The 72,089-nt window shown below is 41.0% G+C and overlaps 2 protein-coding genes across 3 annotated transcripts; one reads left to right on the top strand and one right to left on the bottom strand.

The window, feature by feature from the left end:
• The first annotated feature begins 48,794 nt into the window (after positions 1-48,794).
• Positions 48,795-57,357, top strand: C1H22orf15 (chromosome 1 C22orf15 homolog). Of its 2 annotated transcripts, XM_075215850.1 has the most exons (6): positions 48,795-48,930; positions 52,584-52,670; positions 53,494-53,616; positions 54,387-54,461; positions 55,868-56,034; positions 56,721-57,357. In XM_075215850.1, exons 1-5 carry the CDS (start codon positions 48,906-48,908, stop codon positions 56,011-56,013), a joined length of 456 nt encoding a protein of 151 aa, XP_075071951.1. In that variant the 5' UTR covers positions 48,795-48,905; the 3' UTR covers positions 56,014-56,034; positions 56,721-57,357. The 2 variants fall into 2 exon arrangements, with proteins under 2 accessions (XP_075071951.1, XP_075071959.1); XM_075215858.1 differs by lacking the exon at positions 56,721-57,357 and having other exon boundaries at positions 55,868-56,274.
• A 406-nt stretch (positions 57,358-57,763) lies between these two features.
• CHCHD10 (coiled-coil-helix-coiled-coil-helix domain containing 10) lies at positions 57,764-61,945 on the bottom strand. The gene is made up of 4 exons (XM_075215871.1): positions 61,800-61,945; positions 60,885-61,098; positions 58,891-59,050; positions 57,764-57,955 (listed from the first exon to the last, which is right to left on the bottom strand). The coding sequence occupies exons 1-4, from the start codon at positions 61,841-61,843 to the stop codon at positions 57,936-57,938; spliced, it is 438 nt and encodes a 145-aa protein (XP_075071972.1). The 5' UTR covers positions 61,844-61,945; the 3' UTR covers positions 57,764-57,935.
• Positions 61,946-72,089: the final 10,144 nt, after the last annotated feature.

Below are 72,089 nucleotides of genomic sequence, written 5' to 3'. Positions count from 1 at the left end.
AGGGTGGAGTTCCAGCGCGTCACAACCTCTTGTTTGAGGTGATGGCAGGGCAGGTTCAAGCTTTTTTGATGTGCCTCTAGTCTGCGGTAGGCACTGGCTGAATGCCGAAAGTGTCCAGCAATTTTGCGCGCCACCGCAAGCATCTCCTGCACACCCCTGTCACTCTTCAGGTAATGCTGCACCACCAAATTAATGGTGTGGGCAAAACATGGGACGTGCTGGAAATTGCCCATATTTAATGCCCGCACAATGTTACTGGCATTGTCTGACACCACAAATCCCCATGAGAGTCTAAGTGGGGTAAGCCACTGGGAGATAATTTCCCTCATTTTCTCTAATATGTTGGCAGCGTTGTGCCTCTTATTAAAGCCTGTAATGCACAATGTTGCCTGCCTTTGCATGAGCAGCCATTTTGTAGATGCTGCTACTGATGCAGCTGTTGCTGTTGCTGCGGAAGGGGATGCATCTACCCAGTGGGCTGTCACAGTCATATAGTCCTTCGTTTGCCCAGAACCACTTGTCCACATGTCCGTGGTTAAGTGGACAGTGGGTACAACCGCATTTTTAAGAGCACTGAGGACACTTGATCGTACTTCTCTGTACATTTTTGGTATCGCCTGCCTAGTGAAGTGGAATCTCGAGGGGATTTGGTACCGGGGACACAATACCTCCATCAACCCTCTAAATCCCACTCCACTGATGGCGGACACCGGGCGCACGTCTAACACCAACATTGCAGTTACAGCCGCAGTTATACGCTTTGCAATAGGGTGACTACTATCGTATTTGGTGGTCATGGCAAACGACTGTTGGACGGTCAATTGTTTGGTGAAAGACTTAGCGGTCTTACGACTTCCCCTCTGGGAAGATGACCGACTAACAGCAGCAACAGCAGCAGTGGCAGTAGTAGGCATACCGCTGCAGGATTCCTCGGATGAATCCCGTATTGAGGAGGACTCAGTCTGGCTGGTGACTTGGGCTGCAGGACTGAATCTGATGGAGATTGTGGAGGAAGTTGACGAGGAGGGTGTTGCTGGTGTGTATCCAACTGGACCACGGGATTTAGGTGTCCCTGTACCGATGAGGGTCCTAGCCCCAGTTCCTGAACTAACCACTGAACTATGAAGGTTATTCAGGTGACGTATAAGGGAGGATGTTCCTAGGTGGGCAAGATCCTTACCCCTGCTTATTTGAGCTTTACATAAGCTACATATGGCCATACATTGGTTGTCTGGATTTGGATAAAAATAACTCCAGACCGAAGAGGTGCATTTTTTGGTCTTCTGACCAGGCATGACGATGGGCTTTTTCATCCCATGGACATCAGCTGTTTCCCCCCCTGGTGCCTCATTTACAATAACCACATCACCATCCTCATCATCAAGTTCCTCCACAGCGCCAGCTACATCATCAATAGCCTCCTCCCGAGCCACCTCTTCCCGTACAGTGATGGGAAGGTCAGGCTTGACAACCACCAACACCCTTGGACTCGCCTTGGGGATTTGTGATAATTTCTCTTTAGAAGGCAGAGTTGTTTGCTGTTTTGTTGCTGACAGCATAACTCTCTTCAATTTTTTGTAGGGGGGGGGAGGAGGAGGAGGGCTAAGATCCGTGGGTGAAGCTGAACCACTAGTCATGAACACGGGCCAGGGCCTAAGCCGTTCCTTGCCACTCCGTGTCGTAAATGGCATATTGGCAACTTTACGTTTCTCCTCAGATGATTTTAAGTTTCTCTTTTTGCTACTTTTTCTTAACTTGGGCTTTTTGGATTTTACATGCCCGGTACTACGAGATTGGGCATCGGGCTTGGAAGACGACGTTGATGGCATTTCATCGTCTATGTCATGACTAGTGGCAGCAGCTTCAGCATTAGGAGGAAGTGGGTCTTGATCTTTCCCTACTTTATCCTCCAAATTTTTGTTCTCCATTATATGTAGCACAAGATACTGCAGAATGTGTGAACTTGGTAATATTGCAGTACCAATGGACTTATAATGCTGGATTGGTTTTGCAAAATTGGTTATAATTATTATATATTTTTTTTTTTTTTTAATTTTTAATTTTTTTTTACTTTTTTTTTATTTTTTACAAACTTGGGAATAATGGGAAATAACTATGCCCTTAGAAGCACAGAGCACAGGACACAGCACCACTGGACTGAACAGGACACGGCACAGGACCCAGCAGCACTACGGAACTCAGCAGGACAGAGCACAGGACACAGCACCACTGGACTGATACTGCAGAATGTGTAAACTTTGTAATATTGCAGTACCACTGGACTTTTACTGCTGAATGTGTGAACTTGGTAATATTGCAGTACCAATGGACTTATAATGCTGGATTGGTTTTGCAAATTTGGTTATAATTATTATATATTTTTTTTTTTTTTAATTTTTTATTTTTTTTTACTTTTTTTTTATTTTTTACAAACTTGGGAATAATGGGGAAATAACTATGCCCTTAGAAGCACAGAGCACAGGACACAGCACCACTGGACTGAACAGGACACGGCACAGGACCCAGCAGCACTACGGAACTCAGCAGGACAGAGCACAGGACACAGCACCACTGGACTGATACTGCAGAATGTGTAAACTTTGTAATATTGCAGTACCACTGGACTTTTACTGCTGAATGTGTGAACTTGGTAATATTGCAGTACCAATGGGCTTATACTGCAGGATTGGTTGTGAAAATTTTGTGGTAATTAAAAAATATTAAAGTAGTTTTTGGTATTTTATAAAAAAAACTTTTTTTTATTTTTTTAAACACAGGGGAATATTGGGGAAATAACTATGCCCTTAGAAGCACAGAGCACAGGACACAGCACCACTGGACTGAACAGGACACAGCACAGGACCCAGCAGCACCACTGACCTCAGAAGGACAGAGCACAGCACACAGCACCACTGGACTGATACTGCAGAACACAGCACAGCACAGCACAGCACAGCACTAAACAGCACTAAACAGCACAGCACTAAACAGCACAGCACAGCACAGCACAGCACTAAACAGCACAGCACAGCACTAAACAGCACAGAACTAAACAGCACAGAACTAAACAGCACAGAGGACCACCTAACACACCCTCCCTCTACCCTGATCAATGCCCGAGTGAAGATGGCGGCGACTAGCGGGGAATTTATAGGATCCGAGTATCGCGAGATCCGACAACGGGATTATGAGTCAGAGCCTCAGTTTCACTTTTGAATTTGGCGCCAATACCCGGATCTGTCTCGGATCCGACTCGGATCCGCAACGTTCGGGTGGGCTCGGATTTCAGAAATCCGAGCGCGCTCATCCCTAATAAATAGATGTGCAGGCAACCCCAGATATGATATTTGGGTATGTATCTTTTGCGGGTACTAGAGGGTTGGTTCAAGGATGAGCAATGATGATGATGATGATGACTAGCAGCAACACTATCTAGCTGCTTCTGATTGACATTACTTATTTGACATTTGGACTACTATAGCAAAAAGATTTCTATTTAATTATTAATGGGGTAAACAATAGATGTGGAGGTGTTTGTCGTTAATTACAATTTACATTAAAATTGCAACTTTCCCCTTTATTAATAACTATTATGACAATACTGTATCTTGAGTATATCACACTTCATTACATTATTTTATTGTATACGAATAGAGTAATGCATTTACTACTAACACTGTGAAGTATGCTATCACGAGGCGTAAGTGTATAGAGTTGTATGCTGGACATAGGGTTGCGACAAATACTACTGGACGCATCTTGAGATACAGCTGCCTCAACATATACATGTTAGTACTCTTCTTTTGTGTGCTTCTTTTCCTACTTACATTCGGTGCACAAATAGGACCTTCTATGTGTATAAAGTCCTGATTGTTATACTGCCAGTTATGATGCAATCCACAATGGTCTGCTCCTGTTATATTACACTTTTTTTTACAATTGGAGTAATGTTGGAAAATAATTTGGAAAAAACAGGGCAGATCATTGTGTACCTGGTGACCTGGGTCATTATTCATTATTCTGAAAGGTTGTGCTTGTTCATTTTGAACCAGTGTCAGTATTTGTGTCACTTCCTTATTCTCTGCTATCACTGTGTCACTGGCTTCCAGTCCATGTAGCACAGTAATAAGTAGCATCATCCTCTAGCTGCACCCCACTGATATCCAGATACCCTATATTACCGGAGGCTGATCCCACAAAACGGGGTGGAACCCCATCCCCTTTCCCCTTGTTGGATTCAGTGTAATAATAAAGTATGAATGTGGGTTTGTTGTTTATTTTTTGTTGTACAAACATCACCCTATTGGCACTGACAGTAAGTCCCCCTCCTAGGGTACAGGACATCCTGACATTTATTCCAGGAGATGCGGTTATCACTGAGGGTTCTTGTGTTACTGAATGCTGAGCCTGGGACCCTGCAAAAAAAGAAAACATAGTTAAGAGTTACAACATGCAAAGTCATTTGTTTGACGTTAAGCAGATATTCAGAAATACACAGAATGTTCTGCAATCTGTTTCACAAACATTTTCTTATTTGCATTGTTATTAAACATAACCCTCTGTTACCTGTTATTAATATGCTCAGGAGACAGAGACTCTGTAAACTGATCATGATGCACAGAATATAAGAGTCACACATCTAGATCTGTTCTGTCTGTTCACTGACTCCTGGCTGTAATATGTAGTGGTTTACTCCTCCCATTAAACAAAACAGCCTCACAGCCTTCATTTCAGGTTTAGATAAGAAATTTAAAGTGAACCAAATATCCCAATGTAAAGCCACAACAGAGTTTAACCCAGATCTGACTTCCCAGATGGATTTGGGGCCATGTTCCATAGCTTCAATTACAGGCAAAATAAAAGCTAGTGACAGACACATGAAGCAAGTATAACTTTAGCTCTGTGACTGGCATAACAATGCTAAGGAAGTGCTTCTTACAAAACTCCAGTCAATTGGGGTTTAATAGAAAAAACAACCTTTACTTCTGTGAACCCAATCACAGTGTTAAAGTAAGCTGTACTTGCTCTTTAAACTGCAGACTGTTGATGCTTCCCTTTCACTGCACTAACCCCACTCACATGCTAAGACTTAACATTGAAATAAAGACACTGACACCAGAAATTCATTGTCAATTAATAGTCACAGTTTATTAAAACAAGACGTGGAGGCGGAGAAGGCAAATTGCAACAATAATAGCTGTAACCAAACAGTGTATGGCCAACAGGCACTAACCACTGGTCCCAGGATATAATCCTTTATGATTGGCCGGTGCTAAACCTGGCGTCAGAGTGACTACACCCCTTCTGAACTCACAATGATGTGCCCACACAAAGCAGGTCAAGGGATCCCCCACACAAAAAGACCAAGAGGTCAATCAGCGGAGGTAACGTATGAATTAGCTGCTGACAGCAAATGCTTACCTGCCAATGCTGTAATCCTGTAACAGACCTACAACTCGCAACCAAGTGACCAAATTACCTCCCCCAACCTCCAGTAGGACTGCTCTAAGTAAATTCACAGACCCTCTCCTGTAAGGTGTACACCATCCACCCTATAGAAGTGCCTCTGCTCCATTGTAATCAAAGGGTGATTAATACACAAATCACTTAGTGCCCGGATCATGTGCCCTGTTGACCTGTTGACATTTTTAAGCAAACTCTCATTATGGGGGCTGGAATATGTCCCCTCCAGGAGAGCTGGGGTATCACATCTGACCAGCACAGAGTTTCCGCTGGACAGCGTGCTTTTATTGTCCTTAAAACTTCCCTAATGGAGATTTCCAAATCAAGGGACTGACCCTTACCCAAAATGACACCCCTTAAGTGAATGACAATGATGTCAGGGGAATCAACCTTTCTGTCTCTAAACTCAAAAAGGAATGAGGGATGACCACTTAAACCCGCTCCGACCAAACCATTTCACGAGCGGGGAGTGCATGTGGGAACCCATATGAAGGTAAAATCTCATAAAACCCCAGAGGCAGATAGCTAATCAGGCATTAATCCGAGGAGAAAGTAGGAAAAAAACTTTCTTGCCCTGGGTCACAGAAGGAGGGGGAGAGAGGGGGAGGGGTTTGGGTTGAGACCGGGAATGCACCCTCTATTTTCCTGGCTGTATGTAACAGTTTCCTGAAGGAATGAGTGCCGTAAAGAGCAGAGTCCAGACCCGCGTATTACAGGGAACGTTTAAATAAAGCAATGAATTGAAATGTAGTGAGGAAGGATCCACCATCATCATTATCATCATTTATTTATTTACATAGTATTTATTTATTTATATAGCATCACTAATTTTGCAGCGCTGTACAGAGAGCTCATTCACATCAGTACCTTCCGCAATAGAGCTTACAGTCTAAATTCCCTAAATATATACACAAACACAGACAAGACTAGGGTCAATTTTGATTGCAGCCAATTAACCTACTAGTATGTTTTTGGAATGTGGGAGGAAACCGGAGCGCACAGAGTAAATCCACGCATAGAAGAACACTATAACTTCACACCGGCATGGGATCAACTATAGATCCCGCTCCAGGGGTACAACCCCTGCAAATTGGCTACACAGAGTACTGTACATATACTGGAGTCCCTATGTGGAGGTAAGTTTATTCAACGACCTTTCCAAAATCGATCTGTCTTAGATTGAAGCAGTTGCTTCCAAGTTCCAGCTGCCCAGGGACTTAAATGCAGCAATGGAAGAGCACGCCTGGGCCAGGGCTGTAGCCGTCCCAGAGCAAAGGAGTTGGTGCTGCAGGGGGACGGATCAATATCCTCAAGCCATCAAGAATGCTGAACTAGCGCGTTCAATTAAAATTTGGTGAGAGGGGCCCAGCGCCATGACTAAACTGAGCTCCCCCCAAGGGGTCTAACCCCATAAAATTGAGTACAAAGCAACTCGGCAGATAGTCGAGGACCCTGTGCAAGCATGTCAATCCAATGACCTTTCACCATTGATCCATCATAGTTGGAGAACCCTGCAAGAAACATTAGAGCATTGGCCTAGGGAGCAACACTGCCCCCGCACAACATGCTTAAACTGACCCACCAACCGGCAAAGTACCAAAAATGGGGGTAAGGAAAACATAATGCCAAATAAACATGCCTCATAAGTATAGGACATCTACAGTGTGTGTCACCTGCGCCAACAGTTCCGTAGCCATTGGACTTCTATCGTCCTAAGTGCTTTAACACTGCCATGGAAGATAATTTTACAGCCGTAGCTGTAGCTGCCTCAAATTTAAATGAATGGCTGCCATGGTCCCCAGCTGAGCACCTTATTGTCCCATGAAAAATTGCTAGCAATGAATTTAATTCAAGGTAGAAATCAAGAGTCAGAAAGTATGTGACATCCCCTATGTACTAAAATGCTGCTCACCTATGGACATATGGTCAAGCCCATAGGTGAGTCGATGGAGACCCAACACCCGCAAGCGAAATGTCTGTCTGCAACTTCTGACCAAAGTAAGGCCACATCAGCTCTATTGATGTAACTCATAGGTGTAATCAACCTCCATAATTAACTCTACATATAATAAAAGAAGTCGTTGTTCAGTCAAAGCTTGCCTGAAAAAATTGCATTTTCTCAGTCAATGCTAATTTTGTGTACTGATCAGCTTTTCTAAACACTGCATTTTACACCATTCTATTCGATTTTGAGTCTCTCGTGATCTGTTTGGACCAGAATCAAATTAAAATCCCTGGAGAGCCTTATGCTAGATACTGGATTGAGATCTGTTTCTAGATAATTAGCTCTCCTGTAAACAAAGGGACAGAATTTGATATTGTACCAATTAAATAGGGATATATCTGTAATTAGTAGAATTAACAATAGCTATACCCAAGTGAATAATTACAGCCTGTTATGGCACTGCTTGGAAGTTCAAAATCTAGAAACAGCTACAGTGTGCAAGAGGCTACTCATCTCGGATTCAGGTATTAATCCCTTCAACATATAAAATCACAGGAAGAAGCATGTGGCAGACATTGTGTGTATATGTGTGTCACAATTCTGATATGAGGGGTACCTGCTAACGTTGGCGCAGCTCAAGTAGAAGGTACAGAGTCTAACGTGCCCCCTGGTCTTCTCCAGGAACCCCCACAAGGAGGTTTGGGTTTTGCAGCGGGAAACATACAGGTCGCGGCCCTTTACTGAGCCATATAGCGAGGTACAAGAGTGAGTAGTCAGCGTAGTTACACAGGGAGGAATCCAATAGCATGGTCAGACAAGCCAAACGGCTGGAGAAGAAGCCAAGGGCAGACATCTAAGACCCCAGTCAAATTGAGGGGAATGCATCTGAAGTCACGGCAAACCTAATATAAGTGGATTAATGATCTAGGGCAGCACCAGAAACTGGATTGTCTCTCTATATATAGCTCCTACCATCAGCCTAACAGGTGAAGTAATGTAGGTTATGGAACCATTGCTGATACGATTACTATCAACTGCCGTAAGAGAGAGAGGCCGAGGCAATGATTGCAGAAGAATACAAGTTGCTGTGTATTAGATCAAGTGACTGCGCAAGGGTAAGTACTGTGTGCCTATATAGGGAGAGAGTCCCCAGAGCACACATCCCTGGAGAGAAGGGAAAAATTGCTGCAAGTGGCAGCATGCATACACTATGGGATGTAGGAGCTGCATATGTGTTGGAGATGAGCTACACTATGATTCTGGCTGAACTGTGAGTAGCTGTGGAACTACTGTGACCAGGAGAACCTGGTATGTTCTGTGATAAAACTAGCAGTGTGGCTGCATATACAGAGGGGAGACGTCCCTAATCCCAGAGAGGAGGAGAACGCCATATCACTAAAGAACCCCAAGAGAGAGAGGGGAACATTTTGCATGGAAGAGACCCAGGAGTGAGGGTTACTGCATGAGACATGGTAGCTGAAGTGTCAGAGCTTCAGGGGATGAGAGTACACAGAGAGAAGTGGCAGAGTGTTATGATTCCTAGTGCATTCACGAAGAGCAACGGAGCAACGGAAGTATAAAGCAAAGTGTCTTTATTCAGGTAAATACATAAACAAGATAACTCATATCCATGGATAACAGGTTCCAAAAGAGACTGTAGTAAAATGGCAGGAACAGGTATTATAAGTTTACCCCAGTCCAGAAAGCACAAGGCTGTCCAGGGAAGCAGACAGAGTCCAGGGATCAAGCAGAGAGATCAAAGAAACAAAATCCAAATAGCCAGGCAGAGATCAAGGTCACATGCGAATAAGCGAGTTCCAGAAGTGGAGCCAAAGGTCAGGGCAATAGGCAAACGAGCAGCGTCCAGGAATCAAGCCGAGGGTCACAACAGAAGATCAAGCAATGGAGCAACCACAGGAACCAAGCAGCAGCAGCCAGGAACAAACAGATGAACTGCACAGAGCACAGCTTGAGGCAGGTATTTGAAGGAGTGCGACAGGTGCAGTTCTAATTAGGCATCAGACAAGGAGATTAACTCCTTCAGGCATGTTGCAGAGTTCAGGAGCAGAACAGCAGCATCTCTGGTGGATTATTGGTACTGCTGCCAGATACAAAACATAGGCAGTCATAACACAGAGCCCAAAGGAGAAATCATCCTTGCCGAGGAGGGGTGAGCAGCAGTTGATTTACACAATGTGTGTCAGAACTGCATTGAGAAGCTGCCTGCCTGTTAGCATCCATGTGAATGCCCCTGCAGAGAAGGGGTGAACTACAGTGAAGTATGGAGAACTGGAGTGTAAGAGACATGTGAATTATGTTATATAACATCTAGATAACATTAAGAACTGCGCTGAAGGAGTAAGGAGATATATTTGCAACCATATTCATATTGCTCATTAAGAACAGTGCTCGAGAGAGTAAGGAACTATATATATATATATATATATATATATATATATATATATATATATATAGAGCTTTATCCCCCTCAACGCGTTTCGTCAAACGACTTTATCAAGAGATATCACTTCAGAAGTGACGGAAGTGATGCTAGCGCCCGATATCGGAGGTGACGCTGGGTTCTTCCGTTTGGACGCCTAGTTACGGAGAATGTTTGTTGTGACCTAATTGGATTATACTAGTTATGTGGGACTATATAAACCAGACATCCTGACTGGATTAATATACTACATATCCCTGATCTCTTGATAAAGTCGTTTTTACGAAACGCGTTGAGGGGGATAAAGTTTTCCTGTGTTTCTTTCCTCTTGGACTACCATACTTACCCTGGCCAGGTGGATGTGTGGGATCCGTAGCTGTCATCCGGGAAACTCACAGATAAGCTTCACTATGTCTTTCATTATGTACGGGCATATTTTTAACTTTTGTTATTAAAACTTTTACTATGGAAATTACCTGTGGATGAGTTTATTATAGTCCCTATTCTCATAATATAACCTCAGCCTTATTCAGGCTTACTGCACCATAATAGTTCTCTTTCTGAACTTCCAGTTTATGCCAGAGGTTAAAAGGACATCATATGAGAGGACTCATATCATACAGACGTTTGGAAAATCATAACAGATAAGCTGTCTATTATCTTTGGTACGAGGCTATTGTATCTGCACTTTCACTTGGAGATTTGTTTGTCTCTCATATAATATACTATGTGTGGCGCTTCTATTCTTTTGTTTTCTAGAAATACCTGGGCACTTGCAAATAAGTGCTAAATAATAAGGAGCTGCCTGCTGCAAATTGTATGTTCAATTATATTCACACTTTTGGATGGTGTATACGCATTCTATATATTTGGCTTATATTTGTCAAAATCTCTGTGGTATTGTAGCTTTCTCACTAAGCGCCTTTTGCTTATTTCCTCTTGTTTATATATATATATATATATATATATATATATATATATATATATATATTGTAACAAAAGGAGGCATTTAGCTGGCAATATGCAGAGAAAGCAGGGAAGTAGAGTAAAACATTTGTGTAGTAATGCACCTAGATTGAATGTAAAGACCTATGTATGAAAAGCAATAGTTTAAATTTGGTTTAACTTACATGACTTGAAATCTTTCCTCTCAGCAAACAGACAGGGTATGTCTGTTTGAATTACAGAGCCAGTGATGGGCGTTTCCTTTTAAAGAGAAGGTGGGTGTGTCACCTGTCCATCAAGCTAAGGCTGGGGGAGGAGTATCAGGTATAAAAGCTTGTTTATATCATTTGTGCACTGAGACCAACGCTGGGTGAGCTGGCTGGTCCTGAGAGAGAGCTGGACTATGTATAGCTAGTGTTTAGGGTCTCCATGATTGCTGTGCAAGTATACGGTGTCAAAACATCTACCATCCTGACAATAAAGCACCATTAAAAGGAAGAAGTTGTTTGCGTGTGCTTCTGCAGTAGCAGGCTTTTGCCACAATATATATATATATATATATACACAGTGACAGGGGGTTACATAATGGCGTGCAGCATGGGGCTCAAGCACGACAGATGCAGCTGGTGCTTGCAGGACACAGGGCAGAGTGCAGTGTGCCCAGTTGGAGCAATACCCTTATGGCACCATGTCTGACTGTCTGAATCTTATACTAATCATAACTAACGACCGCTATCTGCGATCGCTTCTCCGATGATACTGGATTCCTACTGGTAAAATGTGGATTAATATAAGATCAATTACCATTTCTTAAGACCTGAACCATAAATACCTTTCAATGTAGGATTATCTTTGTGTAAATAATCTCTAATTTTTAATAAAAAAAAAATTCAGGCACCGCAATGATCTACTGAGTATTGGCGAACTTTCAAACTAGGGGACCTAGTTGCATTTCATCTCTTTCCGCCCCCCCTCCCTCCACATAATTCAAGCACTCAAGCACCTCAGAGATGTTTAGTGGGAAAGTGTACTAGTCTTACATTATTTTGTCCCTGAGGCACGTGAGAACACACCCAGCATTCAGTTTGGTTTAAGACTTTACCCACCAAAGAATGATAATTATGCTCATGGATATCTGCCCAAGTCCAAATTAATAATGGGCTGGCATCGCTGAATGCACCTCTCTTCAACTATCGGGTCACAGTACTTACAGACACAATATTCTTCAGACAATAGCCGCTCACATTGTCTCCGAGCTCCTAGATTAACAAAACTTTTCCTTACCCTGGAATTGATTAATGTATTAGGCTGGACTGATTTCATTAACAATTTCTCCCCCATCTCCACATCATCAGTATCACTACCTGAACCAATCTCCATCACCTGATCACAATTGTGCAAATAGAATGTACTGGAAAAAAAATAAGGATGAGAAAAACACTGGAATAAGAAAAACAGAAAAAATGCTGCTAACTCCGATCTTAGGTCTCCCAGAACATATTCACGAGTGTCAGCCTTGGCTATATTTTGAACCTTCTCTGGATTGTTTACTTCTCTGCAGTGGATGGAACAGATTCAAGTGTCTTTTTCTGCTACATTCCGAGATGTGGTGCTGGTCATCAACACTTGGAATGGGGCATCTCATCTGTCTCTTAAACAACTTGAGCATAGGAAATTACAGTTCATAGCATATTCTCCCAGTTCAGCATCATTACAGCTAGTGTATAGCATATCAGGAAACAGTATTTCAAACTTCCTTTATTGCTGTCTCATTATTTGCTTCTCTTTATAAGATTTTGAACAGTCTCATTACATTTTAACTCTTCTACCATCAAGTGAGGTTGCTTGTCAAAAAGTATCTGAAAAGGTGACAGGTTAAGAGGTGATCTAGGAGTGGTTCTGATGCTGGGGAGGACTAGTGGAAAAGTTTCCAGCCACTCCAATTTAGTTTCAACTATCAATCCACTCAATTTTTTCTTGAAAGTACCATTTACCCTCGCTGCTTTCCCACTGGCTTGTATCCTATAGAGAGTATGTAACATATTGGGCAGCACAGTGGCCTAGTGGTTAGCACTTCTGCCTCACAGCACTGGGGTCATGAGTTCGATTCCCGACCATTGCCTTATCTGTGTGGAGTTTGTATGTTCTCCCTGTGTTTGCGTGGGTTTCCTCCGGGTGCTCCGGTTTCCTCCCACACTCCAAAAACATACTGGTAGGTTAATTGGCTGCTATCAAAATTGACCCTAGTCTCTCCCCCTCAGTCTGTGTGTGTGAGTGTGTTTCTATATTAGGGAATTTAGACTGTAAGCTCCAATGGGGCAGGGACTGATGTGAATGAGTTCTCTGTACAGCGCTGCGGAATATAAATAAATGATGATGATGATGATACTATCAATGCCCATAAGTTTTACACATGATCTGAAAGATATCACCAGTAAATGACCCTTATCACTTTCTATAAATCTAGGGATACAATATCTGCATACAAGTTCCTGGGTATGAAACAGCAGTATTAGTGGCAGCTGGAAATGTCTCTACCCAGTTAGAAAATACATCAGTGCACACCAATACATACTTGAGATTCCTGTAATGTGGCAATTGATTGGAGTCGATTTGTATTACCTGGAAAAGACCATCTGTAGGAGGGATATGGGATGGCTCTGTTGGTATTACCTTTCCAACTTTTTTCCTCCAACAAGTAATACAGGACATTGCCTTCCTACTAGCTTGAGAAGAAAAGTCTGGTGCACACCAGTATGCTCTTACCAGTTTGCACATACCTTCTTTACCCAGATGAGTCAGACCTTCACCTTCCAGATCGCCCTTTCCTGTAGGGAACACAAATCCTGTATTTTAATTAATTTTTGTGTGTTTGTTGTTTCAAAGACAATCACTTTGTCAGTTTGTCATATTCACAGATAACCCTGCTGCCCACTTGGCAGCTCCATCCGCCCTGCTATTACCAAGTGATATGGGATCTTTTTTTTATATGTGTGGGTTTTACACTTAATGATGACTACTTTCTTTGTTACCTGTATTGCTGTCAGAAAGTCCTCTATGTGATGTGAGTGTATTACTGGTGTCGTGTTATTGCCATAAGAGTCCCTAGATCGCCCCAAAGTCACACATTATCCTAGAAACGTACTTAAAATCAGTGTATATATTAACTGATTTACCCTCTGCCAACTCACATGCTTTTCTCAATCTTACAAGTTCACCTACTTGGCTAACTGAGGTGGGCCAAGGGGTTCAGTTTCTATAGCACTTTAGTCATTTATAACAGTATATGTCCATCTGACTATACAAAATATAAAACATAACATTTTTATCTTTTATAAGGGGAGTATCACATATGTCAGGTCTTGCGTTAAAAAGTCTGATTCAAATATTCTATAAAGTCATGCGCATCTGTATACCTGCCAAATTCATCCTCAGCTAGAGTCTCCTCTGCTTCTACCCTTTGTGGATCTGAAGGCACATTTTTGTAAATCTTACTTAGGAGACATACCTAATTTAGACAGAACTTAGCAGGGCATTTACTGCATGGTATATAAACAGATGAATCATGTTTCTGCGACCAGACTCCTGCAGGAAAAAACAGCTGTTTCAGTAAGTATATAATTACAAATCTGCAGCTGCCTTTGCGGCTGTATAAATGTAGTGTATAACCTTAATTCTATTCTTTGTCAAATGTCTTAGTCCCTTAGGTGAGACAGTATCTCAAATATTCGATCTTGTCTGGCATGGCGGTACTCTATCCTTTTGCTACCTCATGTCCTGTTACTGAGAAATGAAGGAACAAGTATTTAGATTCAAAAAATGATGATATAAACAAATCTGAACACAGCAATACTACATTTTCTTACTGCACCCATTGTTTGGTTGGCAAGATTGAAAACAATCACACCAGGCATGTGCCAAGACACTGAGGCTGTCTATGAACTCTTTGGACAGTGTCTATGTATTTTGTACCTCTTTATAAGTAAAAAGAATGAGGTACAGACAGTCAGAAATGGTAAGGAAGGCAAAGAACAATAGTAAAGAGATGATTTGCAGAAAATGAGATTTGCATCAAGATGACAGCTGGATTGACTACTATGGGGAATTGGCTCACAACTATTTTATTAATTTCCCATAAATCTTAACTATTCTATGGCCCATTCCCCATTCATTTGAATCCTGACAGGTAGTTACATTACCCATCAAATCCAGTGTCCTCTCCATCTTCAGTACATAAGAAACCTGGTATCTCTGATAACAATATTTCTACAACCTGTGATGGACTTATGTCTATAACAGTGGAGTGCAAAATTAGCCCTTGTGAAGCATATTCTGTATCTTCCATGCATGTTTTTCTGGAATATCTAAAAACACCATCAGACACCATCAGAAGTACAGTCACACTCCATTTAAAATAATAGATCTCGGCCAGGTAAGTTACTATGAGCCATCGCAACTAGAAAAAGTAATATTTTGAATTACCCAATATTAACTTCTGCCAGTGCATTCAAGGGACAATTGTGCACTTCCCCTGTAACCCCCACAGCTAATATACACACATATATATATATATATATATATATATATATATATATATATATATATATATATGGTCGTCCATGTCTGAGGAAGAGAAAGAAAATTTAAATAAGATAAAACAATTTTTTTTTCTTCACGTTCACTAATAGTAATACATTTACAAGGCTCACTATTTTCCCTGACTGCACTGCCCTGACTGATTGTTATTATTTTGCCATTGTTTGTTCAGATCTAGGTTTAGCGTGCCATTGAATGGAATACTAATCACTCTTCAGTCTATTGATTTCTTAACCTGTCTCAATGGTTTCAGCCACTGCAACTGCTGGTTGGACCGTCCCCCCCCTTCTCTTGCTTATGTGGCAGTTCCTGTATATTAATTGCAGGGCTATGGCTGAAACAAAAGTGGGTTCATCATTTTCCTCTGATACCTTTTGATACCGTTCAAGATTAGCTGTAAGTTACATTTGTTATTTTTATTAATTTTGGTATCGGCTATACTTTCTTCCACAGTCCACCTATTGCGGCGAGGGTGCGCTGACGTTCGCTTCTCTTTGTTTTCCATCGCTACCTTCCGATGCACATGCTCTATCATGTTAAACCTTTTCCTTTTTGTTGCCACAGTTTAAAACAGCCAGTGTCTTTAGTTCTCAATATTAGTGATTACAACAAACAAATTTTATCTTTAACTGTATTCAATACCTCTGGATCAGAGCTAGCAACTTTAGAAAAAGGTTTCACCCCTTCATCAGGTACAGTCAAGTCCATAAATTTTGGGACATCAACACAATTCTCATTTTTTGGCTTCTATACACCACCACAATGGATTTGAAATGAAATTAACAAGATGTGCTTTAACTGCAGACTTTCAGCTTTAATTTGAGGGTATTTACATCCAGATCAGGTGAACGGTGTAGGAATTACAACGGTTTCTATAACTGTATCATCAGATATCATCAGATGCGGCCGCGTCAGCGCCCAGGCGGCCGCATCACATGACAGGCGATGCGGCCGCGTCATCAATGACACAGCCGCATCCCATGTCATGTGATGCGGCCGTATGTGTGCTCCCCGGGCTTCCCTCTCCCAGCCCACGCCTGTTGCGCACTGTGTACAGTAACAGTCATTCAAACCTGAAGTCTGTGGTCAAAGAAAGTGAGTTACTGGGCCAGTGCCTGTTTATATACAGTTTGGTTACAAAAAACAGTGATGATGTCACAATGTACACAAAGATATCTAAAAGAGTTCTTCACTGATTCAGGATTCAGGTTAGTCCAGTACAGTGCAGGTCATAGCTCAGTTCAAAGGATTCTTCCCCAAAGGTGGGGGCAACTCACTCGAACAGCTGCATATGTGTCTTGTGGTTTAAACTAACCCATTAATTTATGCTTGTACTTTTGAGAATTACTCTTATACTAATCATAACTAGCAACCGCTATGTGCGATCACTTCTCTGAAAATAACGGATTCTGCTGGTAAAATGTGGGTTAATATAAGACCAAACACCATACATTTCTTAGGACCTGAACCATAAATACCTTTTAATGTAGGATTATCTTTGTGTAAATAATTGCTAATTCTTAATAATAATAGAATGTGAGTTGGAACTTTATTAAATGTGAACGATTTATAAATGTAGTAGTGAGTGTAAGTGTATTTGCTCTGTTTGCCCGTGCGATTGCGTAATTAACCCAGGCATGACGTAGCGTACTAGTCACAATCGCATGTGACACTATTACAATCAATCCTTTATTTGTTTAGAATGACTGCATCCAATTATTCAACTTTGACAGTTGCAAAGCATAAAAGGATTCACAGAGACAGTACATAGTAGAGGGAAATGGGGGTGCGGGAGAGAATAAATCAGGCTTAAGGAGGGTAGTTGCAGAGAAGGAAGCAGTACCCTAATGCCAGCAACAAAGCCAGTCATTGCAGATTCACATCAGATATTAAAACACAGTTAAGAGAGCACTATTTTCAAAGACCTGTGATTGAGAACACTCCGAATAAACTGTTTTGTTTGTTGAGGACATAGTTATAGTGAGGACTGCTGAAATAAAAACGGTGCCTATTATTGGATACAAAACGACCCCTACTGGTCAAAACAGAGAATTACAAAAAGTATAATTCCTCATTTATTTCCTCTCCCTGTGCTTACCACAATAAATATTACGAGCTAGATTTACTAAAGGGCAGTATGATGAAATTTGCCCCCACTAGTTAATTAGAAATAATTTTTTCCCTTTAACCAAAAAATAATGATTGCCCTCATAATTTATAAGTCAATGATGCCTCCTCTTATGTTCTGAAAGGCAAGATAGCTCAAACAGCATGCTTAAGATTTAATATTTCAGGTCAATCAGAAACAGATATAAAAAACCTGTCTTTTTATGGTGGTTTGATGGTGCTTTTTACTAAACCGTGGGCTGTCTAACTGCCTTCAATCCGCCACACATCGCAAGGCATTTTACATCACAGCCTCAAACCACCCTCTAATAAATGTGGGAGTTTGGAGCACTAAGCCTCCGGAAATGTGTGGCAGTTTAAAACCGCCACCAAACGTGATTTTTAGCAAATTTACTCTTAGGTCTCCTTTACATCAGTGTCTGTGAACTGTATCTTGTTGTTATTATTATTATTATTGTAGATTTGTAAGGCGCCACAATGCTCTGCAGTGCTGTACAGTAGGGAAAACAGTCCATACATAAAACAGGGACATACAAAGTAGACAAAATAAATAGAGAGCTTACTTTCTAAGTGAATTCTGCCAGGCCAAATGTTTCAAGATTTTGATATGCATAATTTTAGGCATCATTCTGGTACATCATTTTACACTCAAATTATTAAATAAAGAATGACTATTATAGTAACTATTATCACATAATTATTATAATTCTTCCATTAGCCAATCACCGGCTTTTTCATTATCACAATGCAATTAAAATTTTGGTATCACCAATGTCTGGTGATTGTGGCATTCCCAATGTTTTTTAGAAACCAACCTTTTGCTCTCATTTTCAGGGAAGGTTGGAGGAAGAATGTTGTTGGCAGTAAAAATTATCATCTTTTATACACAGATATGTCACTTATGAGAGTGGGGCATAGTAACATTGCTTTTAATATTATTTGAAAATTATTGATTTTAGCCACAAGTATGCCACAGTCACATTTCTGCACTGCGCATGCGCACAAAAATTGCATACGTCCTTATGTAGTTTTTTTTTGTATATCATTGACTTGCATCTCCTTCCGACTAGATAGTGGAATGGGAAGTGTAGGCTGAGTAAGGGCCTGTTCACCTAACTACTACATACATAAATGTGGAGGCAACTCCAGATATGATTTTTGGGTTTGTATCTTTTGCGGGTACTGGAGGGCTGGTTCAAGGATGAGCAATGATGATGATGACTAGCAGCAACACTATCTAGCTGCTTCTGATTGACATTACTTATTTGACATGTCCATTTGGGATACTATAGCAAAGAAGATATCTATTTAATTATTAATGGGGTAAACAATAGATGTGGAGGTGTTTGGGTTTAATTTTATTTTATATTAAAATTGCAACTTTCACCTTTTTTAATAACTGTTATGACAATACTGTCTCTTGAGTATATGACATTTCATTACATTATTTTATTGTGCAGAAATAGAGTAATGAATTTATTACTAACACTGTGAAGTATGCTATCATGAGTTATAAGTGTAGACTTCTATGCCCGGACATACGACTGGGACAAATGCTACTGTTTAATAGCTGGACGTATCTCGAGATACAGCTACCTCAACATATACATGTTAGTACTCTTCTTTTGTGTGCTTCTCTTCCTACTTACATTCGGTGCACAAATGTATACATCTCTATAGTACCTTCTATGTGTATAAAGTCCTGATTGTTATACTGTCAGTTATGATGCAATCCACAATGGTCTGCTCATGTTATATTACACTTATTTACACTTATTTTACAATTGGAGTAATGTTGGAAAATCAGCTGGAAAAAAAACAGACAGATCATTGTGTGGAAATGGATGCAACACTCCCTGGGCGCATGGGACAGAGTGGACAGGGTAAAATGAGAAGTGCATAAAATACAGTTTTATTAAGTATAACAGTATAGATGGGTTGCAACCCTACCTAATACACTTGTATAAGAACCAATATACAATGGAAATGGCAATCAGGCACACATACAGTTAGAAATTGGCACAAATGGCAAGCAAGATATATTGCATATATACCACAGTTAGAATGAATCTCTGTTGGGGCTATAAAAGTCCACTATTGTTGTGAAGCAACGAGAACAAAGAGTCTATTCCTGTGGACATGTGGTGAATGGAAATTCTCCTTAGTGATGTGTCGGTTGACAAAAAAGTTCCAGTGGAGAAAGCCTTGGGCAGGCTGATGGTTGAGGACTTACCCTTGCATAGTCGGGCTGGTGATATCCTCCAGGGATCCTGCTTGGTACCGTTTGGGTCTGGTGCTGCGCCAGAAAAAAAACGTTTGCTTCTCCTGAAGCGGAGGTTCGAAGCGGGTGTGTAGTGCCACTTGGGGGGGAAAAGTGGCTGGTATTTGACAAGTTAAACCAACGCGTTTCGCACTGCGGCTTCTTCAGGGATTAAAGCTCATTGTGTACCTGGTGACCTGGGTCATTATTCATTATTCTGAAAGGTCGGGCTTGTTCATTGTGAACTGGTGTCAGTATTTGTGTCACTTCCTTATTCTCTGCTATCACTGTGTCACTGGCTTCCAGTCCATGTAGCACAGTAATAAGTAGCATCATCCTCTAGCTGCACCCCACTGATATCCAGATACCCTATTTTACCAGAGGCTGATCCCACAAAACGGGGTGGAACCCCGTCCCCTTTTCCCTTGCTGGATTCTGAGCTATAAGAAAGAATGAATGTGGGTTTATTGTTCATTTTCTGTTGTAGAAATACCACCCAATTGCTACTGACAGTAAGTCCCCCTCCTAGGGTACATAACATCCTGACATTTATTCCGGGAGATGCGGTTATCACTGAGGGTTCCTGTGTTACTGAATGCTGAGCTTGGGACCCTGCAGAATTGAAAACACAGTTAAGAGTTACATCATTTGTTTGAAGTTAAGCTGATTTTCTGAAATACACAGAATGTTCTGCAATCTGTTTCTCAAGCATTTTCTTATTTGCATTGTTATTAAACATAATCCTCTGTTACCTGTTATTAATATGCTCAGGAGACAGAGACTCTGTAAACTAATCATGATGCACAGAAAGTACGAGTCACACATCTAGATCTGTTCTGTCTGTTCACTGACACCTGGCTGTAATATATAGTGGTTTACTCCTCCCATTAAACAAAACAGCCTCACAGCCTTCATTTCAGATTTACAGTGATCCAAATATACTAATATAAACCTTCAAACCCTGCCTTCTCAGATATTTTGTGGCCATGGTCCATAATTTCAGTTAGTGATATAAAAATATTAATATCTTGGAGCGCATTGTGTGACTAGCTTCACAATGCTAAGGAAGTACTTCCTGCTGAATTCCAGTCAAATGAGTTTAATAAAAAATACAACTTTTACTTCTGTAAAACCAACCACAGTGTTGAGGTAAGCTGTACTTGGTCCTTAGTGCGTCAATCTGTCTGTGCAGAGACACAGCAGTGGGTCAAGGGAACTGGGAGCACATAAGGCTGTACAGTGACACATGAAGCTGATGTACACAAGAATATGGTAAAATACATAATTCTATATTAGGACAGATGAGACTATATAATGACATATCAGGGTATATGGTGGCATATGAAGCTATCTGCTACAATATGAGGCTGTATAATGGTATGAGCTATTTGGAGGTATATCCTGCTACATATTGATATTATGAGCACAGCATTATGAAGATATGTAGTTGGACGTTCTACATGGATATGGCGTTGGACATGGGGAAGTTCTAAACTGTATGTGTGTGACATTGGGCTGTTTATGATGGATAGTTTTGGGTGAAATGTAAGGTCCCTAAACGGAGATGTGCCTCACAGGGCGACTAACTCCTAATACCTCCGAATTTACCACGATCCGCGTGGATGACTGGATCCTACCTCGGTCCCTGATTGGGGGGTTCTTCGGACGCCCGCAGGTAACACCTAAGAGGGAAAACACAGTTAAACCGAGCCTACCAAGTAAGGGCTGTCCGAGACTACGGCAAAGAACAAGGACACGGTCAGTCCAAGCTCACTTGCCGCCTCCTCACTTCGTTCTTGCCAAGACGCGGGGGGCTACAGGCACTTAAGACCAAGACTAGTCCGAGGACTAATCCCGCCTCAAGTACCTCACACACCTGCCGGTGAGTGCCTAACCAAAAGGGGAAATCGAGCGTGATACTCACCGGGACACTCCCACTTCCGATCCGGTTCCTCTGCGCCTTCCCGACTCCTGCGGATGACAAGAACACACAGCCTCCCTCTACGCTCTCAGTGAGACTAAGATGGCACCCACAAAACTGGACTGACTACAACAGCGACCCGACCCTAACAACGTTCTAATGGTCGGCAACGCAACTAAGTCAAACCACTATGACTAACTAGGTGTGGTGCACTAACGGAACTGCTCACTTACACACTACGGGGAACACCAGCCGGTGTTCACAGACTAAACTGGAGGGCGGTTCCTAACCCCCTCACCCAGGTCGTACCAAGAAGCTGCCTTCTTACTATGGGTCACCCACAGACCCTAAGGACCGGTTCTTTAAGCCCGGCTGAGGCTCAGTGGAACAGCACACTAACCCGCGGGCCGACTGCCGCACGGAACAGCCGATCGAACTGAACCGCCCGACTGCCTGTACTCGGGTATCTCACACGTGTCCCTACGTCCGGATCCACAGGTCCACCTGCACGGAACCGGCCTTGAGGACCCTCAATCAGAACCACGGCCGCCCCTGGAACTGCCTCAAGGTGTGCTGCACTGCCACCAACTCACTCAGCCACCCCCTCTGGGTACCAGTGTGACCCCAGGGACGTAAGGGACAGGAAAACTACGTGTGTTCTCCCCTGACTATGTGTATGCTGGTAACTACACTTGTCCCCACAGCACGGGTTAGCACAGGAAACCACAGGAACAAGAGCCTACCTTTAATGGGGGCCTGACGTCTTGCCCCTGGACACAACTATGTAGCACACCCAAAATACTGTAATTCAACAATACCCGCCGCACAGACAGAATACAATATACAGTACTTTGTAAGCTACTTACCAGAGCACACCGCTGTTAGCCAACCAGCCGGTTGCTACAGCACTACAGGAGCCTCCGCTCTACTGTACCTCCTAACTACGTGTGCTCACCTCACACAGGACCGCGCCTACACTCACGAGGCTCCCACGCCTCTACCTCATCACCACCAGGGCCTTCTGCCCTTACACCATGGGCCTCTGCCCAGCTACAAACAGAGCCTTGTGCTCTGATTAATGGGCCTCAGCCCCCTCTCTACCTCAGGGCTCTGAGCCCACTAACTAGGGCCTTGTGCCCTGCTACCTAGGGGTCCTAGCCCCTGCCTACCGAGGCCTGTGGCCTCCCTAGCTATCTACTAGGGCCTTGTGCCCTTTATAGCCTACGGGCTACCAGCCCCTAACAGGCCCTGTGGCCTTCCTATGGCCTCTAGGCCACTAACTACCTAAGGGCCTTGTGCCCTTATACACCTGGGGCTCTCACGCCCCCTGCCTAACTAACAGGGGCTTGTCCCCTTTATCACCAATACTATGGCCTACGGCCCACTAGCTTTATCGGGGCCTAGTGCCCAAGTCCCTGGGCCTTGTGCCCCTAATTCACTATGCCCACGGGCCTTGTGCCCGACTGTGCCCACGGGCCTAGTGCCCGACTTTATTGAGTGTGCTTCGGGCGTGGGCCCGGGAGAGGAGTTGCCTGGCAAGGGCCTTACCTGGTGCTGTCTTCGGGGAGCTTCTCCTGGACTCCTTCCCCGTCTGCCGCTGCTTCCACGCTCTGCCGTCGGCTTCTTGTCTTGATCACGCCGGTCTTCAGGCAGCAGAGGCGCTCTTAGCCCTAACAAGGGCTCTCTGCCGCCACTGCTGGTCTCCGCTGTCTTCTCTTCTGTTCTTCATCCCGCAGCTCTCCGCGACACGTCCTCTTCCTTCTCTCTCCGCCGACAAACTGCCCATGGCGGCGCGCGCGCCGACTTACATAGTCGGCGCCGCGCTAACGTCGTCACGTAGCGTCGACGCGACGCCACGTGACGGCATGGCGGGTCTGGATTGGCCCGCCGCCATTCTTCTTTTTGAAATGGCCGGGAGGTGAGCCCTGATTGCCTCACCGTCCCGGCTGAACCAAGGGAACCGCCGCCCGAGGAACGACGGCGGCCCCGGACAGGTAAGCCCTCCACAGGTACAATTTTTTTTACAAAAGTCAAGTGCATTATGGTCTTGGAAGTGGGTATTTGATGTGTGCAGGAAGCTGAATGTTTACCTAAGGCGCGGAGAAACCTTGCACCGACCCTGCACCTAAAGACTCACACAAATGTACACAAATGTTACACAAATGTACACGCAAGCACACCCTAGGTGTTATGACTCACCGGGCTCTCTGTCAGAGTAACTAGATAGATAGTTAGTTAGGGATAGGTAGGTGGGTAGTTGGTAGGTATTAGATAGCCACAGGTGTTTAGAAAGGTAGTTATATTAGTTCTTAGATAGATTAGTTTAGGTAGATTAGATAGGCAGATAAATTAGCTAGATAGATTAGATAGGTCTTAGATAGGGTCAGTTAGGCCTGTTCTCTGTCAGAATCTGCCCTCATTCATGCTGTCATTTCTATGTAATGCCTCACCTGGTCAGCCTGTTTCTCTTAGCTTATTCACCTGGCTTCCTCATTACCACCTGCAGCCTATTGGTTCTGCTCTCCTTAAATAGCCGGCTAATCCTCTGCAGGATTGCTGGTAATAAGTTTACCATAGTGTTCTGCTTCCTTGTGTTTTCCCTGTTACCTGTTCCTGTTGTTTCCTGCCTGCTTGTGGTATCCCCGTGTATCAGACCGATTCTGTTCTTGACGATTCTACTATCTAATCACCAGTTCCAGTCAGCTATCTCCTGGACCCTGGTAAAGTCGTGCTCCCAGGCATGGATCCGGCGTCATCTGCAGCTCCTCTGCTTATCCTAACCTTATACGGAGACACAGCCCCTGCAGCATCTCTGCACTCAGATTTCAACAATCTTCCTCTGGCTCCGGACTTGTTACAGGTACTATTGACTGTTTACATATATCACCGTGTGCCTATACTTGTAGCTATCCCTGGCAACCGCCTAGGAACTGTTTTTCTCCAATCTCCGGACTCTCACCGATACTGTGGGTTGTAGTTACCCTTGGCAACTGCCTACGTTCAGTTTCATCATCGTTACCTATCACTGCAAGTTCCGTTCCTTTCCGGACAAGCACCGGTACAGAAGTCGCTGTGTTTAAGGGGACTTCTCTATCAGCTGTTCCTTATTTATTCCAGTGGACGAGTGATATCTCAGTCTTGACACCATCCACTCGGTGTCTCACCTGACTCCCTCTTCCACTTCCTACTCTATGGCCTCTGTAACTCTATTCCTGGGTTCTCCCTAGCTAGTGCACATCTAACGACCCTCTGTTTGTCTGCAGCCAAGTCTGTCCCCACCACTAGGGGCAACAGTGAACACCAGACTTTCGGAGCAGACTCCGGGTTTTGCTGTACTGGCTGGAAGGGTTCCTAACATTATTTCCGGCCAAAACCTCATACCCAGACCGTACCTAGGAAAATATAATGGATCCTGGACATCAGGCTACGACCCAGTTCTTTAATACCCAGATCCAAAATTTGACTCAATCTCTACAGAAACTTTCAATTTGGGTCACTACCCAGGAGGGCATCGCCCAAAACCTCCTTATCCTCAGGGACGTTCCTGTAGAACCACACCTCAACTTGCCAGACCGCTTCTCAGGAGACCGTAAGATATTCCAGAACTTCAAGGAGGGCTGAAAGTTGTACTTTAAACTTAGACCTACCTCTTCAGGATCTGAGATTCAACGCGTGGGTATTGTTATATCCCTTCTCCAGGAAGATTCGCAGTCCTGGGCCTTAAGCCTCAAACCAGAGCATTCCTGCCTTACTTAAGTGGATTTGTTTTTTGAGGCTCTGGGACTTTTGTACAATGACCCTGACTGAGTGGCATCAGCAGAAGCACACCTACGGTCATTATAACAAGGGGCTCGGTCGGCTGAGATATATTGTGCTGAATTTCGTTGCTGGTCTACCGACACGTTGAGGAACGATCCGGCACTCAGACACCAGTTTCGGTTAGGCCTGTCAGACCCTCTCAAGGTCTCACTGGCCCATTATCCTGTCCCAGAGACTCTTGAGGACTTCATGAGGGTGGCCATCAGGATCGACTGACACTTAAGAGAAAGACGAAACTCCAGATCTAACAGAACCTATGCAAGTTGGTACCCTTCGTTTGTCTCACAAGGAAAGATCTAGAAGACAGAGGCAGGGTCTCTGTATTTAATGTGGTCTCAAAGGACACTTTATTCAGACCTGCCCAAGCAAGTTGGGAAAAGACCAGGCTTAAACAAGACTGAAGAGGTGCGTTTAGGTATCCAGCTGGTCTCTTCACAAAATTCTCATTTAGTTCCGGCTACTCTGACATTTCAGAATGAAAGTATCCCACTCAAGGCTTTTCTGGACAGTGGTGCAGCAGGTGATTTCCTCGACATTGATGTTGCTAAACAGGTTGACATTCCATTGCTTGAGATGGAGAATGTCATCACCGACTGCCGGCTAGATGGAAGTCCTCTGGCGGGAGCTCATATCCGATTCCACTCTTTCTAACTATTGGGGCTCTTCATACGGAGCTGATATCATTCTCTTTGATTAAATGTGCATCTGTCCCATTGGTCTTGGGACACCCGTGGTTATCCAGACCCGGAAAAAGAGAACAGGGACATGTAAGTTATTGTAGGGACAAATGTCCATGTTTTCAAAGCATTAAAACCCAGGCCTGGCAAAGGAGAACAGAAGCTGGCAAATAGGTGGAGAATAGAAACCTATGAAGTGGCGTTGAAGATGTCTGGCTCCCCTGTATACAGAGTAAAGCCAGAAGGACAGACAGGATCAGTAAAGACCTACCATAGGCAACACCTAAGGTCCATTGGTAGAGATGTAAGATTCAGAGGTGACAAAGAGGTTGAAAGTGTTCCAACTACTCAGTGGAAACAACCAGATATACTGAGAGCTCAACAAAAAGGAGGGAGTTGCCGAGCTAATGAGGAAGAGTGCAGAAAGGATGAGTGGGGGTATGACCCTCCTGCTAGAGAGATAGAGAATTTTAGTACTACTCGGTGACCTGCTAAACTACCTAAGTCTTCTGAGAGCGCTTTGGGGAAACAAAAACAAGAATAAGTGCGAAGATTGGAAGAAGTTGAATCCGAGGTCATCTCTAAAGTGGAGATGCCTAGTGAACCATCGAAGAGTCCTTTGGATGACAGCAATGTCAGGGGGAGACCAGGAACACCTTTTAGCCTCTGAGCGACCAAAGCAAAATGTTAGAGCCCCTATGAGGCTTATGGCCAATTGACCAATTGGGGAGAGCTACTGTGTCCCTTGTATAGTACATCCTTATTGGGCTTATCCCTGGCCATACTTTGAATCCCGTACAATCAGAGTAGGAGCTTGTCTAAGTTCATGTTTGTGTGTTAATAAGCAAGATGTATTAACCAGCATCCCTTTTCAGAGTGTGAAACTGGACCATCAACTGCTCAGTGGATGACCAGCCCCACAGGAGTGTGTAGTACCTGCGGACATGATGGCCCACACATGTGCATTAATCTCAGGGATTGATAAAACTCTGCTTACAGTGACATCACAGAAACCAAGGGTCCAAGGGAAAAGTGACAGTTAGGTGAGAGGAATGACTTTAAAACTGGCAGTTGAAGTGTGGTAGTTGGTCACTGTTGTCACGGTTACAAACAGGAGTACAGCTAGGAGTCACGAATATGGTGAAAACACTCTGTTTATTTGCAGAAAAGTATAAATAGCAGGTAATCGAGAGCAGTAGTAAATACCAGGTGCAAGCTGATGCAGGAAATAATACGAATGTTCAGAAACCAGCAGGTAAACAGCTAATGCAGGGAAGCAGGAGGTATGAACAGGTTCCAAGCAGGCATGAACCAGAGGAGCAAGGCAGGAGGAAGAATACACAGGTTGCAACAAGGATATGACATCACAGGATGGGACAACAATAACCAGCAATGTGTGCTGGGAGTGACAGGTATATAAAGGGAAAACCACAGCCAGGTGCATGGGATAATTGGTGAACATGAAGGTTAACCCCTAATGCACACAATAAGGCACAATAGCAGCACCTCTGGTGAATGGAGGTACTGTCAATACAAATACAATAATAAGGACAAAAAGGCAGGAGCTGCCATGCAAAGCAGCATGTAATGCATAAGCTGTAGGCAGATCGTGACAACTGTCAGCAGACAGACCTGTGAGTTTGTCAGGGAAAAACCCTGTTGTGTTGTCAGCAGAAAAAAGCCCTGTGAGTCTCTGAAGAAAATGAGCCCAGGAGTAAACAGCCGGGAAGGACAGAAGAGTATCAACTCGGACAGGAGGGGGAGCCCTGTCAGACTTGTCAACCCTGTCTTGTGAGAGAAATAGCTAAAATTTCCTGTAAGAGGTCTAAGAAAAAAAAAGGAAACTAAATGGACAAGTAATCCCTGTTTAATTTTTATTTGATGGGACAACAAAATTTACCTCAGAGCAGTGACATTGATTACAGTAAAGTACAGAGGAGAGATGGCTCACTGCAGGACTGGGACTGTGTAATAGGATGAAACAAGGAGGAAAGTGTGTAGACACCTAATTTCTTCATAGTCCTATTCAGCCGGGATAAAGACAAACTAGAGATTGTGCTTATTAGAAAAGTGAGGGATACTACAGAGTGTCACCATTAAAGAGATTTATATTTGACAAAGTTAAGGAAAACTGACAGCATTGACTTTATTCTGGAGTCTTTTCTACCATAGTCTACTATTTCTGGGATAGATAAGTGGAGAGACATTTCCTTGTCATTAATTTCCTCATAAGACAACATAACTGCATAATATTGCTAAATATGCATATATTGATGTATAATATAACATGTTAAGTTAGTGGATATTTGTTCAGTTTAGAATGTACTATTGCTACACATTATTACAGTGGGAGAATAGTTGCAAGTAAGCGTTTAGGGTAGAGGTACCTCTTAGCTAGGGTAAGAAAGGTTAAGTTATTGCATTGTATTCTTGTACATTTACTATATTTCACCTGCTTTAAAGGGATACTTTTAAAATACAGTTTATATAAGACATAGGGCTAGATTTACTAAGCTGCGGGTTTGAAAAAGTGGAGATGTTGCCTATAGCAACCAATCAGATTCTAGCTGTCATTTTGTAGAAGGTACTAAATGAATGAAAGCTAGAATCTGATTGGTTGCTATAGGCAACATCCCCACTTTTTCAAACCCGCAGCTTAGTAAATCTAGCCCATAAAGTCTAATTAGACATAAAAATCCTTTGAGAGCATGCGCCCAACGAACAAAAGTGCTGACGTTGCTTTCAAAGACCAATTTGCCTATTGCTGTCTCTTTCTGTGTGTGCCTGTGGTTTTGTTAGTAGGGGGCGGAGGGTTCCTTGGTCTCCTTCTGGTGTTGCTTGTCAAGAAACTGCCCAACAAAGAGCCTACTGCACTCAGACTAAGGTGGAGGCACTCCAGTAACTGAAAATAGTAGTAAAGGGAACACCACAGGTCACAATACAATTTACATAGACACCCAGCTGATCTATAGGAAAGCAAGTGCTACAAGTGTATAACACTGCATTACATTATTTTATTGTATACAAATAGAGTAATGCATTTACTACTTACACTGTGAAGTATGCTATCATGAGGCGTAAGTGTATAGACTTGTATGCCGGACATACGTCCGGAACAAATACTACTGTTTATGAGCTGGACGCATCTTGAGATACAGCTGCCTCAGCATATACATGTCAGTACACTGCTTTTGTGTGCTTCTATTCCTATTTACATTCGGTGCACAAATGTATACATCTATATAGGACCTTATATGTGTATAAAGTCCTGATTGTTATACTGTCAGTTATGATGCAATCCACAATGGTCTGCTCATGTTATATTACTCTTATTTTACAATTGGAGTAATGTTGGAGAATCAGTTGAAAAAAACAGGGCAGATCATTGTGTACCTGGTGACCTGGGTCATTATTCTGAAAGGTCGGGCTTGTTCATTGTAAACCAGTGTCAGTATTTGTGTTACTTCCTTATTCTCTGCTATCACTGTGTCACTGGCTTCCAGTCCATGTAGCACAGTAATAAGTAGCATCATCCTCTAGCTGCACCCCACTGATATCCAGATACCCTATATTACCAGAGGCTGATCCCACAAAACGGGGTGGAACCCCGTCCCCTTTTGCCTTTTTGGATTCTGTGAAATAATAAAGTATGAATGTGGGTTTGTTGTTCATTTTTTGTTGTTCAAATAGCACCCTATTGGCACTGACAGTAAGTCCCCCTCCTAGGGTACAGGACATCCTGACATTTATTCCAGGAGATGCGGTTATCACTGAGGGTTCCTGTGTTACTGAATGCTGAGCCTGGGACCCTGCAGAAAAGAAAACACAGTTAAAAGTTACAGTATGTAAAGTCATTTGTTTGAAGTTAAGCAGATATTCAGAAATACACAGAATGTTCTTCAATCTGTTTCTCAAACATTTTCTTATTTGGATTGTTATTTAACATAACCCTCTGTTACCTGTTATTAATATGCTCAGGAGACAGAAACTCTGTAAACTGATCATGATGCACAGAAAGTAAGAGTCACACATCTAGATCTGTTCTGTCTGTTCACTGACACCTGGCTGTAATATATAGAGGTTTACTCCTCCCATTAAACAAAACAGCCTCACAGCCTTCATTTCAGGTTTACAGTGAACCAAATATACCAATATAAACTCTCAACAGAGTTTATCCAGAACCTCAGATATTTTGGGGCAATGCAGCATAACTCCAGTTAGTGTTATAAAAAATATTAATATCTGGGACCACACTTGGCAAGTATAACTTTATCTCTGCGACTGGCTTCACAATACTACCTGCTGAATTCCAGTAAATTGATCTTAATAGAAAATACAACCTTTACATCTGTAACACCAAACACAGTGTTGAATTAAGCTGTACTTGCACCTAGGTTTGGCACCTGTCTGTGTAGAGAGGCAGCAGTGGATCATGGGACCTGGGGATGAGTATAAAGGGCTATGTGAATTCACTTGAGGCTGTTAAGAGACATTAGAAGCTATGTGATGTACACATAAATATAGTAAAATATAAGGCAATAACAAGGCATATGAGATTATGATGTATATTTATTATGGAGAAGCGCCTTAAATCTGGTGAAAAGTAAATAGGCATCTCCCTATTTACTAAGCCCCTAACCAGCAAAAGCTATCACCGGGTATCACCAGTGATTGCCTTTGCGGCCCACCTTCTGCGATAGCTTCCCCATGTTCTTTGCTGTGATCAATCCAATTCTGAATTGCTGTGTTCAATTTGTCTTTATTTCTTCCTATAAACCTAATACAAAAAATTCTCCTGTTTTTCTCATACTTTCATGGTAGAGGAGACCCCCCCTATTAAAAGCAGATAGTCTTATTGATTGACATGCTAGTAAGACTACTTCCTCAGTTTTGAACAACTTATCCTGTAAAGCCTTTGCACAATACTGTTTGAGGGTTCATCTTGCTGGTCTATAATATTTCTTCAATTGGTTTATTTCACTGTAAAGAGCTGGCAACCTTTTTCCCAAGGCCCCTATCATGTTTGTGCCTACCTTGGCAAGTAAAAATAGATTATTACTCTTCTGGGATCTCAGGGATCAGCATTTTCACCTACATTTTCACCTACTTTTCCAGTGTTATCTCTGACCAGGTATCCTGACAGATCTTCATAATCAATGTTTGTTCTATCCAGTTTAACAAGACTGAAAAATACCACCAAGATGGCAAGCTGCCTAAAGCTGACTAATGGACCTATCGGAAATATGTATATACATTAGGACAGGCTTGGCTAACCTGTGGCAATCCAGGTGTTGTGAAACTATAAGTCCCAGCATACCCTTACAGCAATAAGCTGCTATATATTTGCAAAGCATGCTGGGGCTTATAGTTTCACAACACCTGCAGTGACACAGATTAGCCAAGCCTGCACTAGGTTGTCAAAGAATAAATTATACAAATATACATGATTGTGCAAGGCAGCAGTGTTTACTGGCAATGAAAGGAACTATCTTTGCAGTATTTGCATTCAAATCTTGAGTATGTGCAGTTCAAACCAAGTATGCTTGTGTTATATTGTCATGCAGCATCACTGCATGTCTGATTGATGTAGAGTTTGGATCAGTGTCATACTCTTTATACGTAACATGTGAACTGCATACTGGGATTAATAAAACCAACATCACTTTGCACATTTCACCATTTTCTATGGAATGTGACGTCTGCAGGCACTACTAATACTCTTAAATAAATGATACATAAATAATAATTGATGCATAAGAGAATAGATTCAGTGGCTGATTATAATCCATTTAGATGCCTAATCTATCTAATATCAATTAAACTAGGATAGAATAACCAATATAAGCAGCGGTTTATTGTGTGGTTTGCAAACCGCCACACATTGGATGCAGTTTTCAGATTTGAGTCAATGTAAGAAACCGTTCCTGTGGTTTGAGACCTGGTGGTTTTATTTTATACACTTTGATGTGATGTTTTGTCTTCAGTAAATTGCACGGTTTGCAAACCACGCACCAAAGCGCATGAAAACCTGTGGTTTGAGCAAATCTTCTCCCATGTTCCTTCTCTAACTTTGCCGGATTGTATAATAAGGCCACAGTTTTAGCATTGAAGGTCAGATACATTTTTTTGTCTATCTCAGGGACATTAAAAATACAAGTTACAGGTATATGGCATGGAACATTAAACAACTTGAAACATGGAGACTTGATTCATTAAGGAACGTAAATGCGAATATGTGCTGTATTTTGTGTTAAATTGCTCTGTACATGCCCAGAAATAAATTATACGCCAGAGAACGCAAGTGTATGTAATTTATCTTTGAGCGCAATTCATCATTGAGCTCAATGGACGATCGGGAAGGGAATGGCCGTATGCACGTAGTCAATGTGCAGTAAGGGAGTGCCAAGCTCAAGCACAGGCAGCATCATCTGATTGAAGCTCGGGCCATCTCCAAGGTACGTGTTTTTCAGTTGTATCACTTGCACCAGCTACATGTCAGGTGTAAGTGCAGAGTGATAGTGATAACAGTCATGTATGCATACTAGAACAAGTGTTTGCAATCAAGAGCAACTGTACAAATGCATTTTATGTACAGTAGACATTAGTAACATTATGATAAATGTATTTTATGAAGAAAGAAAAATATTTTTTTTATGTTTTTTTATTAATGACTATAAAATTAACAGGGTACAACAAGTGAATACTTTTTCATGTTCTGTGCGTACTGCCGGAACTTTATATTCAACCAGACCCGGCGCTTCTGTGGTACCCCAAAGCTATGTTGAACAGCACAGAGGAGTGCATAAACGCTTTTAAAATGCAGGGCTACAAGGGGTTAATTGTGCTCCTGAAAACTTGTGCCCAGGAGTGATTGACAGGAGGAGGATGAAGGCCCTGATTGCTGGGGGAGTAACAGGAAGAGGTTGTGCAGGAAGGAGGAGAGAGAGAGAGCAGCATGGTAGAAGGAACAAGGGGAAGGATGTGCAGTCGAGCTGTCACGGCTCTCAGGCAGCCTCGGACTGGCCTGCCGGGCAGCCGGACTAACCACCGGTAGGCCCCGCTGGGTTGAAGCTCTGCCCCCTCCGTTGTTAGGGCAGAGCTTACCGAACATGGCTGCTTTTACAAAGAAAGTCAGAGAACAAGATAGTGCAAGGGGGACCAGCGGAAAATATCTGTGCTTTTGTTTTGTTAATGTGACTTACAGTGACCCTATGTGTAACGATCCTGGTAATGAACTGCAGCTCCTTGCATGCGTTCCCTTATCACCACCAATAAATCTGTTTCTCCGCTTTGACGTGGGGGTGGCATGCTGTGAGCCAGATGCTGGATGCACAGAATCTACAAATCATCCATGTGTAAAACAGGGCTGCGGAGAACTAAACACCCTTCCGGCTGGGTCTCAGACCTTTCCATCGCTGGCTGGCCTGGAGAACGGTGAGGGCTCGCTTATATTGCAAATTATATATATACATACACAGATCGGTACATAGGTCTCAGATACTGCCCACAAGAAGCAATCTTGTATAGTGTTTGAGATGCAGAGCTGTGCGATATATATATATATATATATATATCACACAGCTCTGCATCTCAACCCTGCAGACTCACCAGAAATGTCCAGTATCTGGCTTCACCTTGCAACCCAACAACAACTTATATATATATATATAATTTTTAGTTTTATTGTTTTTCATTCAACTATTTGGAAACCCCCCCCTTAAAAATCCTGCATTTACCATCATCACAATACAGATGCAGGTAAATTTCAATTTTATTTTATTACAAAAAACACTCAATAGTAGGGCTCTCTACTCCTCTTATCCACTCCCACCTCATTCACCTGTGTGTCCTAATAATATAAATCTTGGATGTTCTGTACTATGCTTTATGTGTGATATTTAACTTGTCATCATCAACATACTGTGTTTATATGTCCATTTTTCAGAACTTCTCAGCAGTTTAGAAAGGTCCATCACAGTTAACCACAGTAAGTCACTGCACACCTCCTGTATACTGGCACTATAAAGTACCCCGGCAATAATGGCAATGATGTTTATGGTTTAAGGGCTATCATCTGAAACTTTAGGGGCTGCCACACCTAAAAACATGACCCCCTATCCCATGCGGTGACAGTATAACTTTCATTGAACAAAAGTATTTTAAGATTGTGGCAGTATTGTTATACATAAAGGGCCAGATTCATGTCCGGATTTAAGTTTCATTTTTTAAAAAGAGCATGCGTCTTTACTGTAGTTCCGGCCATATTCAAATACAAGCGTATCTCAAGATACTCTTCGATTTGAATCCGGTTGTAAGTACGCTGTGCCTAAACAGTACCTGCCGTACGTAGACGCACAGAACAGACTGCGGTATACGCACATGCGTAAGTACAATAAAAGGTCATATCATAACGCAGAAGACGTTTATTTGAACATAAAAATAGAATAACTCTCAATGCTTGGTCCTCATGTCCCTATTTCCAGTCTGCAACCACTTTTCCAAGGGGCTGTCTTTCCTATTAGGAGGGTGGCTACAAGACTCTGCGCTTTTAACACTCTACGAAACTGCTCCTGTAATGGAACAGTTATAGTTTCAATATTATCATCTCATGACGGTAAGCCTGTTATTATTACACGTTGGATCCTGCAACTGTGAAAAATACAATATTGTTTTTGAAGTTGTTTATTGAGGCATAGCTATCATTCCCTAATAATAATAGCAATAATTTCTACAATGAAATGTTCTGGTTGCATAGAATTTGTGGTTTGCTTTATGACCTGGTGCTAAAGTATAACTACATGGTGACTGTTCTTCCCAATCTAAGGGGCAGGTCAAGACTGTGTGCTCTTTATACACACACACTGCATTCTTTATATACTACACTATAGTGCTAGCTGTCCTTCGTAGGCTGGCCACTCCCCCTCTAGTGTCTGGTCCCACCTCTATGATGGCTGGCCACACCCACTCTGGTGGGCCCCTAGCGTTGCAGTTCACCGGTGGGCCCTTCATGCCCCAGTCCGACACTGCTCTCAGGTATATTCCACAATATTAATGTACAGAAACAATGATGCTGGTAAACTTAAATATTTGTTGTGAATACAGGCAGGGGTGGATCTCAGTGGCTGAAGGGCCAGGCAAGGGATGAAACAAAATGTCCAGAAATAATATGCAAAACAAAAGTCTTTTAAACTTGCCAGGCTCCAGAGATGCAGAGTGAAGTCAGAGTGAAATCAGAGTCCAAAGTCCAGGTAATTATAAATAGCAAAATCCAGAGTTGTAACATAAACAGGGTTCCAGAGCTGAAACACAAACAATGAACCAGCAGGGAATGATTGCCAGGGTCAGTCTTTATGGTCTGATGATCAGCAAAACACTAAACAGCTGAGTGAGGACACACAATCCACATAGCGGCCACTAGTGGGTAAAACTTAGAACTGCACCCGTAGGGACTTAGTGCAGAAAAGCATCAGGCCATAACACGAGCAGAGAGAAGATAAGCTGCTGCCAGAACTGTGACATTGCCAGCAAAGCGGACGGAGAACAGGCAGACACGCAGTGGGGCGCCAAAGACAGTATTCACTAACTACAGAACTCTTTTCAAGGTAAAACCTCAGCCTGCAGTGTATTGCACACACCCCAGTGTCAGAGGGAAGAGTGATGAGAGAATCTATCCAAAACTGACATTGCATTCTTGTACAAGGAAGGATTGTGAGAGCTTTTCCCCCAGATCATACCTATACACAGGCTGCAGGGAACAATTAAGATGGTCGTTTCAGCTATATCCTGTGTGTGTGTGTGTGTGCGTGCTGATATATGGACATTATACCCTGCTGCAGAGAACATGTGCTGATATTCATTGACTGTTGAGAGAACAGCGGCATCTTGTGGCTGAAATGAGCAACAGCCCTGCTTTCTACTATAATACTTAACCCTTGATGGAAACCTCTGCAGGACATTGGAACACTACCCAAATTCCTGTGCACAGGTCAGCCCAGGACTGAGTGGAAAATATGGTAACGTTACCGGGGATAATATTGGTGCACCAAATTTTGATGGGTTATTATTGATGGTTATTGCATCATCACCAGTCAGATATTGTTAACGTGAAAGTAGTAACTGTGATTACCAGTGTGCCTTATTAGACAATGTGTATTGAAGATATTATCGTTATTCTGCCTTATACTCACCAGGTGTATGTTATATGTTAAATGCTATTGTGCTCTATGCTGATCAGACGCATTATTTTGTCGTTACTATTGAGCTGAAGGGGTCAGTTGCGCGGTGGCTTACCAAAACTATCCTTACCGCATTCTCAGTAAAATCAAGTTGTTTGACCAATCTTTGTCCCTTTCATTGAAGTATTTATCTCCTGACCACCGGATATCCAAAAGAGAAAAGAACCTGACTCGTATCTGGGAGATAAGGTAAGGGAAGGATTTCCCATCAGTACTCGACCACCACACTTCCATTAGGCAACCTTAGGCAGTTGCCTAGGGCATCGGGACCTGCAGGGCGCCGCTGACTAGATTTTCTAAACAGAGTACAGCGACGGAATGGCGCCTGCTGTTTTTAATTATTATTTTTTAAATGGATGCGCCGCCCGCCGCACTCACACATGATCACTGACGAAGGCGTGCACAAAGCCCAATAACGAAGTGGTGAGTTAAAAAAAAATGGGGGGGGGGATTGGATTATTATTTGGCACCTCACATTCTTTATTTGATTGTAAAACTATGGTGGAGTGGCACCTCATGCTATATATTTGTATACATCTGTACTCAACACATGTATTGTACGTATCCAGCAGTGTATTGTCTGTCGGAGTAGAATGTACCTAGACCCGTATTCAACAAGAGATGTTTCTTCAGATCCGCTTTAAGTTGAATACGTTTTAAAAAAAGCATAATACCTTTGTTTTGTGTGCCTTAATAAATCAGGCCCATTATGTATACTCAGGTATTTAAAAACCTATGGTAATAGAAATGTACATACAAAAGGGAGTCTTTATGACTGAAGAAAAGAAGATATTTTCCGGGGAATTTTGGATATAGTATAAGGTTCCTTTTGGATTGCAAGCTTACAAGATTACTGGATCCCTTACAGAAGAATACATCACATGGTAACTATTTGGGGATTTATTATTTTTAATAAATATATGTGGATAGAACAAGTGTTGTGTTATTAATTTAAAGTTGTTTTTTTGTAGTTCTACAAGCACCAGCATGCCTAGACTGTTAATAGCAGCCCGGACTGGCTGGGACTTGTAGTTACACAAATTTAAATGGTGTTTTTTACTTTTTCATTCTATTTTTCACTTTACTACCCTACACCAACCGCCCAAGGGTAGGAAGAGCCCTAGTGCTTTCAGCATGCGGCTGGTTCTTTCTAGAGGCTAGAGGGAGGGTCCACACAATTTTTTGCGGATCCCTCTGCCTAGGGAATCCAGCCCCATGCTGAACAGCCTGGGGTTGGTTGTCATTATGGCAGGGTGACCCCTATAGTGCCACCCACCCCAGCTGGGTGCCCTACTGTTGGTTTTTATGAAATCAGGGAACTCCATGCTTTTTTTTCCCCCCGATTTCACGGAAATCAGCAGTAGGGTTGTAGCACTAGCAGGGTTAATAGTATCTATGGAGGGGACCCCACGGTTTTGTTTTGTTTTTTACTTATTTTCTTTTTAACAGTATACAGTCGGCAGGTCCGGAGGCTGTATAGCCGCCGGACCCACTCGTATTGTCCTCTCAATGTCAGCAGTGTGATTGTCGTCATTTTCACTGTTGGCAATCACACTGTCTGTATTTTCTATGTATCTGGATTTCTTACATGTAGGTATTTAGGCTGTCATTATTTCTTGCATGTCAGTGTTTCACGTTAGGTATTTCCTACTTGTCAGTATTTTAAGTGTCTGCATTTTAGTGTCAGTATTATATGTGTCAGCATTATTTGGGTCAGAAATTCGGACAACACCCAAGTTTATGAACACGAGAAAACATATGGTGAAGGAGAAAGCATAAGTAGCTCAGTTAGAACCCATTCCCATCATATCACAATTAGGATCACTTACTATTTCAATTTAAATCAATTGGGGGACATTTCCCTCCCAAGGGCATACCCTTAGAACAACTGAGTATTAATAAACTACAAGCCTTAGAAGACCCACATCCCTTCTGGGCTGACGAAAGGTAACCAACAAACCCGGCCCCAAGGGCGGTCTCTGTTACCAAAATCAAAGCCTGACACTACGAAGGGATGCAGACTCTTCTAAATAATATAACTACCTTGTGCCCATCAGGTATTGGCCCCTAGCTGCTAATGCTTTCCTGACAAACCAGTTTCCATAGGGACCAAGGTCCTCCACCATACTGGCCTAACAAAAGCGCCTCAAACTGTCATAAATGCACTCAATAAAAATGCCTAGACCCTTCTCCATCAAGTGCACACCATCTGACTTATAGATATGTGGAAAGCAGAACTTAATCAACGGGTGCTCAAGCCGCATACCAATGATGGACCGCACAAAACAGGAAATAACAGAATTCACCTTTCTCAGCATTTTTTCTACCACTCTACTGTCAGAAAAATTCATCCAAACTCACCTAGAAATAAAATCAGACCAGCAGATAACCTGGAAACCACAGTAGTCAGATCCACTTTAACTCTCAAAATCAGACCAATTGAAGTGCCTTGACCAAAATCATTACCTACCAATTGAATGACAATACAATGAGGGACACTTCTACTAGCCACTTCCTTATGAAAGAGTGCCCGAAAAACAGACCAATGCATACCTCCATGCCCAGGAAAGGAAGTGTCCACCACCAACCGGTGAAAAGCAGCCCTTTGCAAAATAATGGCCAATCACCCAGATTTCCAGAGGAATCCAATAATCTGTTATGCAGGAGAAAGAGAACCAACTTCAGAACCCGATAAGTAGAGCAGACAGCAAAATCAACAACAAAACGTGGCATGTAGCACAAGCAGAAATCATCCACCCAAGCGGTCAGGATAGGAGAACAAGAGGGTAAAAGAAAAAGAGAAAGTGGAGAAATTAAGGAGATGAGAAAAACAGCCAGAGAGAGAAGAAGGGGTAAGACAGATGAAGGTAAAAACCATAAAAAACCTGGCAGCTATGACCATAAATTAGCCCTCAATGCTATGACACCCTACTCACATTGACTAATCCTCATAACAATCGTGTTAAACGTGATTAATGAGTATGGGCAACTTTTGAATTAATACTGATAAGACCAAAGAACTCCCCCTCAACATCTCCTCACATCTCTTACATATACTAAAATCTATAAATTTCGTTGCCAGTCACAAAAATTGAAACATCTCAAGATTCATATCCTCATATACTACGACCAAAAGTTCCATGCAAATTTCCTCCCCCGCTAATTGATGCCCTTAAAAAAGACCAATACTCTTGGGCTTCCCAGCATATCTCGTGGATTGGAGTATCGGCAGTAAAGATTAACTTTCTCCCTAGACTCCTCTACCTTTTGCAATCCCTGCTGATCAGAATCCCCTCCAACGTTCTCAAAGACCTCCATAACAGCATTACTCATTTTGTTTGGGCTTCCAGGAGACCTGGGGGTAAATGTATCAATGTATCATCTGCGAGTTTCCAATAGAGTTGAAAAGTAGAAAAGTTGCCTATAGCAACCAATCAGATTCTAGCTATCATTTTGTAGAATGTACTAAATAAATGATAGTTACAATCTGATTGGTTGCTATAGGCAACATCTATAATTTGTCAAACCCGTTGGAAGCTCACAGCTTGATACATTGACCCCCTAGAGTCCATCTCAAGGTCCTTTATAGACATCAGAAAGATGGAGGTTTGGGCCTTACCTGCTTTCATAAGTATTTGGCCGCGCATCTCACGCAAGCGGTGCTGGCTCACTAACATTCACCTACCAGACTTTGGGGGACATTCAATGTCACTTGCTCCACATGTACACTCCCTACTCACTTTTCTGTATTGATCCAAAAATTGCCCCCCATCCTCACAACTTCCCCATCTCTGTGATTTTCATTGTCAGTTCTGCATTTCTGCACCCAAGCTTTTGATCTGATTTCTGACTCCCCCTGCATGTCCCCTCTTTGGAACAATTCTGAGTTTGCTCCAGTACTAGTCCCCAGCACATTTAAATGCTGTACGGCTCGCAACATATTAAAGTTTTTCATGACACCTTGTACCACCAAAACCCAGAAAGAGGAGAGAGAGAAAAACCATGAAAGACAGCAGAGAAGGCCGCACATACTGTTTATATGCATCAGATTTCCATCTCTACAACTGTTGATTACTTTGAACGGATGCTCCAGCAATAGCCGCCGATGTAGCCTCCCCAATCCTAAAGGAACACTGACTATCCAACCCAAGCTGCTCTAATGTTCATTTGAGAACAACAGAGAACTGATACTTAGAAAGGGAGGAAAGATCCCGTGAACCAACCATGAACCACTGCCTTGTGGCCGGACCCGGACATAGTCCTGTACAATAGTAACAGGGCAAATCAAAACATTACCGTTAGGAGACAGGGTAACCCACCGCCTCTTGGGCGTCTGATACTGCTGGACCATACAGATGACATTGCAGTCAGAAATAACCATGTGTTTAGCAAGCATTACGGATGATGGGGACAACTTGGAGTAGGAAATAAGCTTGCTAACCCTGAAAACACCAAGAAACAACATAGCACAACTAATGCAGTGCTAAACAACAAACTCAAAACCATCATTAGTAATGCCTTTAATAGCCTCAAGCATGGTCTGCAGCATAGCAGGACTAATACGTCTTCTCTAATCCGGCTGGACTTTCAAAGCCTTAGTGATGACAAAACTCCGAGACACATTAACTTGGACGTACAATATGAGAAAAAAGGATAATGCCCGCCAATGAAGCAGCCATCGCAGCCTTGGACCTACCACTATGATATTTAGGTCAAATAATGGAGGTCATGCACTGGCGCAACCCTTTACTTGGCCCAGCATTTGCATCCCGAATAAGGACTATTTCCTCCAGGAAGCTCTATACTTCTTCAACGTTGGGGAGAGAGAGACAAACTGCCAAACATAAACAGGACAAGGCCTGCCGAGCTTGAAAACAAACATCAAATTGCAGGCAACATAAAACTAACTGCTGAGAAAGAATATGATATTTGACATTTTCCATTTCACACAAATCCATTTACAAGAGAGCAGGTTTTGTTCCACCCCCATTTTATATGGCATGCTGAAACACTTTAAAGCTACTAGCTGCTTTAATGACATGTCTTAAGACCAAGGCATCCTGTTTTGGGACTATGCCTACCTTTGGGGGTTAACTGTAAATACAGACATACACAGGCTATGACATTTTTTTTCTCTAAGATGGAAGCCACTAAGGAATCTTTCTCCGTCTTTCCTGCTATATCACATGGAGTTACAGACATGAAGTTTCAAATTAAGGCTGAGCATAATTTAACATGGGAGAAATTGTACTGGTTGAAGCTTGTATAGATTGTGTAAGTGATCATGTTTAGATGGGAAAGACTAAATGATGTTAGGAAAATGCATAGAAAAATATTGTATGGTTATAGAATTAGAATGGAATAAGTGTGTGATGAACGGGGACATTGTGATGCAGGGGGAGCAGTTTTATTAAACAGCCTGTCGTGTGATGGCATCACCTAGCCCAACCAATACTTGCAGACAGCACCTTCACTCATTCATGTATACTTGGTTCTGGCGTCGTTACATTAACACAGAGCATTGATTCCCATATTATTGTGTGCCTGCTCAATGGTTTCTAGCTATATAGCTTTTTCCTGATGTATTACCACCACCATTTAATTATATAGCGCCACTAATTCCACAGTGCTGTACAGAGAACTCACTCACATCAGTCACTGCCCCATTGGGGCTTACAGTATAAATTCCCTAACACACACACACACACTAGGGTCAATTTGTTAGCAGCTAATTAACCTACCAGTATGTTTTTGGAGTGTGGGAGGAAACCAGAGCATCCGAAGGAAACCCACGCAAACACGGGGAGAACATACAAACTCCTCACAGATAAGGGCATGGTCAGGAATTTAACTCATGACCCTAGTGCAGAAGTGCTAACCACCGTGCTGCCCTCCTGTGTACCAGAACTCTGGATTGTTTCTGACCACATGTATTGGTTCTCCCTAACATTTACTTTCCTAGCATGTATGTCCTTAACCCAATATGTGCTGGACAAAGCTACCTTGCCTGTGAAAACCACTTAGAATGGAACTAGTGATCTAACTAGAGTTCTTTATATTATTCTGATTACATGGCATATTAGATCTTTGGATTCTGACCTTACCACAATTACTTATAACCCCTGGGCATTAGCTGTAGGCACTTTTTTCAGCATAATCCAGTATCTGCCATTGAGGGAACTTTTTTTATGGCAATCTATTAACATTAACTACAATATAGATTGTCATGACTAATATCACCTTGACTTCAGATGCCACTGTTCAGAAGATATACTTTTGTTGATGCATTACAGTTACCTTTAACCCTTGCACAGCCAACAGCCACTGGGTCTATTTCCTAAAGCCCTATGTGCACAGTCTATTTGCAGCATTCATTAAAATGATTGGCTCACATTCAATCATGTGCTGCAATCTTTGGCCAGGAATGCCCACTGTATGGGTGTCTCCTGGTTGATGGAGTTAAAAAATGTTTTGTCCTACTCTAATATATATCAAATTGTAATATAGTGAAATAACTGAAGTATCTATACTTAACTAAATATGTCAATCATGCTCTCTTTGACCTGAGTTGTCATGTTAGGAGGGAGCTTCTTCATCTGAGCCAGGAAAGTATTGTCAAAGTCGTATAATTGGATGAAAGAAAGTATATTGATTAATATTGTTTTACCGCGCGATTGCATTCAGTACGTCAAATGTCATGATGCAATCGCACGATAAATAACGTACGCACACACTCGCACTTACACATTCACTTATATATACATTTCATATTTATTAAGGTTCCAATCCACTTTCATTTATTAGTAAAATGTATTAGATTGTTTATTTATGCATATATAATACTGTAGTAAAGGTTTTTATGGTTAAGGTGTTTTAAAAGATAAAGAGTTTGGTCTCATATTAAAGCTTATTTCACCAGCATTAACCCGGTGTGGACGGAATAGCGATCGCATCTAGCGAGCGCAAAATACAAGCAATATGAGATTAATGCTCAAAAATACTTTTGTGTGGGTCAATTTGAACTGGTCATTCAGAGTCAAATCATGGGAACAATAGGGTGGGGGAAGTTTCCCCTCACCCTTTGTAAGGATCAAATGAACTGACCTATAACTTGCAAGGAACTGGAACACCATTAACCCTGGACCAATGAAGACCTCACTAAGTGTTATCTGTACAAGTATATACAAGCATGCTGGCTTTTTTCTATCTCTTTGATGCTGGCAACGTGAGAGCATGGCTGCATTCATTGAACCTCGGTGAACCTTATAAGGAAGATGTAATGTATTCAGTGTTTTTATACTTTTCTGCTTTAATGGAACATCTTTAATATGTATCATGTATCGGCTATATTGTACACTATTGTACTTATTTATTGAACTGCTAAACTTTTGATTTTCCTAAATAAATTGCTTGTGCTTCGGAACCACACAAATCGCTTAGACAATGCTTATTGGAAAACGATAAAATTACTTTAATAGTATGAATGGCAGGTAGATGTGTTCTTTAGAAATGTTATTTAGACCTATAGAATTATGCATAGTGGCAGGACATGTAATGGCCAAACAGCTTAAATAACTGATATCTCAACTTTTGACCTCTAGTTGATCCCATTCAGACACTGTTAAAGATGTAGTAAATGGCTTAAGCAGTCTGTAATGGAGTGGAGGGTTAATGCTGTATTGAACTTTACATTTTAACAGAGCTGCAGTTTAGTGTAACACTGAGTAATTTATTTTAGCGTCATATATGAAAATTTCAATTTTAGAACTTAGTGGTCCTTCAAATGAAATGTAAATCTCAGTGTAGAAAAACTCTTACTATCGGGCAAGGAGCAGGTGAGTAAAAGATGTTAAACTGAGCTGCAGATAGTCAAATCTGCTGATATAACAAGTAAAGCCAAATGCTTAGATGATACTATAGAAAGAAATTACATATTTTGTGTATACTATATGTTTTATATAGATCTTCTTTCTAAGTAAAACAAGATCATCATATCTGAGAAGTGTTTCATTACAGGTGTTGCTTGATAGAGCCTAACAAGTGATCTAGCATTTTTTTGTTATAATGTTGTCTATTGTGTTGTATTTTTTTCTATTAAGGCTATTTTATTTTACCTTGGCAGAGCAAATATATAGTGGCTGTTGCTCATATAAAAAGAAAAAAATATTCAGAAAAGGCTTGTTCTTTGTTTATATAGAACATTTAAAGAAAGATAAGGTGAAAACAAAATCCTTGTTATAGATAATTTTGCAATAAATCGTTTTTTATTTTACTTTACCTTTATGTTTTGGGGGAAATGATTTGATATTACACAGTGTGTTACTGCCTCCTGATGGTTACCAATAAAATTAAGTTACTAAGTTTAAGTTACATATTGCATTTCTGCTTTTCAGCAACTACTTACTTGTATACAAGGAGCCTTATTTAGCTTTGGCGCAAACTTGGCTTGGGTTCAGAATCTGCAGCTGAGCAAACCATGTTGCTCTGCAATAGGTGCACATGCAAACTTTGTTTTCATGCAGTGCTGCACATGCCTTTTGACCAGCTCTATGTTTGCACTGCATTTTAGGATTGGGGTAGGCAGTGCCGCCCTCACCACTTCTCTTAAATCTGTACATTTTTCCAGGTACAAATTTTGCACACAGTAACTAGATTTCTATTCTAACTATAAATCAGCCCCAAGGGATAAAAAGTATAGAAAGTAGCATATTTTTTTTCCTTACAGAAGAATATATACAATGTAACCAAGAAAAAAAGAATTGAATGTTTTCCTAATCAGATGTATTTCCAGTGTACCCTGTAGCTATTGAGCATATTAATATATCAATCAATAATGAAGGGAGAAACACTCCTCAAATTTTCATTTATGAAAACAAAATGTGGGTGTGGGGGGTATAGGAAAGAAGGGGGCTCCTTGGGAATTTTCAATTATAAGAAGCACTGCTTGTTGTTTGAAGAAATAAAAGAAAATATGCGATTCAGCCTGTCTAAGCCAATTAAGTTTTTGTGATAAGTTATTCATCGTTCCATCAGGGAAAAATAGGAGGGAGACTCCTTGAATTCTAGCCTTCAAATCAGATTGCAGTAAATTCCATATAACAGTCTTTACCCGACATGGAGATGACGTACATAGCCAAATAGAAAGCCAACATTGTTAGCCACTACTTCATGCTAGTAGGAGAGGGTATCTCCAATGTGCTGGGAGTACTGTTTTCCATCATTATTCAGGTATATTGGGAGATTCGGGAGATTAAAAAGCCAGAAGCATGGTCCCTCTGGGACTAGGCATCCCATAATCTCTAGAAGGAAATTGTAGAGAGGTGCACGAATAATAAAATATAAAGATTATAAATATTATTATGCATAAAACTGTGGCGGAAATTCTGTATAGAAAAATACATTTATTGAATCAAAATAATCAATAATGCAAACTCAATTGCAGTAAGATTAATACAGCAAAATATATCTAATAAAAACAATTAAAAAAAGAAGTATATGCTCTAAATAAAAAGGTAAATGACATAATCCTGAGCACGTTCAATATAAGTGCAAATATATTGCATATGAATGATTAAATACACTATAGGGTGGATGGCCAGTCCACTCCTAATTTATGTCCATAAACATCTGTATAAAAAAGCAGTCTATAATCATAAATAGTGTGATATCAGATACAGAGTTCATCATCATCATCACCATTTATTTATATATCGTCACTAATTTCGTAGCGCTGTATAGAGAACTCACTCACATCAGTCCCTGCCCCTTAGGGGCTTACAGTCTAATTTCTCTAACACACACACACACACACACACAGACAGACACACAGACTAGGGTCAATTTGTTAGCAGACAATTAACCTACCAGTATGTTTTTGGAGTGTGGGAGGAAACCGGAGCACCCGGAGGAAACCCACGCACACACATGGAGAACATACAAACTCCACACAGATAAGGCTATGGTTGGTCGGGAATTGAACTCATGACCCCAGTGCTGTAAGGCAGAAGTGCTAACCCCTAAACCACCAGGTAAAAGGTAGTATAAACTTGCCCGAGTAATATAGTGGCTGATAGGGAGAGTCCGCCCCCTTTCTCAGTATGACCTCAGCCCAAACTCAAAGCCACGGTCCAGCTTGATCTTTATATAGAAAATAGTACAAGTTTGGCTAGAAAATAGTACAAGGGGGATAGTCTTTATAGAGAGAGAGAAATCTATGTAAGCAGGTAGGACCAAGTCCTAAGTGCTCCTGCACACCAGAAAAGAACTGGCAATCTATCCTATCAAAGGCCTTTTCTGTGTGTGATGACAAAGGTAAGGAGTAACACACCAGGCTCTCGGGTCCTGTCACTTACCTCTCCACTGTCTTTCCAAGCTGTACCTGCGGTCCTCAGGCACTGCTGGTTTCAGATCTCTCTGCAAGATGCTGCCCAGTCTGTCTCCACTCCAGAGATCCCTCCAGAATCAGGGTATGGGCGCTGCCATCTTGGATTCGGTCACATGATTCCTCTCAGCCAATATTTCCAAACGCCAACCTGGTTCCCAGCAGTCTGCAGTCTTTCTATCTTTCCAGCTCATGAAGTCGGCATTCCGGCTCCAGTCCGGTTCCAGCATTCCGGTTTCATTTTGGTTCCAGCATTCCGGTTCCTTTCCGGTTCCTGCATCCAGCATTCCGGTTCCAACATTCTGGTTCTGTTCTGGTTCCATCGTACAGCATTCCGGCGCCAGCATTCCATTTCTGTTCCATCATACAGCATTCCAGTTCCATTCTGGTACCAGGATTCTGGTTCAGATCCGGTTTAAAGCATTTCGGTTCCATTCCGGGTTTAGCAATTCAGTTCCTGTCAGGTCTCCTTTGCTAGTTCATCACCACCTGTACCTGTCCTTTCATTTACTTGCAAAGGAACATAATCAGGCCACCAAGTTTTGTGTATCTAGTCACCAGCTTAACTCCAGAGACACCACCCAGTCTGGGTGCAGACAGATCCTCAGGCGTGGATTACATTACACAGGCGTTGAGTCCACTCTTTAAAAAGCGTCTTTTTAACTGTGGCTATTAAAAGTAACGTAATTTTGTGCTGGAGACATTTCTCGAACTCTGATTTTACATCTGGCGGTCATTGAGCTTGCCGGAAACAGTATCTGTCTTTTACATGGTAATTCTATTTTTTATTAGTGCTGCTGTTATAGTCTTCGGGCTTGTAATGTCACTGTATGCTGTGTCAGCATTTTCAGAGCCGAGAAAATGACTACCGTCATAGTCTCCAAGTTAACAAAACTGGGTCACATAGGAGGTTGTTTAACTTTAACTGTTCTTTATTCAACTTTCTAAACCATAGCCACATACGTATGGCCAGGAATCAGCTAGAAAACAAGCTTATGTCTCCTGGTTACAGATATTTTAGCTCCAATCTTTGTCCCTGACCTCAGTTATTTCCACAGGCTCATGTTCTCTTGTTGCTCTTACTATGGAAACAGCAGCCAAGAAACAAGTTGCTTAGAGCTTTGCAAATAAAAGTGATATGTTTCAGCATGGTCATTTTGTGATATAACTCTTGTTGGTCAGAATTTCACCATTGCAGTTCCTGTAGTTTCCATCCATGAAACATATAGTTGCCATCAGCCGTAGTTTCCATATCCAGTTCCTATTTTTAAAGGTATATACCCTGTGTGTGATGTGCTTAGATGAAGCTGCTAAGCTGCAAATTATCCTTGAAAGTTATTTTACAATGTTGGCTACAATGCATAACTGGTGGTTAAGTCATGTTTCAGGTATAGTTTACTTAATTCACTGGACACCTACCTGGAACCTGTCCCTGTAAGTTGTATTCAAATGTTGGCATATATCAAAGCATGGTGTGTAAATATTAATGTATGTTAAACAATCAGTATGTTGATGAAACAAAAGCCATTTTGTTTTTCCTTACTGAAGTGTCCTAACTGTTCGGCTGCATGTATTGTTTTCTGCTGTTTTCTATGATTATGTCCCATTGTACAAAATCCCTTTTAGTATTGCCCCTTACGCTGTGTTACGCTAGGCTAGAGTCTAGGTTGCCTATATGTTAAATACAGAGCTGTCTTACTGGTACTAAATTGCTAGAGCAGAATAATACAGATTTTTCAATTTGGTTGCATACATTCCTTTACTAGATAGTATGTTGGTTGGAATTTAATGACAGAGTAAAGTGAAATTTCTTCCGTCCACTTTTGTCATTGTAAACCCCATAGGGGATAATTATAGAAGCTTTTGTTGCTTCTTAGATACCAAGACAAAAGGCCTCACTCTATGCTGAGCAGAGCCAATTAACAGTCAACAGCAGTATTTTACAACAGCAAATCTGTAGCTTTCACACTCTCATGAAACTTTGGAAGAACGCAGTGTAGCTTTATTTTCAGAGATTTCATATACTAGGAAACCTTGATTTCTGAGAGCTGAGGGCTAAAAGTCTGCACTGGTACAAAATCAAGACAGTGTATAATATGTTTATCACTGTGAAATTCGGAGGTAAGTAACCTGATATTTAATATGAGGCTATTTGTCAATGGCATATTTTGCCCATAGTTATACAATTGTACACTAGCAGTTTGTACAATACATATTCACAATATTGAAGTATTTAACAAAAACGTTTACAAAATGTCAATAGAATACAATATAATACATTTAACAAACAAAAAATAGTTCAAACATTTCTTATTTCAAAAATGTTTTAAAAGGCCTTACCTTCATTTTAAAAAGATTTTTAGACAACTAACACAATAGTTTGACAACGTGAAGGCTACCATAGAAGGATATCTCACAAACCTGTGAATAGAATACAACAGAATAGATTTAGCAAACAAAAAATAGTTCAAACATGTCGTATTTCAAAGCTGTCTTAAAAAGGCCTTACCTTCATTTAAAAATTGACGTTATTATGAAGTACTGTAGGGAGCTTCAGTTCCATGTATAAATGATATGTAATATGCACAGATATTAGCTATAGTCCTATGGAGATTTGCTTGATGTGCTTCGGCTAGCTTTCACATACTTGTACACATTATTAAATCAAACTCTCTATATTTGTATCTAAAGATTTATGCACTGTTTTCCATGCGCTTGTGCCATGTTCTGTCTGAGCTGCGTTCACTGCACATATATGAGATAATATATTTTGCATCATTTAGATCGATGCTACAAATATGATTCTGTGCCTCAGAATTTTATTTTAATTTATCCACAAAATACATGTTGCATAATTTCCTAACTGAATCAATTTAAGTGATACCTGTAGAAACTTCAGTGGTTCATATTCCAGCATAGTGAGGTTTGAAGGAATTACAGTACCTTTTAGTGTCTGTATTGAAAATCATTATTTTCTTACTGTAAGCTTACCTCCCAACATTTTAAAATCCGCCATTGGAACAGGGGGTGGGGGGGGGTGCACATCGCAATATTTGTATTTATTTAGAGTAAATCGGTCCCTTTTTGAATATGATGTTTCCATTTAACTGCAGCAAGAACCATTACCTGTGCTAGTGTAGGAAAATGGGGTGATGAAAGCCCAGAACAGATACTGGTTTCATTTATAGTGAATATTGTGATATAAATATATTTGAAAATATTGGTAGAGTATATGTGTACTCACTGGGATGTGAAAGGATACAAGTGTCAAATATACATGATTGTGGCAGGTTGTAAATCTCTTCTGGCAATGTTATCTTTGAGGGGGAATTCAATTAGCCACGAGGTGCCGTGATGTGTCTCTGGAACAGTCCACGGAGACACAATGCCTCAATGTTTTCTTTCAGATCTCAAATAATATTTCCTCTCATCCCATCAAGATGCCAGGAGAAAAGGAGTGGAGTTTCTGTACCGTTGGGTGTGCTTGCATCAAAGTCATGCAGCATCACAGCATGTCTGAGGTTGGGTCAGGTGACATGTGACTGGCACACAGGGTTTAATGAACCCAACTGCGCTTTACCAGTTTTAGCATTTTCTACAGAATGTGACATCTGTAAGAGCTGTTAAAACTCTTATCTATTACTCCTCTGATCGTGCCCTAAGAAGGACACTTAAGAGAACAGGTTCTGTAGTTCATTAAAATCAGATCAAATGCCTGATCAATCTAACATTAATTATATTAGGATAGGAACACCAAGCTCTCCTCTCACCCAGCCAGATTTGTATGGTAAGGCCAAGCTTAAGGCCAGGTACCTTTTGTTTACTTCTGCCAAAAACAGTAGGCACGACAAAGACAATAAAATGGCACATTGATAAACTAAAAACATGATGTACACACAGATTTTTAAATATTTATAGTAATAGAAACTTGCATTTGGTGATGGTTAAAGGGCCTCTTTAACGTCTATCTTAAAAAAATCAAAGACAAAAATAATGACAAGATATACATCTCTGTAAATAGTCTGAAGCAGGGCTGACTTAAACTATTCAGCAGAAATATTTATACTCATTTTCTTATTCTTTTGTCTTTTTTGCTACATTTTCAGTGTCCTAGAACCAATTATGCAGTCTAATCATATACATAACCTGCTTTAAAGAGATATAGGCACACTGGGCCTGATTCATTAAGGAAAGTTAAGCAAATGTAAGTAAGTAAGGCAAAACCATGTTGCATTGGAGGAGGAGGTAAATTTAAAATGTGATGGCAGATTTATTGTTGGTGTAGGGCATGTCCTAGATCAACTTTAAATTTCAGTGTACAAATAAGCTATCAAGTATAAAGTATTTGTGTGCTACATGGAAAAAAAGCCATTATTTTCCTTATGTGCAAAATAATACACTAATTTGCACCCCTTGCATAGCAAAATGGTTTTGTCCAGAAAACTTAAGTAGAAAAACTTACTCAATTTCTTGGTTAACTTTCCCTAATGAATCAGACCCACTGTTATTAATAAAATCCTCCCTCTAGACCAGACTTAGGACCTACGGTAATTTAAGTTCTAAGACTAAACATTCTAGTTCTAAACGTACATATTTGCACCCTAAACCTTGTTGTGATGCAAGGGTAGCAGTATTTACATGCAGGGAGAATACTGCTTGCTTTTGCATGTAACACTAGTGTTTACACTGAAATTTAGAGTTGAGCTAGGATGTGCCCTCTCTCCCAACAATTAAACTGTCTGCACATTTTAAATCCCACCCCCCTCTCCCATGCAACATGGCTTATACACTAATTTACAACTAACGCTAAATTAGGTCCATGCTGGTTGAACTATGAAATTACAGTTATGTAAAAGCATTTGCACAGATTCCTTTTGCAAAGCGGTGTGATCTGTTGGCTTTTCTTGAGTAGAGTCTATATATAAAATTTACTATAAATACTGTATATAGAACTTGTACAGTCTGTATATTCATTATTATCTTTTATTTACAAAGCGCTGCCATGTTATGGTGCGCTGTACATTAAGGGAATCATAACACAAATTATATACAATAACATGAAACAAAAGGTAAAGATGGCACTGCCTAAAGAAGCTTACAATCTAGGAGGTATGGGGAACACTTAATGCATAAGGTAGTGGAATAACAATTTTAGCTGCTGGTGGAGAAATGTGCATATGGCTATTATAAGACGGTAGCGTTATCAGTTGCCAATGATACAGTAGCCATCGGCGATTGGCATCTGGGCAGCTCACGGTGTTCAGGATGAGGAGAGATTGAAGAAGACGGGGACACAAAATATGAACCAGTCACTGTAGAAATCTTAAAACTGTCAGTTGTTGTCAACCATAAATAAAAATGTGTATTTTGAGCTGTATCACTTCCTCTTGAAAGGAGATGCCACCAATAGAAAATCCAGGTTTGTGAGGTTGGGCCCTCACCACCTAAACCCTCTAAATGGCACCAAAATACCAACAATATTTCAGACCTCCTGACTTGTAGAACACTAGAGAGCAGGAAGTTAGGTCACTGTGCTTCTTGTGAAATACAGCCCCCTACATGTAACCTGCCATAACTTGTGATAGCCCCAACACAACAACTTGTGCCTTGGCTGGTTTCCCTGTTCTTTTGGTGCCTCCAGCCAGGACGGAAATATATCTGGAGAGTTCTTTAAATAATAATAATTACTTATTTTGTTTTAGTAAAATGTTGGAGATGTTGTAATGCAATTTTCCCCTCAGCTAATCTAACCATGGGCTTTATCACTCTTTTAGCTGATCATCAGATTATATTGAACCCAAACTGCAAGCTGGTCAACCTGGCAGAAAGCTTGAGGGAGAAATGTCAGTGTGGACATGAGGGTGAGTAATGCGACAGACAATGAATAAGAGGTGTGAGTTTTAGGTTCAAAGAACACCTGCCACCTACACACACTGGAGGAAGCCATTTTGAATGCTTTGGTTCTCTGGTTCTGACCTTTAGGTCTAGAGTGTTTTTAGGTATTTCAGGGTTTGTGACCAAAATCTCAGGATCACTGAAGTTCTTTCTTGTTTTCCACTGACTTTTCTGCTATTAGTGAAATTAATTCTATATTATGCAATTACCTGAAGTTCCTTGTTGGTGGTTTTCATACCTATAAACTAATAAGGAAATTGTTGTTTAGTTCACCTATGTGACATGTTTATGTTTGAATCGAACATACCATAAATTCACAATTTAGAATTACACATTAAAGAAAATACTGGCTCCATATTGCACAGCATATCAGGGCCACCTGAAAACAGAAATGATCCCTATGAGATCATATACACCAGCCACATCCACGGTCCAATGTACTATATTACTCTGAATGCAACCTGCATTTCCTCCGCCAGTCAGACAAAGCATTTCAAAAGTAATATATGGAACAACTCATAACCTTGAGTATACAGCTAATCTAGCTGAACTGTACAGCTTTGCGGGAAATGTCCACTAGCCCCAGAAATTATAACTACCCCAAATTCTCCATTCCATTACAAACTACACCTTACTCTACAAAATAAAATAATCTCACTCTGCCATATTGACCTTAGTGTAGCTGATTGTTGCCCATAACCTGTACTCCTATAGAACAGCAGCACCTGTCTCTATCCAATATATCCATTTTGCCACCAGCTCTATATTCCAACAATCTGTTCCTTCCAGTTTCCATTGATCTACTGGATGAGTCAGGAAACCTAATAAATCTCTGCGACCTGGAGGGGTCCCAAGACATTGCGACAAACTATCTGAAGGAACGACAGTGCTATGTTCTGGTCAAAATTATCCGTAAGTAGAAATGTGGATGTGAGGATTATTTTTCACCTTTCAAGTCTGTTTATTCCTTTTCTTGTCTGTTTCTTTTTGCGTTTTATGTATATTGTTATGTATAAATCTATGGTTAATATTACTGTCTTTAGGTTGTACACTAGTGATTTCCCTGCACCTACGGAACTTATGATAAACCCTGTTAGACAGGTCCACAAAGCCATTCAAACTAAATGATGAACCTCTAGTGGTTCCATTAGCATATTTGACTAAAAGAAAACATTGGAAAAGAGACACTAATGGGGCAGATCAATAGTAAGCAAGATGTGAAGAAAAATTAGCTGATTAAGCCCTATTTTCAGTCTCAATCAGGATTTGTAATTGAATTACTCTCTGCACAATCCACTGGGTAAAATAACTTGAAAGGCAACACACATCTAATTAAATCTCCCCGCAAAGTTACCAGCAAAATATACTACCGGTAGGAGACACCACTGAACATTACAAATACTTTCATTTTAAATATTACTAGATCAAAATATTAAATCCACTTATTTAGAATTTTGCAGCAAGAAAATTATCATTTTTATTTTCAAATCAATTCCTTACTACTTGCCTCATTACAGGGACACCCTAGAGATTAACATGTGGTATAAATATGTATGCCACTTCTAATAGAAAGTGAACTCTATTCTTAACTTTTAACACCTTCAGTTTCACCCTGTTCATCAATCACTGATTAACCACTATAATATAGTGATTTGGTTTGTAACCTACTCTATAATTCGTAGGTAGTGATGGGTCAGAGCCAGCCCGCTACGAGTCCATGCTGGAGAACTTGGGGAAACGTCACCCGGAGTTAGCAGGTGAGGACAGACCTTGTGACTTAACCTACAATGCTTTTCAGTGTAAACTGCAAACAGTTATTGGATCATTCATTCTTCCACATGTATAATGGATTAGATTATATGCTTTAAAGTGCTTGTTTCCCAGCACAAAAAAAAACAAACAGTGAATTTAAAAAAAAACAAAAAACTATATAGCTGAATAGACATGGACACACTGAGTGAGTTATAGAACTAACGTGGCTACAAAAAAATTGCATGTGGTCTTTGATGTTGAGGGAAATTATACAAACTAACATACAATTTTAAAGATCAAAGTGTTTTACTAAATCTTACACTAACCTTGACAAACACCTATATTTTACATTACTTTTATCACCCCAGCGCAAGGAGCTCAAACCAGGAGGAAAAAAACATGCAAACATACTTTTTAAGATTTTGAGGGGGTTTATAACATTGCAGTTAGTTGCAATTTTGCAATAAACTATAGAAAGCTTACATTGTATACTTATTTGAAAGATAAAGGCTAATAGCCGATTGGTTGTTATGTTTTCATTTAAATTGGGTCTTAACCGCAATGTTAGTCCTGATGTCTATAGGTCACACCCATTATATATATATATATATATATATATATATATATATATATATATATATATATGTATATATATCTAATATATATAAGCCTAGTGGCGTGTGTTAGTCTGTGTGTTAGTCTGTGTGTGTGTGGGGAAAAAAAACCAAGCTGCAGCGCCACCTGCTGGGCGGAGTTATACACTGACCTACTAAATTCTTAGTGTGTGGGGGAAAAAAACTCAGAAAGGGCTGAAATTTGGTATACTAAGATGTTTTTAATTTGTTAATTTAATTTGCTAATTGTTAAAAGTGTTTATAAAGATTTTAAAAAAATATATATATATTTCTTGAAGGAGAAGTGACAGTTGGGAGTGGTTGGTGGTTGCCGGGGGTGACAGAGCGAGAGGAGTGTGATACTCAGGACCGCTGCGAGAGATCCCTGTGTCTGGATAGACATCTGGATAGATGTGGCGATAAAGATGAAGGATGAGGTGATGGAGAAAAATGATGAGGTGGTGACATGTGGACAAAACCATGTTAAAAAAAGGCGCTTGCGTCGGGAAGTAACGCTCTTCCCCTAAGGAGGCCTGGGCTAGGCCCAAATGCATGACAAGAACCTTTTTAACACCTTAAGTAGCTTATTTGACTAGAATGCATGAGTATCATGCACGGGTTAACTATATATATATATATATATATATATATATATATATATATATATATATATATATTATAGGTCACAGACCACCTATCTACTTGTTTTATTTCACTAATTTTAATATTATGTTCTCCAATATTAAGTAAATTGCACCTGGACATAAAGATCTCCAATATGTCTGTTTCTCTTGCAGAACGCCTGCAAAAGTTGTCCAATCCCCATGTACGGGACAAGTGGCGCAATACTGTTCACAAGAAATCTAAAGGCTCCAAAGAAATCCCTTTTACTTCTCCAACAAAAACCAGGGCAACTTCTCAGCAAAAGAGCCGATTGACGTGATGGACTACCCTACCTGTCCGGGTATAGCTATGGAACCCTTACATTTAGGATAGAAAAGGGGAATTAAGTGACATTGCAGATTTGCTTGTATTTCCTAAGATACATACTGTATGTCATCAACTATATTTTTATTCTGTCTAATTAGGGAGAGAACATGAATTTACCAACAGATGCATTGATATATGGCAAATTTTGTCACAAAACCTTTGTATAAAATGTTGCTTTATTGAATAAAGGATGCAAGATATTATTTATTCCTCATTGGAGACAAACATTATCAGTGTTTCCATCTGCAAGATGAAAACTGGGAGAGATGGGAGGGAGAGAAAGATGAGAGGGAGGGGTGGGGAGAGAGATGGGAGGGAAAGATGAGAGGGAGGGGTGGGGAGAGAGATGGGAGACAGATATTTTTAAAAAATATTTAAAATCTGGCTGGGTTGGGGGTCTCCACTCTCCGATTCTGCTACAAGATTTTAAATGTATCAGAGTATTATAGTGCTTTTGCATGAGCAGGACTTAAGGGGTAATGAGCCCACAACACATTTTTGTGTACCTGATCATTTTTTGTACCTATCCTCTGTGATCCTTTCTTGACTAGTACATACTACTTATAATACAGTGTAAGTCCTTAGCCCAAAATGTCTTAATATACAACAAATCTTATGTTTCAAGTATTAAACATCAATCTCATCTCTCTAAATTTAAAGGGGGCGATTCAATCCAACGGGATGTGTCGCTGGACATTGCCTCGATGTCTAGCTGTATTACGGTAAGGAAACTCCACTCACTTTATCTATGCACCTCTACGGGGAGCGAGGGAATATGAGCGGAGATGTCAACCTGAACATCACCTCAACACGTCTCCGTAGACTGTTTCAAAGACACATCGAGTTGAATTGAATCTCCCCCATGGAGACAAACAGCAGGCTCCTCACCCCTAGCTCACTTCATCTTTTGTCAAGGTCATACAGCAATGTGTTTAAATAAAGAATATCTAAGCCTTTTTTAAAACCCTGGGCTTCCCATCAATCCGCTACTGCCTCAGACTCCCATCACAAATATGGCACTGACCACCGGAGGTGTTGGAACAACTGCCCCTAAGTAGGTTCGAAGTTGTGTTTACATTATGCATAAAGCCAGTTAGAAAGGGTTAGTGCGTAGAGAATTACTTAAAAATAATAATAAAATATTGTATTTTAGTGTAATGGTCTTTAATGCACCATGGAACCTAAAATTGTGTATAAAACAAAACCATCATTCACAATTATATATCCAAATGTTTGAAGATATTTAAGGCGAAGCTTTCATGATAATTGTAAGATATCCTACAATTCGACTACCCAATTGGATCCTCTTTGTTATTATTGTATGGGGATTTTGCTATACATATATATTTTTAAAAGAGCCCATTTAAGGAGGGATAAAAATTTGGTTTAGGTTCAGTGGTCCTTTATGGTAAAACAAATGACATGAAGCTTGATGAATATGCAGTACCCCTAGTCTGCACCAAGATGGCGCTAATGCTCCAAGATTGAAGTCAGAGTTACAGCTTATCCTGTGAAGTGAAAACTGCACACATTTGCTTTTCAAATCAGCTGAATGTGCGCAAGCAAAAGGCCAAAGGTTGTGAGAATACAGACAGCGAGGGGGACAGTTTGGGCTGAATACTGAAAGTTATTTTGAAAATACCAGAAATAATAATAATACAAGCTATATAGAAGAAAAAGACTTACACACAACAATGCATAACTAAAATATAGATATCTATTTTTATTAATTACTCTGTTTAAAGATAAAACTGTTATAGTCTAAAACCCAATTGTAATATTATAAGATTATGTGCCAAGTAGAGAACTAAAATGCCAGTGGCTCCTATGATGATTCTTCATAGGAAAGTTGTCCAGATGGGAAACTGATCAATGTCACAAGAGAGAAGAGACACCTGCAGGAAAGAGAGGAAATTACAGTCATAACAACTCAGTGCCCCATAAGGTTACAGAATAAGTCTTCTTTTCTATTCCCTATGGTGTATCAAATATTTATTTTCTGCTGAACCCTCCACATACTTTATTTTTCTAGTTACATGTATTGATCATACTTGCCAACTCTCCCGGAATGTCCAGGAGACTCCCGCATTTTGGGAGAGTCTCACGGACTCCCGGGTGAGTATGGAAATCTCCCGAATTCTGCCCACTTCCTAGTGAATTTGGTCCAAAATGCAGCGATTCTCTGTGAATCGCGGCATTTGGTGCCGCCCCTGGTGTAAAATGACGCGTTTGCATCATTACGTCACAGGGGCCGGGGCCAAAATTATGCAGATTTTGTCACCCCTCCCCCCTCACGCCCACCTCCCCCGGCAGGCTCCCGGAAAACATTTCCATAAAGTTAGTAAGTATGGTATTGATATGTACCTGTAACTGTATATGCAGTCTTCCAGCTTCTATCTGTTTTCCAGAGACAATAAGACCCTCCAGTATACAAGCAGTGTACAAAGTTAGATCTCAGCCTGCCGCGTCATTCTCCCAGTGTTATTAATTACAAAATGCTTGTGTCAACCAGCATTAATTGGTGGGGTGGTCTAATACACCGGGTGGAATAAACAACAAAATTGGTGATAAGATGAACCGTTTACGTTGTTAATTTGCTTTAACACCTTACTGCGTAAGCCATTAATCATACTGCATAAACCATTACTCTATCACCGCCTTCCAAGTACTGAAGAACTATATTAAGCCTCACACACATTTCCTCTTGTATTAAAGTTGTTGTCAACAAACACTATACCTAGGATCCCCGGCCTTTACACCTCCATATACACAGCTACATCTTTCTCACAATACATTCCTCACCCCTGTTACAGCTTCTCTTCCCACTCACCGTGGCTGTATTTACACTGCTTTAGCGCTTCACTAAATCCCTCACATAGAGTCAGGTCACTCTGTGTGGTAGCACAGTCCAAGAACTGCTTCATTTCATAGTGACAGGGACCATATGCTGACTGAGGCTGCTGGGAGTACGCAGGGGTCTTTGGAGGCTCCTACAGGAAAAAATGTGGAGAAAGAGAAACAGAAGGATAAGAAAAAGGAGGGGGGAAAAATCACCGTAGAAGACACAAGACAAGAGTGTACATAGAGTATTATAATGTAGAGGTATGCAATATTTTATCCAGAAATCCTTTATTCAGGATGTTCCAAAGATAAAAAGTTAACAATTGCTGCTTCTCCATAATAATGTCATGTATACAAACTTCATCACTAAGTAAATAGGTCACTATTAGGAGATAAACGGTAGGCTAGGGGCAATTTGTGTATATTGTTACCCCACATATATGTAGTTTTTTTCCTTTCAAAATGCTGGCAGTGTACCCACGAAGGGGTAGATTTACTAACACTTCTACAAAGAAAAAAAGGAGGTTTGGTCCACAGCAACTAAACAATTTCTAGCTATACCTTATATAGTACATTCTAGAAAATGATAGCTAGAATCTGATTGGTTGCTATGGGTAACACCTCCATTTTTTCTTTTTTTAAGTTCTTGTAAAACTACCGCCAAGATCTGGTCATCCTTAGTGCGGCTATGTAATATGAAAGCTAACAGCAGCACTGACAGAATGGATCAGCACTTGTGTGACAGGAACTCTGTGCTTAGCAGGTCCTTAACTTTTTTAACCAAACTATGTCTGTGAATCAGCATTACAAACTGTGGTTCAGTGTTTCATTAATTATGGATTTCCTTTCCAATACGTTTCTGTTATGTACAAACTATGTATTGCTAGAACTGTACAATAAATAGGAAATATGGACAACTTCGTTGCAAGAAAAGATGATGAATAATCTGTTTATTAGCTTGTAGATCACAAAATGTTTGTATAGAACATTGTGTGCATCTAGCATTATAATGGCAAGAAACCATAGGTTAAAAAGTTATTACATTGCACTGTTATTTGTACAAGTTACAGAGAGCTCAACTCGTCAATTTATGGATTCCTATTTATCCCCACCCTTCTAGATAGCACTTTGTTGGGACCAACGCATTTCACTTTGACTGTCTCATACCATCTGCATTAGTAACTGCTGCTTTTATAGAATTTAAAGAAATTTGGCTTAAGTAATCTTTTTCATGCACATATTATTAATAAGGGCTTGCACACACACATCTTGGGGTACACCGTTCGAAGCACAGATAATTTGACTTAGTTTTAGGAGAGCTTGGAGATGCGTTCATTAAGGCTCAAGTCTACTATGTACTTTACATAGCGCTTTGACAGGTGTTCACATAGAACTCCACTGTATTGTTAGTGAACTCTGAAATGTCAAAAATGACACAAAGCAAATGCTTGCCAGAAAGTGTGGGTGTACAGGTCCATTCTCTTACATTATTTTTTAAGGGTGTCGGTGCAAAGAGTCTTTACTAGGCTTTGTTAATGTGCATTAAACGCGCTGTTAGTGCTTGATTTTAGTGCCTATGTGTACATGGCCTTATGCTGCAACGTTAAATACAATAAAAGAACACAGGACTCATTAGTAATCAAAAGGCAGAGGAAAGTACTTCCAAAAGAAGAAATAGGGATTCTGTCTATGGATAAATAGCAAAAGCAGCATAATAAGAGTAACTGCAACACAAACAATGTAAATATTCACATCCTGTTAACATATCAACTTACAAACAAAACTAAGACACGTGCTATGTTTAATTAATACAGGAAGACCGAAACAAGAACTGCTCCATACAATTTCCAATCTCAAGGAGCAATATGTTCTGTATTTATGTAACAAAATGTCAGATAATTGGTTTGTGGTTAGTTGTCATCTATGCTTGTACTGGATGAGATATTTCACACACTTCACCATTATGATCACCTTGTTACTGACCTGTACAGCTGGCTTTGCTGGCTCTGTGCTGCCACCACTGAAAGCACCAGTCAGCGCTCCACCAAGGACATGACCCACTGCTGACCCGACAGCCACACCAGCTGCTGTAGTAGCCATCTGAGCCATCAGCCCTGGCCCCTGGGATGGAGCTGGAGCCGTGGACACAGCAGAAGGTGGTGGGTGTGCGGCAGCCGGGGCATGAGTGGGAGCAGGGCTGGAAAATCAAACGGAGAGAGATAAATTACAGGTCATCTTTGTTCAGAAGCTGGAAAATGTATGCTTGCATGAATTATCCATGTGAGCATAATATATAGGATAATGTATCTGTACTGTACATTATAAGTCACAAAGAAGTTCCACAACTACATAGAAGCACTAGACCACTTGTCTAAAATCCATGATTAATTATTCTCTGTACAGCACCGCATAATATGATTGGCACTATATAAACTATAGTAATTTACAGTAGAGGTGCATTTTTACTTATATCACACAAGTTTTCCTAATTGCAAACTGAAGTGATGACATCAGATCAGAGCTCACCAATTAAAAAGATGTATTTACAGGAGCTAGACATATATTAGCACCACTTGTGTTTTATATGGTTCATCACTTATAATGGTGATAATCACCAATGTCACAGACCATGTGTAAAAACTGCTCTATAAATCCCATTTAAATTATGCGACCAGTTAGCTACTGCACACTGCAGTGTTCCTTAAATGGATCGAAGCAGCTCCAGAATCATATTCTCAAAATGTGTTACTCCAATATCAAACCACAGCCAAGTGGTCACCGGTCACAGATGTCACCAGCGCTTGTTCCCTTTGACGGCAATGACATTGCTCCAAGGGCAATAAATGATCTTGTCATTGGGTTCCAGTCTACCAAAAGGTGAATACTGGCAGCTCTTACCTGGGTGCTGTGCGGGAGGGGACACTGCGGCTACCTCGCGGCATTTTGACCTCTACTGAGAGTCACCGGCTGTGACACTGACAGCTCTCGGCTCGTTGTAAGGTAATGCTCGCACTCGTCAGTGTCCAGAAACCTCCAGTGGGCGCCTTGTAATGACGTCACAATCTGCAAGTGCTCTATCTCTGGCACGGTTTCTTATGCAAGTCTTGTTGCTGTCGTACTAGTGAACGGTTTACGAAACTGAATACGAATAAATCAGTGCACTAATATCAGGGCTATAGGTAAAGTACAACAAATAGACATCTAGTATTAAAAGAAAAACACTGTATGGTATTACATATGCAATTACCTCATAACATAGTTTATAGCAGTTTAACTCTGACACAAAATAAATACACTTGGCTTAGAATAGTTTCCCTGTGTTCTTTGTCTTTGATTTCTCAAATGCAATTTTGAAGCACAGTAGAGTAGGAAGGATAGACAGATAAGTTTCACAGCTGTTGTAGGATAAAGCCATATATATGTGTACATATAATATATATATTTATGTTCTCTCTGGCACACCTGGACAGCATTGTCTACCGTAGAAATGCAAAAAAAAAAAAAGCAAAGCCTCAGCACTAAACAATGGCTGGTTGGCAGATTTTAGCCCAGGGGGGCAAGAACATAGCACTGGCCCATAAGTAGCAGCCCATCCTTAAAGGGTGGTCTTAGGTACAATATATATTTATCAATATACAAAGAGGCTATTTTAGTGGTGCTTAACCCAGCAATGCTTTATTATTATAAATGATAAATCTTAAATATTTAAAACAAATAACAAGCCTCACTTTATATTGTATTTTATATGTTCCTTCTCCCTACAGCACTTTTTCTTTAACATACCTCACTGATTATAATGGGGTATAAATCATATCAATAGATTATATAATAATGTTTTATTACAGTACTGAACACTGGCTTATTTTTTCAAAATGCAAAATGCCCTTTTGCTTTAAAAACCTGATGTTTTTGCCAGCAAAAGGGCTTGTTTTTGCTTTGTACTATATACCGGTGGTTCTCAAAGTGTGCGCCGCGGCTTCCAGGGGTGCCGCGGCGCTGTCACAGGGGTGCCGCAGAGGCCAGGAGATTAAATACAAAAATACCAATCCGGCGGCGCCCGGGATCTAGCATCCTTCTCACTCATCACGTCCGACATATTCAGTGAGAAGCGACAGGAAAGAGGAGGATGCTGGGTCCCGGGCGCCAGCAGATTGGTAGGAAAACAGAAGAAAAGATAGAAGAAAGAAGGCCAAGTATGGTAAGTAAAGAAAGGGGAGGGTAAATGGTCATGGGAAACAGCAATGGAGGAGCAAAAGAAGGAAGGAGGGGGCAGAGTGAGGATGAAGAGGGGCAGAGTAAGGATGAAGAGAGGGAGAGTAAAGATGAAGAGGGGCAGAGTAAAGATGAAGATCGGTAGAGTGAGGATGAAGAGGGGCGTAGTGTGTGGATGAAGGGGGGAGCAGTGTGTGGATGAAGGGGACGCAGAGTGTGTGGATGAAGGAGGGCACAGTGTGATGATTTTTGTACATGTTTTATTTTGTTTGATCTTATTCATCTTAATTATTATTATATTAGCTGTAAATTATTCTTTGACAGATATATAATTGAAAATAATATATAAAAATATTCTTTTCCCTTGGATTTATGTGTGTTATTTTTGCAAACAACTTACTAAGTATTTCTGTCCTGACCTAAATACTTATTATGCTATTTTGACCCAACTACTTATAAAACCGGACTGCTCGGTAATTATTTTGGAGGGGTGCCTTGAAAAAATTATGGAGACTAAGGGTGCCGTGAACTGAAAAAGTTTGGGACCCACTGCTATATACTAATAGGGTTAGTATTTGTTTTATGGTTAACCTAAAAAAAATAATGAGCGATGCTACTGATAGAAGGAGCAGAGCACTAGGTGTCAATCTGACACCCTGGCCCAAAGCTGGATTAAGGCTCTGGGGAGCCCGGGGTACTTTAGACAGGGGGGGCCCTAAGATGTAATATGGTTATCATTTTAGACAAATACACAGCCAATACTGTGTGCACAAATTTGGGACTGCACTACCAGGTTTGGGACATTTGGCAGACTGTCCTGCTCTCTCCTGCTTGTTCTTGTCACTTTCACCACCTGTGGCTGCTGGTGTCTTTAGATCAGTTGCTGCTTGTCTGGATCCTGGAATGTTGGATGCACTATTTGGGAAAAAAATGGGTACCGTATTTTTCGCTCCATAAGATGCACTTTTTCCCCCCAAAAAAGTGGGGGGAAAAGTATGTGCATCTTATGGAGCGAATATTGCAAGCAATAAAAAAGAAAACTTACAGAGAAGCAGGTCCCGACCAGGCTGCGGATCCTCCTGATCGTCCGTTCGCCCGCCCGCCTATCTGTGAGGACCTAGCTATCACATGGGACGGCACCTGTCATGTGGTGCACGTCCCATGTGATAGCTAGGTCCTCACAGATAGGCGGGCGGGCGGACGGACGATCAGGAGGATCCGAAGTGCTGAAGACATCGTGCGCGCAGGGAATAAGGTAAGATATGGGAGGCTATACTGCGGGTGTGCTGGAGGCTATACTGCGGGTGTGCTGGAGGCTATACTGTGTGTGTGTGCTGGAGGCTATACAGTGTGTGTGCTGGAGGCTATACTGTGTGTGTGTGCTGGAGGCTATACTGTGTGTGTGCTGGAGGCTATACTGTGTGTGTGTGTGTGTGTGTGTGTGTGCTGGAGGCTATACTGTGTGTGTGTGTGCTGGAGGCTATACTGTGTGTATGTGTGTGTGCTGGAGGCTATACTGTGTGTATGTGTGTGTGCTGGAGGCTATACTGTGTGTGTGTGTGTGTGCTGGAGGCTATACTGTGTGTGTGTTCTGGAGACTATACTGTGTGTGTGTGTGTGTGCTGGAGGCTATACTGTGTGTGTGTGCCGGAGGCTATACTGTGTGTGTGTGTGCCGGAGGCTATACTGTGTGTGTGCCCAGGGCCATCTTTTCCATTGGGCACGATGGGCAGCTGCCCGGGGGCCCCACGGGCAAGGGGGCCCCATAGGCATGGCTCTTAATGAGAATAAATAATCCTACAAAAGAAAAAAACCTGAAAAAAAACCTACAAGGGTCACTGAGCAAGTACATCTATCTATTTCTATCTATATCTCTATCTGTATACATCTATATATCTATATCTAGGGGCCCCGGTGCACTGCTTTGCCCGGGGGCCCATAATGTTGTTAAGATGGCCCTGTGTGTGCCAGTGTGCTAACATAGCATGTGTGTCTAAGAGTGGGGATCAGTGTGTTAATATAGTGTGTGTGTGTTGGTGAGTGAGAGTGGGGGCCAGTGTATTTTTGTGAGTGAAGGGGCCAGTGTATGTTTTCCTCCTCTAAAAACTAGGATCTTATAGTCATCTTATATTCTTATATTCATCTGATATGCATCTTATAGTCGGGTGCGTCTTATGGAACGAAAAATACGGTACATGAAATGTAGAAAACTGCAACCAGCTTCGGTGTTAAATCAATATAGCACCCACGTTTTATACTAAGGCCTCCCTACAGTCCAAAATTAAAATAAAAGTATTCACATTTGATAAATAGATCTACTTCCCTCCAACTAGCCCTGACATTAAATTAATAGCATACACATTTAATAAATAGACCTACACCCCCACATTAAATTAATAGTATTCCCTTTTAATAAACAAACATATTTCCCTCCTTCAAACAGCCCCAGCAATTAATTAAATAGTATTTACATTTAATAAATATAACCATTTCCCACAACAATCCCAGGCATTAAATAATTCCTAATCACATATAATAAATAGACCTCATTTTCCCCAAACAGCCCCACAATCAATTTATAGCTCCCAATTCACCCCAGCATTAAATTAAAGTCCAATCACCCCATCTTAACTTTATAGGCCCCACTATTAAATTAAATTTTCCCACCATCACCCCACAAATAAAATAGCACCCATAATTAGCCACCAATCTGCACTCCACCATTATATTAAGATCACCCTTCCCTCACACATTATATTAATATACTGATCCCCTCATACACACAATATACCGGCCCCCTCATACACACACAATATACTGCCACCCTCATACACACACACAATATACTGACCCCCTCATACACACACACACTATACTGACCCCCTCATACACACACATTATACTGGTCCCCTCATACACACACAATATACTGGTCCCATCATACATACACAATATACTGGTCCCATCATACATACACAATATACTGGTCCCCTCACATACACAATATACTGGCCCCCTCATACACACACAATATACCGTCCCCCTCATACACACAATATACCAGCCCCCTCATACACACAATATACTGGCCCCCTCATACACACATAATATACTGTCCCCCTCATACAATATACCGGCCCCCTCATACACACAATATACCAGCCCCCTCATACACACAATATACTGGACCCCTCATACACACACAATATACTGGACCCCTCATACACACACACAATATACTGGCCCCCTCATACACACAATATACCAGCCCCCTCATACACATACAATATACCAGCCCCCTCATACACACAATATACCGGCCCCCTCATACACACAATATACCAGCCCCCTCATACACACAATATACCGGCCCCCTCATACACACAATATACCGGCCCCCTCATACACACAATTACCGGCCCCCTCATACACACAATATACCGGCCCCCTCATACACACAATATAGGCACTGGATTTGCGAATGATGAGGCTGGGATCACAGCAGATATCTGTGATCTTGGGGGATCAAGTCATTTTAGCCCCAGACCCAAAAATGACACGATTCTCCAAGCCCTGCCCTCTCCTACCACACACCCCAACCCCCCCTCCGGGAGTTTCCTGCAGGGAACCATCAATAAGTTGGTGAGTATGATCCTACCATTCCCTATCTTTTACTGCATGCTGCACTGCACTTCCTGCTCAGGGAGGAATAGAACATCACAGTTTCCTTCCCATCTGAGCAGAATGGTATTTTGGAGCCTGCTCACATTTCGGGGCTTCAAATGCCTTGCGTGCCACCAGTCACATAGCAGAACACTCATTGGGATTACTGCTGGCCGCAGACATTGCAATATTTTCCTCTGAGATGGCAGAGGCGCGCAGCTGCTACATGGGACCAAGCAGAGAGGCCTCTAGAAACTGTTACCCAATGATATACATTTAAATCTATATGTCTAGTGTACGAGATAACCTCTTCATGAGGTATATAGCCCCATCTGTCCAATAAACTTTCATAAACATTGACAATGACTGACTGGGTCTAATGAGTAAACAAGGAACTATACCTTTTGGTTCATGGCTTCTCGATCTCTGTATATAATGTTCAAACTGAACACTGTACAGCAAATGCAAAAGAGACGTGTAATTTCAATGAGGATTTTCTTTCTGAAGACAGAACAATGATGTGCAGATGAGCCTCAATCAGACTTTCTTTGCTATGTAACACTAATAGCTTCATGTATTATTATTTTTATCTTCCTTTCTATATAAGAACCAACATATTGGGGTGCTCTGTACACAGAGGAATCATGATACAAACACATTACATACAACAAAATGGCACAGAAGTAAAATATGGCCGAACAAGCTTACTATCTAAGAGGGGTGGGGAGCACTTGTAACATAATATAGAGGAAATTAGTGCTGTTATTGGGGCAGAGGGAGTTGGATTAAACAGGGATTCAATCATGAAATCACGTTACTGATTTGTGACTTGTTAGGATATTAGTGAAGAGAAGTAAGTTTGTGTAGCCAAATTGAGAGCAGAACTACAATCTTGAAGTTGGAATTTGTAATTGAGGAAATCAGAATTGAAACCAGATTTGCTCCATCTGCATTCAGCAGCTTGTGTGGCTTCTTGTAAAGTAATTTTGAAAAGGTTGGGTGGGGGCATGGGTAACATAGTTGTATTGGAGCAACGGAATGTAGGGCAGATTAGAGACTGTTGTATTGGGAGACCGCTTGGTCAGGGCAGGAGAGGTTAGAGATTGGGGAAAGAAGGGTGACAAGCAAGGAGACCAGGATTCACTCTACAGAGATTTCTATGTTGGCAGTCAGGTTTAAGAGGGGGTGGGGATAATGCAGAGATATTGGAAGTTAGATAGGTTAGTGAAGCGCCCATGTCTTACAAAAAGTGAGATTGAGAGTGGTATGATCCATATAAAATAGGTTTATTGATAACTTTGGTGTATTTTCCTAATAGATACATTTTATATTGAATCTTATAGTGGTGGGAATAGAAAAAAATTGGAGTCTTACTTGACCCTTTAAGGGATTCTGTTGGTTACAATATGTAAACAAATATTCCCCTACACCTTCTCCCTCATTTCATAGATGGATCGCCGACAATTCTGGGTGGAGGTGAGTGGTGTTTTTTAGCTTTATCTCTCACAGGAATACACCATGGACTCGTCTCTATGGTGTCTTGAGACTGCAATATTATCTTGTCTCTGGGTCTTCAGATGATAGTATGATTTCAACCTTATGTTTAGTAAAACGTTAAAAATTACTATCTGATACTTACCTCTTATTTCATTATGTAAACTTATGTATCCTTGTGATTGATCATCTCATCTCATTTAGCAACGTTATCCTTATCTACTATATTGTATATTATCATATTCTTTTGTTCAGCCTCTTGTTTATACATGTTGTACTATTGCAATCCATAATAAAAATATTTTGGTGGGGGGAAAAAATATGTAAACAAAAACCAACCTCAAACATCTCAATGTGGCTCTGTAAATAGAAAATGTATAAAATACACATATTTGGTATCCCTTAACTTGGACGAACTAAACAATAACATTTTTGAGTAAAATAATAATAATTGCTCACGTATATGTAGACAGCAGCAGGAAATCCTTTTTTGATTTATTTTTTTACAATTTTCCCCTTTTTAAAGTACATGAAATAAGATATTTATATAACCAGCATAAAAAAATAAGAAAGCAACATTCCCAGTGAAACCAATGCATTATAAAATGCAAAAGATCTGCTCTATTCATTAATCGTATGATTAAATGTGACAATGTTCAGTCATGAAGGGGTTAACTAATTAAAAACTACTGTCTAGCACATTTTATTGTGATCACCTTAATTTAAATTGCCTGTGAATGGAAAATTACTTCACAAGTCACAAATCAGTGCCGTTTATGGAACGCAATGATTTCACCCAGGCAGTTCATCCTATATACCAGCAGATGGCGGTGACATATTGGTCTCTGGTGTATGTAATGTAGAGCACTACCAGTTTCCCGACATGTCTACATGCATTTAGTATAGGACTAAAATTAACATGCAGGAATGCTCAGTAAACATCTTCTATTTTACTCACATTTTGACTAAACTAATTATGTCACATCAAGATGTATAAAGAAGTAAGCTTCAAGTATCTGATATTAATTCCGAAGAATACATTGCTGTCTTTGATATCCTACGAACTCCAAAGAACTAAACTGATGCCAAGACAGTTGCTACACATAGCAATCTGTCCACACTCAGTATTCTGTAATGTGTCCAATCTTCTTATTGATATAGATATAAATAAATGTACATGTATGTATTTATATTGGCTTTACCACAACATACCAAACTGCTTCATCACACAGACCTCCCAGCTGCGAACTGAACATCTGCATGTTCAAAGCGTTCCCCCACATAAAAGACCCTCACTCACATACACATACTATGTATGTATATACATATATCCCTAGGCCATGCCCTGCTTTTCCTAAAGTGACCTCAGAAAGCATCTAAAAACCACAACAGAGAGAATGGGTGTAGTGTGCACGTATTCCCAGTGTCCTAAAGCTGTAACATGCTCATTTACTGTGGTTAAATCTGCTACACATAGCCCTCTTACTAATCCCATTGCAAAGTGTCTGGAAGTGAGATAATGTGGAAATCCTGAATATAAGACAATGGTGTATTTTGAACACCAGGCAATCATAATGTTGACAGGAAGAGCGGTAGTACATGAATAAGAGCTTCTCTCAGTGTAAGGGAAATACAAATGTTTAGTACCAGTGTAATAAAAGTGAGGCAATAAAGGAATAGGTTGTACATAATTATGGATCCCATCATTTTGAAATGAAAAACCGGACACCCATGCAACCTGATGTTTGCCCAGACCAAATAATCTTACTGTTTTTTACATCCCAAATAATGTAAAACCGTTATAGCAACCTATTCCAACTTAATCTGTAAATGTGGTTCGAGAGTGGGGTTTAAATGATGAAAAAATAAGTATTGTGAGTTAATGATTTTGAATGGAAAACTGAGGCACATGAAAGTTCAATAGATAAGGGCAATACAAGAATCTGTCATACGTCTAATCTCCCTTGACAAGCAGTCAGCTCAATTCCTTTGTAACACCCTCTGACACTCTCTCTTCATTTCATCCCACAAATGAAGAGATAGTTTCTACTCTCTTCTCATCTTTCTACCTCTTGTCCTCTTGATCCCATACCCTCACAAATTGGTAGGTCCCTGTCTCCTGTGCTCATTCCACCTCTAACTAAAATTTGTAATCTCTCTCTCTCTCTACTGGTATCTTTCCATCATTTTTCAAGCATGCAGTGATCACTCCTATTTTGAAAAAACAAAATTCTGACCCAAACTCTCTCTCAAATTACCGCCCCATCTCTCACTTCCCGTGCCCCTCCATGCTTCTCGAGAGAATAGCCTACACTTGTCTCACACACTTTCTTACAGCAAACAACCTACTGGATTCTCTTTAGTCAGGCTTTCACTCACAACACTCCACAGAGACTGCGCTGACGGTTGTCAATGATTTGATCACAGCAAAAACTGTAGGCCGTTACTCTTTTCTAATTCCCTTTAATCTCTCTGCTGCATTTGACACTGTTGACCGCTCTCTCCTCATACAAACGCCACATCCCTAGGTCTTGAAGGCACTGTCCTATCCTGGTTATCATCCTACTTATCTAATCGCTCTTTCAGTGCTAATTTCTCTGGATCCACCTCTGCTCCACTTCCTTTATCAGTTGGAGTTCCACAAGGCTCAGTCCTAGGTCCTCTGCTATTCTCTATCTATACCACTTCTCTTGGAAAACTAATAAGCTCCTTTGGATTTCAATATCATCTCTATGCGGATGATACACAAATCTATCTATTCTCTCCTTAACTCTCACCATCTGTGTTGTCTCGCGTTACTGACTGTATTTCTGCCATTTCATCTTGGATGTCTTCTCGCCAACTCAAATTCAATCTTTCAAAAACTGAATTAATAATATTCCCACCCAAAAACAGAAGTTTCCTGCCTGACATTTCTATTTCTGTTGATAACATGACCATAAATCCCACCCTGCAAGTTCACTGCCTAGGTGTAATCCTTGACTCACAGCTATCTTTCGTTCCCCACATCGACTATATCTAAATCATGTTACATACATCTAAAGAACATTTCCAGAATACGTACATATCTTACACAAGACACTGCAAAAACCTTAATTCATGCACTCATTCCCCGCATCGACTATTGCAATTCCCTCCTTACTGGTCTTCCCAAAACAGGACTTGAACCCCTACAATCTATTTTGCACGCAGCAGCTAGATTGATTTTCCTTGCAAACCGTTCTTCCTCTGCTGAGCCACTCTATCAGTCTCTACATTGGTTGCCTATTTTTCAACGAATACAATATACAATTCTACTAACATACAAGGCCGTCAACAAAATTGCACCAACATACATCTCCTCACTTGTTTCAAAATATCTCCTAACTCGACACCTCCGTTCTGCACAAGATCTGCTTCTCTCATCACATCCTCCCATTTCCAATTACAGGACTTTTATCGGGGCTGCACCCACTTTATGGAATTTCCTCCCTCGCACAGTAAGACTTTCCTCTAGTCTTCAAACTTTCAAGCGTTCTCTGAAAACCCACCTCTTCAGACAAGCTTATGATATTCCTCAACCAGCATCTTAATCTCCCCTATTACCACCCTCTACACAGCTCTCTTACCTCTCTGTCTGTCTGTATTACCCAGTATTGTTTTATTAATGTTTGTTCCCAATTGTAAAGCGCTACGGAATTTGCTGGCGCTTTATAAATAAATGTTGATGATGATGGACAGGTATTGAGGACATCTCCATGTATATCCACCTATTTTTCCCCCAACGAGAATAACTAATACTGTGCTTGGGACATTAGTGTCTGTCATCTTTTAAAAAAT

The sequence above is a fragment of the Mixophyes fleayi genome, chromosome 1, assembly GCF_038048845.1.
Source record: "Mixophyes fleayi isolate aMixFle1 chromosome 1, aMixFle1.hap1, whole genome shotgun sequence".
Taxonomy (NCBI): domain Eukaryota; kingdom Metazoa; phylum Chordata; class Amphibia; order Anura; family Limnodynastidae; genus Mixophyes; species Mixophyes fleayi.
This window is presented reverse-complemented; position numbering and strand designations above follow the sequence as displayed.

Excerpts from the sequence above, each read along its gene's own strand:
- CHCHD10 (XM_075215871.1), bottom strand. The coding sequence starts at position 61,843 with ATGCCGCGAGGTAGCCGCAGTGTCCCCTCCCGCACAGCACCCAG. Across the intron at positions 61,099-61,799 it reads CCCTCCCGCACAGCACCCAG|CCCTGCTCCCACTCATGCCC; the intron begins GTAAGAGCTGCC and ends TTGATTTTCCAG. Across the intron at positions 59,051-60,884 it reads CAGCAAAGCCAGCTGTACAG|GAGCCTCCAAAGACCCCTGC; the intron begins GTCAGTAACAAG and ends TTTTTCCTGTAG.
- C1H22orf15 (XM_075215850.1), top strand. The coding sequence starts at position 48,906 with ATGTTTATCACTGTGAAATTCGGAG. Across the intron at positions 48,931-52,583 it reads TATCACTGTGAAATTCGGAG|CTGATCATCAGATTATATTG; the intron begins GTAAGTAACCTG and ends TCACTCTTTTAG. Across the intron at positions 53,617-54,386 it reads TGTTCTGGTCAAAATTATCC|GTAGTGATGGGTCAGAGCCA; the intron begins GTAAGTAGAAAT and ends TATAATTCGTAG.